This window comes from Schistocerca serialis, chromosome 11, assembly GCF_023864345.2.
Source record: "Schistocerca serialis cubense isolate TAMUIC-IGC-003099 chromosome 11, iqSchSeri2.2, whole genome shotgun sequence".
In the NCBI taxonomy this organism is placed as follows: domain Eukaryota; kingdom Metazoa; phylum Arthropoda; class Insecta; order Orthoptera; family Acrididae; genus Schistocerca; species Schistocerca serialis.
Window position 1 is genome coordinate 75454100 of NC_064648.1, and position 72089 is coordinate 75526188.

The 72089-nt window shown below is 42.4% G+C and overlaps 2 protein-coding genes and 1 non-coding gene across 3 annotated transcripts in view; 2 read left to right on the top strand and 1 right to left on the bottom strand.

The window, feature by feature from the left end:
- The first annotated feature begins 11655 nt into the window (after positions 1 to 11655).
- On the top strand, positions 11656 to 30744 carry LOC126426462 (dentin sialophosphoprotein-like). The gene is made up of 3 exons (XM_050088375.1): positions 11656 to 11695; positions 27492 to 30209; positions 30269 to 30744. Exons 1-3 carry the CDS (start codon positions 11656 to 11658, stop codon positions 30742 to 30744), a joined length of 3234 nt encoding a protein of 1077 aa, XP_049944332.1.
- A 7382-nt stretch (positions 30745 to 38126) lies between these two features.
- LOC126427318 (death-associated protein kinase 1-like) overlaps positions 38127 to 72089 on the bottom strand; it is a 35329-nt gene continuing 1366 nt past the window's right edge. The window contains exons 2-3 of the mRNA XM_050089627.1: positions 49109 to 49664; positions 38127 to 38994 (exon numbers count right to left, since the gene is read on the bottom strand). Of these exons, the coding sequence (XP_049945584.1) occupies positions 38514 to 38994; positions 49109 to 49653 (1026 nt within the window). The 5' untranslated portion in view covers positions 49654 to 49664 and the 3' untranslated portion in view covers positions 38127 to 38513. The remainder of the gene's footprint in view (positions 38995 to 49108; positions 49665 to 72089) is intronic.
- Trnas-cga (transfer RNA serine (anticodon CGA)) lies at positions 56456 to 56530 on the top strand. The gene has a single exon. It is a non-coding gene; the product is annotated as a tRNA-Ser (tRNA).

Genomic DNA, 72089 nt, shown 5'->3' on the forward strand with positions numbered 1-72089 from the left:
ACTATATGGGCGTTGTGACCGTTTATTAATGACAGCAGTTCTGGGACCTTTCTGTAGACGCTCCTGCAGTTTACTATTAGCACATTAATATTGTTATTCCCTGTTGCATTTTGCCTACTCCTACCTTGCCGCGTCTCAGGAGGCGTCTTGTCGGGCCTAGGGAGGGGATTATCTAACCTAAAAAAACCCCATGTGCACTCCACACGTACTCCGCTACCCTTGTAGCCGCTTCCGGCGTGTAGTGCGCGCCTGACCTATTCAGGGGGACCCTACATTTCTCCACCCGATAGCGGAGGTCGAGAAATTTGGACCCCAGATCTCCGCAGAGTCTCTGGTTTTTAAGCCTTCCACTCGGCTCCAAACCAGAGGACCGCGATCGGTTCTGGGAACGATACTACAAATAGTTAGCTCTGATTTCACCCCGCGAGCGAGGCTTTCCGCCTTCACGAATTCCGCCAACCGCCTGTACGAACTGAGGATGACCTCTGAACCAAGACGGCAGGAGTCATTGGTGCCGACATGAGCAACAATTTGCAGTCAGGTGCACCCAGTGCTCTCTATCGCCACCGGTAGGGCCTCCTCCACATCTCGGATGAGACCCCCGGCAAGCAGACAGAGCGAACACTGGCCTTCTTCCCCGACCTTCCCGCTATTTCCCTAAGGGGCTCCATCACCCGCCTAACGTTGGAGCTCCCAATAACTAATAAACCCCTCCCCCCGTGTGCCTGCTCGGACCTTGCTGAAGGAGCAGCCACTTGTCCACTCACAGGCAGAGCGGGCGATGCCACACAGCCAGCCTCCACATTAACCCTCCGCCTCGTGCGCCGCGAACGCCGCTGAACCCGCCACTCCCCTTGGGGAGAGGGTGGCCCAACCGCGCCCAGTACCCGCGAAGATGTCTCGACAGCAGGGATAGTGGGTGAAGCATGTAACACCTGGGGTGTACCTTGCGACGCACCAGACTCCCCACTGCCGCTACACTATGAGGTAGTGATGGTAGTGATGTAGAAGCTGCGATGACTTTTACGTTAATTCTCCGTCCCTTGCAGCCGTGAGACCTTTGTCGCTGCCTCAGCGAGTGATTGTTGCCGCTAGCGCCGTGGAAAGCTGGAATTTTAAACTCACCCGCGAATAATGGCGGTGGTGTGAAGTGAATGTAAACGATTACAAAATTTACGTGCAAGAGTTCGTTATGAAAATAAGAGTGAATCCTTGCTTGGCTCAGCGACGTAATGTATAAAATTTTCTCATAGCAGAACCTCGCATAGTCCTCCAGTTGCGAAGTGCGTGTCCATCCAGACACGTGAATCACACTCCTAGTCGCTGGCCAGTCGTACCATTTTAAGGCATCCGGCCACTGCTGTTTCGCACTCCACACATTCACAGGTGGCCTTCTGTCACAGTTGCCTCCAGCTGATGTTACCCTAAACTCCTGAGAATCAGGACATTGTGTGAGAAAATCTTCCGGAAAATAGGTACAGAAATCGTAAAAACATAACGCCAAAACTTTTTATGAATTTTATGAATTATAAAATATATTTTGGTTACCTTGTCCTTCATTAAATAAAAGAAATGCATACATGACCTCTAACAGCCTTTAGTTTGAATAACTTCCAGTAAGTAAGTACGAGTACGGAGTGTGAATGATCATAATATTTCACAGTGTGTACACCACTTCAAGAATCATGGCTAAACAGAAGCAAACATGTGGAGTATTTCTTGTGTCAAGTGTCACTTGCTGTTTCAATTGCTCACGAAGAATGCGGTGTAATAGCTGTCAATGGTCTAAACCTAATGTTGGTATGTCATGTCGTTAGCTTCCTTCCTATTAGCATAAATTTATACAGCTTCCATAAAACCTCCAGCTCATGTGACTTCAATGAAGTTTCTTGTACTAATGTCGTTCGTAGCATTATAGTAGTTCATTTTCTTATCTTAAAATATAAGGCACTGAGCGTAAGCAAAACATGCAATAGTGAGTAAATATACCAGTAGAGAACAGAATGTCAACAAGTGGATGCAGCACAATTCCTACAACGAGGCTCTGCCAAGCGAACAATCTATAATTAATACCATAGTGTGACCTAAACTCCATGTTCGTACACCGCATATCAGCATTTCTATATACCAAATTAAAGAGTAGTTATGACAACAAACAGAAATATATAAATATGCAATCCATATGCAAAGCAGCAAATATGTATCTTACATAATAAACAGGTCATTAGCATCATATCAGCATAAGCAAATAAATGTTCATATGTAATCTTAATAAGTAAACATGAAGGCGCAAGCAGATAAATCACAAAGAATAACTTACATACATAACCACAGTCAGCACAATTAATCAGGTGACAATTATAATTTAAATAAATAAGCACAGCAGGCACATAAAAGAAAATGTGACATCAGTGAAAAAGCATAGCAGCCAAGCAATGCATAATATACGTAAGTAACAACCCTGTTCATTAATCAATCATTGTCAAAATCAGTTAACACAAAGTATAAATCACGTAATCCCGAGCAGCAAATTACGTCTAAAGTACGTTCCGAAGTGGAAATATGTTTCCTGAAAAATAAACTCAATTAATAGTTACCTTTTTAGTTTATTACTTTCTTCTTAGAAATTACATTCTTCCTGAAATTTTCTCGATAGCAAGTCCTCTTAACGTCGGACACACACAGAATTTACCTGAAGGTCTTAAATATTTTATACAACTGTATCCTGAAAAAGAAACTGAACGTTAATAACATTATTCATCAAGTCACTATAGCTTTATACTGAATTTATTTGGAGAAATTAGACTGTGTATTTGTTTACGGCTGTCAGTGCATTCGCACTGAGCGCTCGATCAGCTGTAGGTATGCGTGACGTAGGAAGTAATTGTTTCCGGTCAACGACTGCCTTGTGCGGCGCGCAGCCTTGACTGTTGCTTTGAGTGTGTGCCGCCGCCGGAACACGGCGCAGTATCCTTGTATTCTCTGCATGTTTACGTATAACTGTTAGTTTCTCAAAAGTCTGTCATTCCACAAAAATTTTAACGTTCGATATATGATGTATTCCCTTAGAGCGTCGAGATTTAAGAGTTTCTACTTCGACAGTGTTATCATGAATAATTTTGCGAACCCTATATGGACCGTTATAAAGCAGAAAAAAATTTCCGACACAAGCCCTTTCCTTTGTGAGACAAACGATAAGACTTAATGAACACCTTTTGACCAACTGACAAGGTTTTTAAACGACCAGGACGTTTAGCTGATTTCTCTCTTCTAGCAGCCGCAGATGCAATATTTTGTAGAGCCAGGTTGACAACTTCAGAATGCCGCAGTTTCCGTGTAGGCGGAAAAGGAACTATTTCAGAAATGCGATTTGTCGGTGCTTTGTTTTTTGATATAAATATAGGCGGTCAAGAAGTTGAACCATTAGGGAGTTCATTCAGAATGTTTTGAAAAATATGAAGATACTGATCCCAAGTTCTGTGATTCTGATGACAATAAAGCGACACAATTTATTCCTTCATCCATCTCTCTGAAGCGTTAGATTGAGGGTGAAAAAGTGAAATGAAAACTGGTTTAATCTTACGACGCCGTAGAGTATGAAGCCAAATTTTAGAGCGAAACTGTGATCCATTATCTGATATAGCTTTATCAATATGACCCACTTCTTTAAGAAAATGTTTGATGAAAGTATTAGATACTGAACGAGCTGTTGCTTTGCATAAAGTAGTGAAACACACATATTTTGATGTCAATTCCAGTGCTACCAAAATGTACGCGAAACCATTAGTAGAACAAACCACTGGACCGAACAAATAGACTGCATCCATGTCCTTTAATTTCGCTGGAATGATGGGAAACAATGGTGCTCTGTGAGAAATAGTTGGCGGCTTAGCCTTTTGACATAATTTGCATTTGGCAAGAACAGATTCCATATTACTGAAGTAGCAATTTTCTCGTAATTTATGAAAACATTTTCTGGGACCAAAGTGTGCATAACTGAAAAATGTATACCAAATCAATTTATTGACCCAGTCATCAGGAATGCAAACTAACCAAACAGAGTTGTCGACCGATTTTCGTTTAAAAGGAATATCATTGCGAACTAAATAATACTGTCTAATTGCTACGTTTTCCTTTCTCCTCCACTTCTCCTTAATGTCATTCCATATTAGATCCTTGTTTTGCTCCTTAGCGATGTCCTGGAGCGAAGACGAAATAAAATTTTCAAATGCTACACCTTGAATATACATCAAACAATAATCGTTTTCCTTGCAGTCCTCTTCAGCACTTTGTTTCAAACTTATAGGTGCACGTGATAAAGCATCAGCAACAATATTTGAAGAACCCTGTATGTAGACAACACTATAATCAAATTCCTGTAGGTACAACGCCCATCGTTACAATCTGCCGTGAGTTAATTTTGTTGACATAAGAAATTCCAGAGCTCGATGATCGGTGTACACCTTAGTATGTCTGCCATACAAATATATGCGAAATTTTGTGAAAGCCCAAACAACAGCCAAGGCTTCAAGTTCCGTTATCGAATAATTCTTTTCTGATGTAGAGAGAACACGACTTCCAAATGCAATAGTTTTCTGTACTACAACGTCGTTTTCTTCTATCTCTTGAAATAAGTCCGTCGCCAAACAAAAACCTTTAGATAAATCCTGATGTGAAAGAAGTGGAGCAGCAACTAAAGCATCACGAAGTTGTTCAAATTCTGGCTGAGCTTCCTCATCCCAACACCAATTAGAATTCTTCCAGACAGTTCACATAAACGAGGTGTGGCCAAATTGTCCAATCTAACAAAGCGTCTAAGAACATTACAGACACCAAGGAAACTACGAACATCACATTTTGTAGCAGGAACAGCATAATTACGAATAGCGTCTAGTTTCTCTGGGTTAGGAAGAATACCTTCTGTAAAAATAATATGACCAAGAAATTTTACCTGAGAACGACCAAATTCAAATTTTTCCAAGTTCACTGTAATGCCAACTCTTGCAAAAATACGTAATAATGAATCAAAAATTTTGTTATGCTCACTCCAAGAACGTTTAGCAATAAGAATATCGTCAACATATGAAGTAATATTGTCACGAAGATATACATGTAAAATTTTGTTTAAACTACGAATGAATGCTGCTGAAGATACGGTAATTTCCGAAATATCTTTTGGGTAAAATAGTCTAGATAGATTGATAGTTGAAGAGTTGTTTTGATAGATACAAAGAATAGTAAAAGAGTAGGCAGAGGCGCAGAAGACTAAAAGGGAAATAGCACCACTACAGCTCGCGGCCTGATGCACACTACAGCACATATTCACTTAGTGTAGCGGATCCCCTGAGGACTTAAGTGGCCGCACATAAATTCCAGTTTGTGACTTAATGCCCAATTTGGTGGAAGTGCGTACATAAATTGATCTAACCATGAACATGAATGTACGTCATTCTTAGAATTGCGAAAGATCTTAAATTTCCGAACAGTTAAAAAGTGTTTATAGTCAAAGTTTTCGCCTCGTGGCGACAAAGACCTACCGCGTCTGTCCCAGTCCGAATGTCGATTATTGTCAAGTTCGCGAGCCTGGCGCTCTCTTGTTGCATCTCGTAAATGAAATAAATTATTTTCTTCAAAACCCGCAGCTATTTGTGATTCTAAATTTCTTCTACTGTCTTTTCCTACGATTTCGCTTTCAATTTGTTTGACTTGCTTTCGTAACGCCTCAAATTCCCTTTTAACGCGTTCATTAATTTTTCCCTGATTTTCAACATGTTTATTTATGTTCTGGTACTCTTCTGTTTCTGCAAATGGAAATGGAGCTGTATCATCTGAATCTCTGTCCCCATTGACTTGTCAATTTATCTGAAACCTCCTAAACTCTTTCAGATAAGTCACCTATTTGTTCTTTCTGTTTATTTACGTCTTCCGTAAGTGTCGCGACTTGGGTTTCAGTATTGACACATTTAGTAGTTAACTGTTCATATTGTTGTGTTAGGTTATTTATTCTGTCATTTGGTACGGATTCCTCGATTCTTTCAAATATTTCTTCCTTATCGTGTGCACATTGAAGATTTAACTCTGAAAATTTTTGAATTATCACACGATATCTTTCTTCCTGTTCCTTTTGTCTAATTTCTATTGAAATTAATCTATTATTGTGAGCATTCAAAAACGGTTGTACTTCTTCTCTAATTTCTTTCTTTAATTCATCTTTCATGTTTTTAAAACATGTCCCTATTCGTGAGTCTAACTGTGTTTCCATATCAGTTTCTAACCGTGCTGCCGATGTTCCCATCTCTGTTTTTAATTCAGATCTTAATTATGTTTCCATTGTTCCCATAGCAGTTGTAATTGTTCCTATTTGTGACCCCAAATTTAATATAGCACTCATCAACTGCTCCATATTAACTGGTTCGAAATTCTTTTCGCCCCTAACATTTCCCGTAAAACTAACTATCTTCGTCATAGCTGTAAAGCTATCTGTGTTCGATACTATTTCAGAATATTCTGCCGTTAATCTCATATTCTGAAAATTGTCCGATTGTGAAAAATTTTGAACTGGTTCTGGACTATTTTCCCGGCTTATTAAATTGCTTTCTACTTATTTATTCGTCATGCTGTTCTCCTATGTTGGCGAGTTTGCCATGTTAACAATTTCGTCATTCTGACTATCCACCATTTTTGCCTTTTTCATCGATCGCGTGATCATTTACAAAACATACAACACTCGTCACTTTTCGAAAGTTACACACAATATAACATTTTATCACCAACAATACCATTCACACGAAATGCTTCCCGACAACAAGATTAACGAACAATTGAAATCTTCATAATTGCACAAAATTGTGAAACCCATATACAAGACATCAAAAATTAAATTCTGCAAAAATACCATCAGAAGAATAACAAGACAACTACAAATGTTCAATTACCAAATCTACACATGCAATATAGACTACAATTACTAAACTACAAATTACTACAACAATACTATTGTCTGCTATTTTTACTATCAAAAGATTTCCAAGGGACGATCCAAAGCAGCGGTCGTCACGTGCATGGGGGCTTAATTAAATAAAAATGCAAATAATTTTAGTAGCTGTGTGGCCCTGAATAGTATTAGTACGCAATCTGACTGCATAGAATAACAACAAAGAATCAAAGGAAATTTCCGTTAACACAATTAATTAAGTCCCCAGCAACTATAAAAGCTACGAAACAACAAAGCACAAGTGTAACTGTTCTGCGTGTGGAAGTGTGATTCAATGTACACATCTGGCACGGTTCTTCCTCAATACAAGATATTTTAAACACCATTTACAATGAAGTAATTAAAAAACAGAAATACTATAATTGCACATAGAAACCAGAATTACAGTCTAATACATGAACACAAGCCAGATGCTTTGTTGACTGAACCTGTGACCAAGAGCCATTGTCATTTAGGAAATTTGAAATAAATTTTTTTTTGTTACCTTCATATATATTGACGAAAAATACACTGTGATCATTGCAACATCCCCAATCAAACAGCATCTGCTATCTCGCCCAACAGAACAACTGCACAGGACATGCTCTCAACTAGCACTGCTATCGACATCCTCTCAACAAGCACTGCCCACGGCAACCTCTGAACTACAACTGCCCAGTGGAGGCGGCGGAATCATACTCTTTGGCGCAATCTCAGGCGCTGTGACTCAGTGTAGCCACCTTTCAACGTCAATATAGGCATCACACCCCTGTTGGGGAAACATATACTATATAACTGTTTCTCAAGTTGCCAGACCTGCCAGACGATATGCCATGCGATGCTGTTATGTTTCCATTGCGTATTTCTAGTGTAGCGAACGTCGATTTTTTAAAAACTTTTCTATAGTTCGAGTTGCTGCTATGCCTGTAACTCGTTTTATGGTGGGACAGTTAGAAGGTGTGGGGTTACTACAAGACAACCACTGTTGGCAATTGGTTCTGTGAGAGTTGTCAAACCTTAAAAGTCAGTCCCTAAGGCAACAACAATGCCAGAATAACGAGGAGAAAGAAGGAAATGAGATGAGAAGATAAGGAAAACGTAAACCAAGAAGGTTATGCAACTGGAATGTATTAGGCACCACAGAGGTGAGTTACGGATATGGGCCAAAGAAGTGAGGGTCGCAGATGTAACACACTCACGCACTCACTGTCGGCTGTATTGTCGTGCACATAGACTATTCATTACAGATTAGAAACGATCTCACATGGAAACTTAATATTTCCAAGAGAGCAGTTTTACTTTGCTGTTTGCATACGGGAGTAGTCATATGTCACGAAACTGGAGGTATACTATGTGATCCAAAGTATCCAGAGACCCCGCAAAAACATACTTTTTCATATCACGTGTATTGTGCTGCCACCTTCTGCCGGGTACTACATATCAATGACCTCAGTTGTCATTAGACATCGTATGAGAGCAGAATGGGGTGTTCCGTGGAACTCACGGACTTTGAAGGTGGTCTGGTGCTTCGGTGTCACTTGTGTCATACGTCTGTAAGCGGTATTGCCACATTCTTAAACATCCCTAGGTCCACTGTTTTTGAAGTGATAGTGAAGTGGAAACATGATGGGACACGTGTACCACAAAAGCGTGCAGGCCGACCTCGTCTGTTGACTGACAGAGACCGCCGACAGTTGAAGAGGGTCATAATGCGTAAAAGGCAGACATCTATCCAGACCATCACACAGGAATTCCAAACTGCATCAGGATCCACTGCAAGTACTATGTCAGTCAGGTGGGAGGTGAGAAAACTTGGATTTAATGGTGGAGCGGTCTCTCATAGGCCACACATCGCGCTTGTAAATGCCAAACGACGCCGCGATTGGCATAAGGAGCGTAAACATTGGACAATTGAACAGTGGAAAAACGTTGTGTGGACCAACGAATCACCGTACACAACGTGGCGATCCGATGGCTGGGTGTGGATACGGCGAATACCCAGTGAACGTTATCTGCCAGCGTGTGTAGTGCCAGCAGTAAATTCGGAGGTGGTGGTGTTATGGTGTGGTCGTGTTTTTTATGGGAGGGCTTGCACACCTTGTTGTTTTGCGTGAGCCGGCCAGAGTAGCCGAGCGGTTCTAGGCGCTACAGTCTGGAACCGCGCGACTGCTACGGTCGCATGTTCGAATCCTGCTTCGGTCATGGATGTGTGTGATGTCCTTAGGTTAGTTAGGTTTAAGTAGTTGTAAGTTCTTGGGGACTGATGACCTCAGATGTTAAGTCCCATAGTGCTCAGAGCCATTTGAACCATTTTTTTTGTTTTGCGTGACACTATCACAGCACAGGCCTACATTGATGATTTAAGCCGGCCGAAGTGGCCGAGCGGTTCTAGGCGCTTTAGTTCGGAACCGCACGACTGCTACAGTTGCAGGTTCGAATCCTGCCTCGGGCATGAATGTGTGTGATGTCCTTAGGTTAGTTAGGTTTAAGTAGTTGTAAGTTCTTGGGGACTGATGACCTAAGATGTTAAGTCCCATAGTGCTCAGTGCCATTTGAACCATTTTGATGTTTTAAGCACCTTCTTGCTTCCGACTTTTGAACAACTCGGGGATGGCGATTGCAACACGATCGAGCACCTGTTCATATTACACGGCCTGTGGCGGAGTGGTTAAACGACAATAACATCCCTCTAATGGACTGGCCTGCACAGAGTCTTAAATCCTACAGAACACCTTTGAGATGTTTTGGAACGGCGCCTTCGCGCCAGGTATCACCAACCGTCATGAATATCTCTCTTCAGTGCAGCACGATCTTGTAAGTCATTTTCAGTCAGGTGTCCGGATACTTTTGATCACACAGTGCATATGCAACGTAGCGCAACTCCGATGCTGGTGTATAATCATCGACTTGTAGGCAAGGAATTAGTGTGGCATTCGTGCTTTTCTTGGCTGCGAGAGGTAAATGCGAAATCGCGACGTTATTACTAAGTCTATCCGGATAAGACCAACGTGCTGTTATTCCTTCTTACTGCCGAGGGACAAACACTGGTAGGCATCCATCTGAGAAGGAATGACGTGAATGGGGCAGCACGTAAGTCGAAACCTGCCGTTGTGAAACGATCTACCTAGTTTCGGGCTCGTGGCGATTCCACGCAAGACGCCAGTCGATCTGGGAAGCTGGGCTCATCGATTACGGTCAACGACCCGGCCCTGTAGTCCTGATTTCCCACCGTGCGATTATCACGTCTTCGGCCCATTGAGAAAGGTGCTGACGTGTCGACGACTCCTGTCGGACGAGGACGTGCAGCAGGCAGCCGCGGTCCTGCCTGTCCACTGTGGCCGCCCTCCGCCGACCTGCTGCCGTCGGTTTCTCTGACGTCACTGAGGTATTGATGTTGGCCTCTCCTGTACATGCCCGACTTCTCGTTATATCTACATATCAGACGAAGCAGCCACAAACATCTTCACTGTAAAGGCTATTAAATTTCGGGTTTTCGTAAACGATTAATGTTGTCTTTTTGCACAGTGGATAACAGTGATTTGTTGCTGCATTACCGAAGACAAGGTGGTTAATAACTGTTTTAAATATTAGTTATTATCATAACTTTCTATTTCCCACGTTACTACTTATCTGCACTGTTTCTGATTTCGTATAGTTTCTGTCCGATTTGGAAATGAAATGTTAAATAACTTTTAATTCACAATTTACGCTTCGTAATATTTCATAATCGAACCTTCCGTCATCCAGAAATACAATCTCCAGCTTGCCTATGATTATCATTTACCAATACGCACGCTACTGTGGAAATCACCTCAGTTTTTATTAACAACATTTCATAATAATTAAGTGATCATAAATGATAACATTTTGTAAATAGAGAAAAGGAGGGTTGATCCTAAAATTACTCACAGCAATTACGGCGACTAAAATAGCCATGCTTTTTATAGTTCGTCACTCAAAGGTACTATAACAAGGGCTGTGGTCTCTCACTATACTGCAAAACAGTTGTAGGCAACAAATTAAACCCACATACAGCTTTGCACAAATTAATTTATTTTCTTACAAGTCGGAAAAGAAAAAGTAACTCAACTAACAGTCAAAGAGTATAAACTTATATCTAACGTCCGCTGCACTTGCATGGAGTAAACGAAGCACCCATCACTGGCTACTCCCACGTTCCCACACAGTAGCCCCCTTAAGGTGCGTAGCACCCAGGATAAATGGGTAATTAAACTTGACTTGTCTCCCTGCTCTCCTGTGGACGACTTGCTGCTGCGAGGATGAGGGAGCCAGTGTAGGCTGTTGCGTTGTGATTCCATGTACTCTTGCCATGGGTACTTCTGCCGTATCATGCATAGTGAGTTTCAAACGTTGGTCCTTCTCCTCCTGTTGAGTGTCATCATACTCCCGTTCTGGTAAGCCCCATGTTGGTTTTACCCCTTCTGTGGACACAATAATAGTTTTGTCGTTCTGCGAGATGTCCTTAGTATGGCTGTTGCGTCGTACTATTCGGTATGGTCCAATATATGGAGGTTGTAGAGGCGCTCTGACTGAAACTGTGCGGAGCACGACATGCGTATAGTCTGCGAACGCCTTACGCACAATAACTGGTCGCTCACCATATCTAGATACCGAAGGCCTTCTCATTGTTTCTACATGCTCACGGATTACATGTCTCGGTCATGAGAGTTTTGTTGGCTTTGGTGATGCGGCGGCGGTCAGGTAATATGCCGGGATTCTCAGTGGTTCCCCATACACCAATTCCGCCACTGAGTCACCGATGTCCTTTCTGTATGCGGCCCGTGATCCAAGGAGAACCAATGGTAATGCTTTCGTCTAGCTTCTCTGATGACACATGAGAGCTGCCTTCAACGTCCTGTGCCACCTCTTCCCACACCATTGCTCGCTGGATGGTAGCTTGCTGTATGGTGGTGCCGGAACCCACACAAATTAGCTAGCTCGTTGACCAGACTAGGTTCGAACTGGAGGCCTTGATCTGTTGTGATATAATAGGGGCACCCAAAGTGAGCCAGCCACTGAGAGACAAACGGCTTTCTAACGTTTATGCCGCTATGTAAGTCGTCGGATTGTCCTCCGCCCATCTCGTGCATCTGTCTAGCACTATTAACAAGTATTTATAGCCATCGAAAACTGGGAGTGGACGCATTAAGTCCAGATGGACACGGGTAAACCTTGATGGAGACCCTGTAAAATTCCCAATTTCCGGTTGAACATGTCGTCCTACTTTGCAGCGCTGACAATGTAGGCATGCTCGAGTCCATTCCCTAGCGTCCTTTTTAATTTATGATTAGACGAAATCTGCTGTCAGTAACTTGATCGTGGCTTTTGCCTCTAGGTGTGACAGGTCATCAACACTGTCAAGTGCCGCCTTATGAAATTGTTGTGGAATGTATGGGCGCGGCTTCTGCCGTGATATATGGCACCACAACTTAAGCCTCCTACTTGGCACGAGTATCCCCTGTAAGTGTAGCCCTGTTGTGCGCTCCGTCAATTACTTCTGTAGATCCAGATCTGCTTCCTGTGATGTTGCGAGTTCTTCGTAGTTTATTGTGCTGGTCACACCGCAAACACGAGAAGAGTAATCTGCGACTAGATTCTCCTCGCCTCTGATGTGCCTTATATCCCTGGTGAATTGAATAACAAACTGCCTGGGCGAGTACTTATTGAATTGTGTATTCTTATAGAACAACTATCCAATGAGTTCCACCCAATAACATCCAAATAGCAGACTCTGTACAAAATTTATTAAATTGCCAATACTAAACTCTTTTAAATAACAACAAATGCATATAACTTACAAAACTTAACAACCGGTTAAAGAGTGAGCTTTAAAAACAATAACGGCGGCTTGCCACCATAAAACCAAGAACACTTTACAATAGTGCTTTAGAGTTTATCCAAACGACAAAATCCAATAATAAGTTAACTTGGCATTACAATTTAAAATGATATAAATGAAAAAACTTTGAGAAAGATAATGGCGCTTGGCACCATAAAATGAAAGAAACGCAACACACAACCAATAAATATAATAAAATAATAATTTGATACAACCAGAGGGCGAGGGCAACTCCCAATGCAATCACAGACGAGCGAGTTCTCAACACTTCGGAGCCTTCCCACTATAAACGGTCCCCTAAATAAACTGCTGACAGCTCCCCGACATGCCCCCCACAACTGCCCATCACTTATGCACCTTGGTTATGTTCTGTAAGACACGACAGACAAAATTCAAAAATACAGTATAACATCCCGACAGCACTTGATAGCCACGGCGCCGTTAGCTCGGGCGCTCTTAATAAGTGCCGGAAGCCAACACACACAAATCTCAAACAATTCTAGCTTCCTAAAACGAAACAATGAAAGTCAAGCGCACATGAATAGTCAAACCACAGTCTTAGAAGTGCCTTAACGACACCAAACGTGACTATTTCACCAAGTTAATAATAACACAGTAAAAAAAAAAAAATACAGAACATACCACTAAATCCTGTTACACAAACCAAATTGACTAGATCGTGTTCTGGTCCCAGAAGACCACATGTACCAAGTAGCAGTAATTCACTATGTATATACTGTACGAAACCGCCCTTCTTAGACAGACTTTACCTAACACATCTACTGCCAAATATACCACACATGAACGCAACTCCGGGCAGGACTCCAGTTGAGCAAATAAATTAGTACCAACAAACACTGTAACGAGCCACACACACCGCAAAAAGTTCCAACAACACCGTCCTACATCAGAAAAGTTCAGAAACCGTTGCTGGAGCTTCCAGGGGAAAATCTGAAGAGCCAACCGAGCCTACACCCTAACCTGGTAGACGACTCCAAAATTGAGCAACTAGTTGTCTCCGGGCCAGAGTATCACAGGATCCCACCGGACCTCCACATCAGACAGGCAGGCAGAACGGATACGCCAATTAATCACCACCGCATGGCCGGCACAGCGGCGAGTCGCCTCCGCCCCAGACCACTCTTCTCATATTGCGAGGTAGAACCCCCTTCAAGCTAGACAAGTTTCGTTCTTTGTAGTTTTTTCATTTTATGCTTATTTCGTGAGATATTTGGCCCGGTCACTATCAATGGACCATCCTGAGTCAAGTTACTTGACTCTTGTTCATAACGCATTTGCGTTCATTTAACACACTCCATATGTATCGAGCCCCTGTCGTACCTCTTGAATATGTCTATCATGTGATTGCATATCCTCTGAAAATACCAAAATATCATCCAGGTATAAATAACAGAAAGGCAATCTCTGGAGCACTTCATCAATAAATCTTTGCCAGGATTGGTCCGCATTTTCGAGTCCGGATGGCATAAACAGAAATTCGAATAGCGCAAAGAGTGTGATCACCGCCGTCTTTGCCACGTGAGCCAGTACCACAGGAATCTGGTTGTATGTCTTACAACAATTCAGTACTGAGAATACTTTCGTACTCGCTAGAGCGTAGGTAAACTCCTGAGTGTTTGGTATGGGGTACTTGTCCGGGATTGTTATCGTATTCCATCAGCGGTAGTCACCACAGGGACGCCATGTGCTGTCGTTCTTACGTACTAGGTGGAGTCGGGACACCCAAGAACTGTCAGACCTCCTAATTACTCCAGCCTGGAGCATCTCCTCAAATTTCAGTTTTGTCTCCGCTAATCGCTCTGGGGCTAATCTGCGGACACGTCTCAATACTGGCGGATCTATTTCATACGGTTGTATGAGAGTTATTTGCCAAGTCCACGGTGAGTGCAAAATGAGACAAGAAAACTGCGCCTAACATTGGCTGTAAAATATCTGCCACTACAAAATTCCACTTATAACGGATAGGTAAATTAACATCTATCGTGAGCTCTTTATAGCTTTACGTGCTTATTATACTTGAGAGTATGAACCACTTGTAATCTGCGCGATGTTAGCTTACACTCCCAGGTTGACGCACAGTGGCATAAAGGTACAGCATACTGGAAGCCTTCAAGCGCCTCACCTTGACTGTGCGTGTTGCTGCCTGGTTCGTATACAGCGCCGTTCCTGACTGCCGCAGCCCGTGGCGCCTAGAGCGGGCTGCCCTCGCCATTTGGGTATCCACAAGGTTTGGCACACCTCGTAGCTTGTGGCCCGAATTGTCTGTGATAACAGAGGCCTCTTCTTGTTACTGGTGGACGCCTGCAGCTCCAAGCTATGTAGCCGAGTAGCCATATTTCCCATCGCATCTTGCAGTTTCCTGATCCCCTCAGCAATGCCTTGTTTTTGTCTGTAACCTGTGGCTGCACAGCTTAACTTCGATTCTTCTAACCATTCCGATGAGTCATCATTGGCTTCCGTTGCTGAAGTGGCAGATGACGTTGCTACGGACGCTACGAGCGCCGACTGTAGAGTAGCGGAAACTCTGTCAACTGTTTGCAGTTGCTTGTCGAGAGACAGTCCGTCGTACGCAAATGGACGTCAGCTGAAGTTGATGAGGAAGCAGCTCTCGCCAGGCGTGCAGCAACAGTTCACTGGACATCATGTTTGCGTCGACTACAGTGCGCAAATGTCTCCAAAATTCAGATGGACTTCTGTCCCCTCGTTTCTCCTGATACATCACCTGGGAAGGTAGTGGTTCAGGTAATTTCCCGCAGCGAGCGATCTAAGCCGTTATAAGTGTGGTGGATGATTGTCGGAGCGGCGGATGTGTGACCATATCAGAGACTATCGCTGTTGCCCTCTGATCCAGGTTGCCAACTGCGAGAGTGAATTTTTCGCGGTCTCTGGTTATGCGTCGTTGCTCGAAGATATTCTCTGTAATCGCAAACAATACGTCTGGTTCCGTAGGCGTGAATGGAGGCGCTCTTAAATGCAACCGTGGCGCGGTTGATCAAACGGCGCGTTCGTGCGTGAAAGATCTTCTGCATCTGAGTGTGCTCGTGGTGTGCCTGCTACTACCGGAGTTTGCAAATTCATGGATTCCGTTTTGCTATCATTCTTCGGCGTTGCAAGCTCAAAAAGCCCAGTCTCTTGCTTTAGCCGTCGTATCTCGTCGTTTGTTGCTCGCAGAAATTTGTTAGCTTCTTCCATCTTTGGTGAAACTGTCGCACAACATTAAGTTTCGAGAGCTTTTCTTACTTTTCCCGGGGTCATCCATTATGTAAGCAATAAATTCAACCCACATACAGCTTTGCACAAAATACTTTATTTATCCAACTCGGAAAAGAAAAACTAACTCAACTAACAGTCAACGAGTAAAAACCTACAACCAACATCCGCTGCACTTGCATGGAGTAAAAGAAGCACACATCACTGACTACTCCCTCGTTCCCACGAGTTTATTAAATCGTTGTTACGCCACAAACAGCACGAAACACCGCTGAAAACTATTAAATTTAGTAACTCTATAACATTGCACAAACAGCTTTGACAGTACTTAGCTTTATAGCCGATACAGCTTCAACTGCACGCCGCGAAACGTAAAAACACTACTGACGTTCAAAATGGCTCTGAGCGCTACGGGACTTAACGTCTGAGGTCATCAGTCCCCTAGAACTTAGAACAAGTTAAACCTAACTAACCTAAGGACATCAGACACATCCATGCCCGAGGCAGGATTCGAACCTGCGATCGTAGCGGTCGCGCGGTTCCAGACTGAAGCGCCTAGAACCGCACGGCCACACCGGCCGGCCACTTCTGAGGCGTGATGCTTGGATGGGCGACGTAAGCACGCTCACGACTAACAGACCACTCGAGCCAATAACACAGGAAGCAAGACTGAAGTTGATGAGAATCCACTAATAAGTTATTTTTACAGCAAATATTAACAGAAATAAACTTTAAAATGAGTAATTGAAGATAAAACCTTTATAAAATATTGACAATCAATTTCAACAGCAGTCCAGCACGCGTGACGGACACCTATAATGGTTGCATCTAGCAGGAAAGAATTGAACAGGCGCAACCTGTGCAATTCTTTTTATTAAAAAGGGAAGCCACAACGAATTTCTTTGAAAGTGTATGTTTGCGAATACTCAATTAAATTAAAAATATACAAGAGATCTGATGGCGCTGGTTGGCTATGTTCATGGTATCTGTAACTACGTGGATGACGTATTACTTTTATTCTACAGATTTTTGCTGAGAAAAATCGTCTACCCGGGATCACGCTATCTGCCCTCTAACTAACGATACAGCAGATTTTATCAAGTAGGCAGCGTCTCAGGTCGTACACACATTTCACCTTTCATTAAACTCACATCAGTCACATTTTCTTTTCCTACTCAATTTCGTCAAAAAGAATTCGTCTGCGACGCAAAATAATGCTCTCTGAATATTTGAGTTCTGCACCGTGTTTGTGGTGTTCTGTCGCATGTGTTGATCATCACCACCAAAAAATAATGACGCAGCGTTCACAGGCTGTGGTCTGGCCGCTGTTTCGAGTCCTCCTCAGCTCCCGCTTGTTCGCGGGAAACGCGTGGTAGTGCCACTGGCGAACTGCCTACATTTCGCGTTCGCCTCCATTCGCCGTGGTGGACAGCTGCTTTAATATCGAAGCGACAGAGACGTGCTCTACTGCCAGGTACAGACATGCGTGACGTCATCGGTTCTAAGCGGTGATTGGTGGAAGCAGCAAGTGAGCAGACGCCGTAGTGCACTACGTCTTCCTGAAGGTAAATTTCCATATTCATTAATTTCTGTGATGAAATTCGCGTGCTACGAGAACACGCTGGATCGACATAATACTGCATTGTTAATTAATCTAAATCGTGTCGTTGTTGATACGATCAGTTGTACGAAGAAAGCCGGGCGACGGTCCGCTGTCTATAATAAAGAGCTGAAATTTCCGATATTGCTGTTTCCACTCGATACTCCTTAAAAGGGTGACCACATTTACATACGTGTTGAATGGAATTCACATCAAAGTCTTTGTGAGAAACACAAAAAACACACTGAACGCTTAAGGTACACCTTAACTGATTTATAAGTTCAGTTTCCACGCTCTTTAGCCACAATTGACTACTCTGTCATTTGTTTGTGAGAGTCTTAGCAGCAGTCGTCTTGGCTGTTGGCAAAAAGATACAGGCCAACTTCCCCGCCAAGTTCCGCACAGGTTCATGGACGACAACTTGACATTACGAATGCGTTAAATAAACTGACATCTGTATCTAAATCACTACCAGACAACATTCTTAATTGTGAAACAATGCTTTTCAAATTCTTCTAACAAGAAATACACTCCTGGAAATTGAAATAAGAACACCGTGAATTCATTGTCCCAGGAAGGGAAAACTTTATTGACACATTCCTGGGTCAGATACATCACATGATCACACTGACAGAACCACAGGCGCGTAGACACAGGCAACACAGCATGCACAATGTCGGCACTAGTACAGTGTATATCCACCTTTCGCAGCAATGCAGGCTGCTATTCTCCCATGGAGACGATCGTAGAGATGCTGGATGTAGTCCTGTGGAACGGCTTGCCATGCCATTTCCACCTGGCGCCTCAGTTGGACCAGCGTTCTTGCTGGACGTGCAGACCGCGTGAGACGACGCTTCATCCAGTCCCAAATATGCTCAATGGGGGACAGATCCGGAGATCTTGCTGGCCAGGGTAGTTGACTTACACCTTCTAGAGCACGTTGAGTGGCACGGGATACATGCGGACGTGCATTGTCCTGTTGGAACAGCAAGTTCCCTTGCCGGTCTAGGAATGGTAGAACGATGGGTTCGATGACGGTTTGGATGTACCGTGCACTATTCAGTGTCCCCTCGACGATCACCAGTGGTGTACGGCCAGTGTAGGAGATCGCTCCCCACACCATGCTGCCGGGTGTTGGCCCTGGGTGCCTCGGTCGTATGCAGTCCTGATTGTGGCGCTCACCTGCACGGCGCCAAACTCGCATACGACCATCATTGTCACCAAGGCAGAAGCGACTGTCATCGCTGAAGACGACACGTCTCCATTCGTCCCTCCATTCACGCCTGTCGCGACACCACTGGAGGCGGGCTGCACGATGTTGGGGCGTGAGCGGAAGACGGCCTAACGGTGTGCGGGACCGTAGCCCAGCTTCATGGAGACGGTTGCGAATGGTCCTCGCCGATACCCCAGGAGCAACAGTGTCCCTAATTTGCTGGGAAGTGGCGGTGCGGTCCCCTAAGGCACTGCGTAGGATTCTACGGTCTTGGCGTGCATCCGTGCGTCGCTGCGGTCCGGTCCCAGGTCGGCGGGCACGTGCACCTTCCGCCGACCACTGGCGACAACATCGATGTACTGTGGAGACATCACGTCCCACGTGTTGAGCAATTCGGCGGTACGTCCACCCGGCCTCCCGCATGCCCACTATACGCCCTCGCTCAAAGTCCGTCAACTGCACATACGGTTCACGTCCACGCTGTCGCGGCATGCTACCAGTGTTAAAGACTGCGATGGAGCTCCGTATGCCACGGCAAACTGGCTGACACTGACGGCGGCGGTGCACAAATGCTGCGCAGCTAGCGCCATTCGACGGCCAACACCGCGGTTCCTGGTGTGTCCGCTGTGCCGTGCGTGTGATCATTGCTTGTACAGCCCTCTCGCAGTGTCCGGAGCAAGTATGGTGGGCCTGACACACCGGTGTCAATGTGCTCTTTTTTCCATTTCCACGAGTGTACAATTCGCTATTTAGATATATCTGTTTATGTACACCAGCTCAACTCATTTCCACAACGAAATCTATTCGATATATCACGTATTTACCAGGATCCAGTAATTACTGTTAGTTGTGTGTAGTTCACAGGCTAAGTACTAATGATATGCCGTGTTGGCATCGACTTTCTCTGCATAATTATGCTGTATAAATACAGGTGATATTTTAACAACTGACGACGCGATTGGCACGATTGTTTTATGTATCTCAACTGCAGGATGTGATTTTAGTGTATTTTTGTTTCTGGTGAAGGTATATTTAGATATACTGAAACCATGGTCTAGGATTTCAATAGATCTTATCCTATAACTGTTTGGCTGTTATCATTTACCGCGAAGTGAATTGTCTATAAGTAACAAGAAAAAGAATCTGATACTACGAGGTGCATTCAAGTTGTAAGGGCTCCGATTTTTTGTCTCCGGACTGGAAAGAGATAGAAACATGCGCATTGTTTTAAAATGAGGCCGCATTCATTGTCAATACATCCCAGAGATGGCAGCACCGTACGGCAGATGGAATTTTACCGTCAGCAGCGAGAATGAGAACTGTTTTAAATACTTAAAATGGCGACGTTTTCCTTACTTGAACAGCGTGCAATCATTCGCTTTCTGAATTTGCGTGGTGTGATACCAATTGAAATTCATCGACAGTTGAAGGAGACATGTGGTGATGGGGTCATGGATGTGTCGAAAGTGCGTTCGTGGGTGCGACAGTTTAATGAAGGCAGAACATCGTGTGACAACAAACCGAAACAGCTTCGGGCTTGCAGAATCCGGTCTGACGACATGATCGAGAAAATGGAGAGAACTGTTTGGGGTATCGCCGAATGACTGCTGAACAGATCGCCTCCAGAGTTGGCATTTCTGTGGGTTCTGTGCACACAATCCAGCATGACGACCTGAAAATGCGAAAAGTGTCATCCAGGTGGGTGCCACGAATGCTGATGGACGACCACACGGCAGCCCGTGTGGTATGTTGGCAATGATGTGTTGGCAGAAGAGCCAACACCATGTTGCTAGAGGAGGCCGAAATGCACGTGTTTAAGCTCACGCAGACTGGCGTGAGGTCTGGAACAGGACAAGTATTTGAGAACTTAGAAAAAAGGATGCATTTGGTGTAATACTTAACTTTAATCCATAATTGGAGAGCATCGCTCTTGATGATACAGGATTTACAATCTCAATATAAACTGGTAATGGCGCCTTGCTAGGTCGTAGCAAATGACGTAGCTGAAGGCTATGCTAACTATCGTCTCGGCAAATGAGAGCGTATTTGTCAGTGAACCCTTCCTAGCAAAGTCGTCTGTACAAGTGGGGCGAGTGCTAGGACGTCTCTCTAGAGCTGCCGTGTGGCGGCGCTCGGTCTGCAATCACTGACAGTGGCGACACGCGGGTCCGACGTATACTAGCGGACCGCGGCCGATTTAAAGGCTACCACCTAGCAAGTGTGGTGTCTGGCGGTGACACCACAGCCAAGCAATGTTGACGCGCAACGACAGCACGAATGGGACTTTCTTTTCGTCGGTTGTGACAATGGATGAGACGTGGATGCCATTTTTCAATCCAGAAACAAAGCGCCAGTCAGCTCAATGGAAGCACACAGATTCACCGCCACCAAAAAAATTTCGGGTAACCGCCAGTGCTGAAAAAATGATGGTGTCCATGTTCTGGGACAGCGAGGGCGTAATCCTTACCCATTGTGTTCCAAAGGGCACTACGGTAACAGGTGCATCCTACGAAGATGTTTTGAAGAACAAATTCCTTCCTGCACTGCAACAAAAACGTCCGGGAAGGGCTGCACGTGTGCTGTTTCACGAAGACAACGCACCCGCACATCGAGCTGACGTTACGCAACAGTTTCTTCGTGATAACAACTTTGAAGTGATTCCTCATGCTTCCTACTCACCTGACCTGGCTCCTAGTGACTGTTGGCTTTTACCAACAATGAAAGACACTCTCCATGACCGCACATTCACCAGCCGTGCTGCTATTGCCTCAGCGATTTTCCAATGGTCAAAACAGACTCCTAAAGAAGCCTTCGCCGCTGCCATGGAATCATGGCGTCAGCGTTGTGGAAAATGTGTACGTCTGCAGGGCGATTACGTCGAGAAGTAACGCCAGTTTCATCGATTTCGGGTGAGTAGTTAATTAGAAAAAAAAATCGGAGGCCTTAGAACTTGAATGCACCTCGTAAATGAGCACTAACACTGCTTTGTAATGTCTCAATTTAAGCGTCCTGTTAAGCTTCGCTACAGCAATATAGTGCAGACACTAAGCAGTTTATAAACAGAATTACTGTGGTAACTGTTGAAATTAAAATTCTTCGTTTACATCACGTGCTAATTGCATTGATTACAAGAATAGTCGGAAGAGTGCAGACTTTGATAAACAAAATTCGTACAGTTTGGTTGTGAGTTGGTGAAGCCAAAGATTGTAAATGCGAATCTATCATTGTGGTAACATCTTGATCTGCTGCATAGTCTCATATCTACGTTCGCACTTTGTTTAACATACTTTTCGTTATAAAAATAAAAAGTCCAGATTGAATTCAGAAAATGTATGTAATACAATGAACAAGCCTCCAACGAGTATTTTGATACATATTACGTATGACTCTTGGACATTAACTACTAAAAATGCAAGTGGAAAGGAGGCGAGGGTACACTTTTACAAAACGTAGTTAACCTGCTTGTCACAAGGGTTTGCAGTCGCAACCTCTTCTCATTCTTTGTTTTTGTTATTTACATTTAACAGATGACCATCTATCGTTTTTTCCATCACATTAGGGACATCGACATATCGACAATGACTTCGAAAATAAGGTCGCGGCGGTATGAATCACTCTGGAACCCACACGTACACAACGCTTCTTAGTCGTCATTTCCGCGGCAAGGCATCTGTGACCGAACAGTAGTTATGGCGCTACTAGAATACGTAATGGGCCTCATAAGAAATTAAAATGACTTTTCACATCTAAACGAAATGTTTGGTACGCTGTTAACATATCACAGAACTTTGACGGGTGTGTTATCTGTCGCTCTAGAGCTGTTTGAGTATGAGCGAGAGCACTGCAACTGCTGTTTGCATACCAGCTGTAACGGTGTCGTTCTGAACTTGAATCTGAGTGCTTCCTGTGGTAATCCGGTCTTCAAATCATTTTCCTCATTTTATCGGAAGTCTATTTATAGCAATAATAGATTAGAAGCACAAAATATTGAAAATTTTTAGAAACTTTTCGTAACAAAAAATCTGCACGTGTATGTGTTCATGTTTTTACACGACAATAGCAAGTGAACTGAAAGATGAGGCAATATTGGAGCTGCTCTAGGAACACTTTCCATCTGGTACTGACACTCCTATTCCATGAACGAATTTCTGTTTAAAAACTGCTAGCATGAGTGTGGTTGAACGAGCAGGACTACAAAATAATGCGTCCATAATTCGTTCCACATCATGGCGATACGAGAATCGTTCAAATGAGCTAACTCTACATCCACACTCCGCAAATCATTGTGAGGTGCGTGGTAGAGTGTACTTCCATTGTACCAGTTACTTGAGCTCCTACATACTTCTGTATGGGACACGGGAGGAATGGTTATTCAAATACCTCCATCTGTAACGTAATTAATCTACTCTAGTCCTAACGATCTCTACGGGAGCAATATGTGGGCGACTGAAAGATGTTCCTAGAGTCATAACTATATCTTCGTTAGTAGGCTTTCTCGAGCGAGTTTGTCTCTGCCAGTTCAGTTTCTGAAGAAATTCTGAGATGCTCTGCAATGGGCTAAACAAATCTGTGACCATTCACGCGGCCCTTCTCTGCATGCACTCTATATCCACTGTTAGTGCTATTTGGAACGAGTCCCACACGCGTTCACATTATTCCAGAATGGGTCACCCAAGGGATCTGTAAGCATATCCTTTGTAGACCGATTGCGTTTTCACAGTTTTTTACCAGTGATACGATGTCTGCCACCTGCTTCACAATTGAGACTATGTGATCATTGCGTTTCATATTCCTATAAATTGTTCCATCCACGTATTTCTACTAGTTGACCTATTCTAACCATCAGAGGATTATGTGTTTGTACATTTGAAGCAAGTTTCCAATCATGGTACCCCTTCAAAATTTTATCAGCACCTGACTGAATATTTGTGCATATTTCTTCAGACAGTACCTGATTATGTACAGCTGCATTATCTACGACAAGTCTGAGGTTACTACTGATATTGTATGTAATGTCGTTAACATACATCATGAACAGCAACGGCTCCAACGAACTTTCCTGGAGCATACCCGAAGTTACTTCTACATGTGTCGGAGTCTCTCCATCCAAGACAACTTGCTGCATCCTACCTACCAAAATACCTCTCAATCCAGTGATAGATTTCGTTTGATAACCAGTATGCTTCAACTTTTGTTAAAAAAGAAAAGTCAGAACTGCTGCGACTATCTGACTCCCTTGACCCATGAGTTTCAGGACGTCACGTGAGAGAAGTGTGGGTTGGCTTTCACATGCTCGATGTTTGCGGAATCCGTGCTCGCTGACAAGGTAAAAGAATTTTGTTCAAGATAACTCACTAAGTTTGAGGTCAGATTCTGCAGCAAATGGGTATCAAGGACATTTGACAGTAGTTTTGTGAATCACCTCCACTGGGTGTAGTCTGTGTTTTCTGTCGACTATTGGACACAGTTTCTTGTTCGTGGGATCTACGACAGATTATAGTTAAAACACAGGCTAACCCTCCGAAATTTGGCATGGAATTGAGTAGGGATTGCAACGGGCTTTGGAGCCTTCCTCAACTTAGAACAACTCGAACACTAATATCTGTATCATTCATCTTAACATTATGTGACGCGACATCTTTCTTTAGCTTTACTTTTCCTCCATAGCAGTTGTCGATACTAGTACTATTTTTCGAATTTTGGACGTGTCAGGATTATCTGAGTTGCTTTTCTGAAAACTTTCACATAATTTTATACATAGTAATTTATATTTCAAGCTAAAATGTATGAAAATGAATTTCTTTATAGAGTGTTTTACTCCATGTTATAACCCATAAGTATTAGTTCTCAATGTGCAGTTATTTTTTTTTTTAAGAAGCATTTGAAATCACGAAGTATTGGCATTCTTAAAATTTATGTTATTAACTATGCAATACTGTACTGGCCATTATGTTTATTTCTGCATTCATTTATGAAATAACGGAAAGTAATAATGTAACAGAAATTAGTTCAAATGCATTTATCAAGAAAACTTGTAATCCCTTTGTACTATAAGTTATTTTCCACAGAGTGACAGCCGTAAGTATACCTCTGATACGATCGGCTGTATTTTAGGATTTTGTGGAACAATGTAATTTCGGCTTTGTCAATGTGACCAAAAGACTATATGATAAACCAAAATGCGAGGAAATAGATTTACGTAAAAATAAAAATTCTCCAAGAAAAATCTTCAAATTTATTTACATCAATAGAACAGTGAGGACCTAAAATGTGATATATTCAGCTTCAAATATCAGACCCCTAGACAAGAAGAAGAGGAGCCAACTCTGTATGACAAGCTAAGTAAACAGAAAGTTTATAGTAATCCTCGACCCTTTCAAATTTTTCATAAAAGACTTTGCTTATTGTGGACGTAGATTACAAGTGGGATGAGAATTAAACTGGATTTTCATTTACAAATGAACATCTGAAAGTGAAAGATTTCTGCTTTTATTTCGCTACTCTCAATTTCAGCCTCTTTATCGTGTATGAGTGGTACCATTAAGACTCTTTACATGTGTGACCAGAATTTTTTGGGTTTTGTGAGAGATCTCTTTCAACGTTCCGCTTCAGTAGGCGTTGAAAGCTTCATCATTGCCCTCTCGGCAGAAATGTGTTTAATTTAGCAACTCTATCTCTAGCCCGAATCTTTGTTTAACGTTTATTATGCAGTAGTCTGTTTCTTTAGAAGCTTTTTGCTGGGGTTGTATGCTATGCAGTGCGTTTTCCACGATGAAACGTTTTACTAGGTACATATCTATCGAACACATGGTCAAGTAATCTTATAAACGTGAGCCAGAGTGCTTCAACATGCTTAGAGTTCCTAATTGAGATACAACGTTGCTATCCCACCAACTGCCAGAGATCGAAAAAGGGACCTGAGTACTCAGATATTAAATTCCAAAGAAGTCTGCCCTAAATGTGGTGTAACAGTGTTCATGACTAACTCTCCAGAGGACCTCAAACACTAACTGGTGGAAAAGAAATGTCAGTGTTGAAGGGTACTTACCACATTAAATTTGTGTATATTGTTATTAGTAATCTTTGATGTTAGAACATAGGGAAAAAGGTAAGGAAGTACATGATAATGAATGTTTTCTTCTTTTTTATATAGGCTGTATTACGTATACACCTTGTAATCCTACAGGATAAAATAAAATTCTATACAATTCAGTCTAATTTACTGAATATATAAATACATCCTTTCGTTCTAGTCGCCCTTTGTACTTTGGTAATAAATCTTGCTGTAACAGCCTCATCAGGACTGATACCAGTATCTATGTGGACATCCTGAAAGAGATCAGGTCTATTTCTTGTCATTAGATCTAACGTCTTTTGTGAATGGGGTTCTGAACCATCACTTCACAGTTGTTTTCAGAAGACGCACCTAGCAGTGTTTCACAGGATGTCTCGTCATTCTCGCCATTAACAAAACTGTAATTATCTCAGCTGATTGCTGGATGACTAATGTCTCCTCGGATGACTACAGAGTGATTGTGAAAGTCATTTAGTAGCAAACTGAGGTTTTTCCTTATCGTTTTGTTACACCATGAAGTGACTACCTGTGTTATACCACACTTGGTATTAAGTCTTGGCTAAAGAGTCTCCCATGCATCTTTATTTTCTGTATTGATGGTTTTATGCTTCTTGTCTACATCAGCATTTACACCACATCCATCTCATTAGCCTATCCTTTCGATACACGCTTGAATTTTTTCCACAAACCTCACTGCTCTGCAGTTCGGGAGTAACCAGTTATCTGGACCTAATATTACACGTGTTTTGCCGCTTTTTAAAGGCGCATCGAACTCGGCCACTTTGTTAACAATTCTTCGCCAATTAACCTACGTGTGTTTGAAAAGAAGGACAATACTGCTAGACAACCGAAACACAAGGAAAGGTAGCTGTACCGTAGGTGAAACCACACAGTAGTCAAGATACCTTAAAATTAATGTCCAACAGCCTCCACACCCTAAGGCATCACAGCGGACTTTTTCTCAATAGTCGTAAGTATAGAATGGCCTGAAATTCAAACAGTAGGCATAGTCAGCTAGTCAGCCACCATATGTAGTGTTGCCAGAATTACATCCTTTTCTCTTATAGCATGCATCATTGCCAGATTTCCTCCTTCCCTGTCCCCCCTCCTCCTCCTCCCCATCCTACAACATAGGCAAATTGCTCCATGTATTAAATGGCGAGAAATTCAAAAAAGGAAGCTAAGCTAAAAGATGGTGAGAAATTCGAAAGTAGTGCCATTCTGCTATTGGGTTTGTCCATCCGTCCTCCTACGATGTCACTGTGGAACCAGAACTCTTGTCCTAAGTATAAATGGGCAGGAAATCGTAGATGAGGCATTGTCTACTGCCATTCAATATGGTTCATCTCTGATACTGGCACTACCCATATTGTTGCAACATTTCCAAAGTTCTCCCCAACACTCATGCCAGTCTTAGCCTGTGTGGGTTGCTACACACAGCCAGGAAAAAAGGTGTTGGTTCCTCCTGTAGCTCGAGCCCTGCCTGTTAGACAAGATATATTTTGCCCCTGCTAGTCTGAGCCTGTTGGGTACTTCCAGGGTATGTAAATAAGTTTTTCATGCTATGGGTTGTAAAAAAGGTGAACTTGTCTGCACTCCAACCTTCAGTTCAGATCCAACTCAGTTCAGTTTCAACTCAACTCAACTCAACTCAGTTCAGTTTCAACTCAACTCAATTCAGTTCAGTTTCAACTCAACTCAACTCAACTCAACTCAGTTCAGATTCATCTCAGTTCAGTTCAGATTCATCTCAATTCAGTTCAGATTCATCTCAATTCAGCTCAGATTCATCTCAGTTCAGTTCAGATCCATCTCAGTTCAGTTCAGATCCATCTCAGATCAGTTCAGATCCATTTCAGTTCAGTTCAGATCCATCTCAGTTCAGTTCAGCTCCATCTCAGCTCAGTTCAGATCCATCTCAGTTCAGTTCAGATCCATCTCAGTTCAGTTCAGATCCATCTCAGTTCAGTTCAGGTCCATCTCAGTTCAGTTCAGATCCATCTCAGTTCAGTTCAGATCGATCTGAGTTCAGTTCGGATCCATCTCAGTTCAGTTTGGATCCATCTCAGTTCAGTTCGGATCCATCTCAGTTCAGTTCGGATCCATCTCAGTTCAGTTCGGATCCACCTCAGTTCAGTTCAGATCCACCTCAGTTCAGTTCAGATCCACCTCAGTTCAGTTCGGATCCATCTCAGTTCAGTTCGGATCCATCTCAGTTCAGTTCGGATCCATCTCACTTCAGTTCGGATCCATCTCAGTTCAGTTTTTATCCATCTCAGTTCAGTTCAGATCCGTCTCAGTTCAGTTCAGATCCGTCTCAGTTCAATTCAGATTCGTCTCAGTTCAGTTCAGATTCGTCTCAGTTCAGTTCAGATCCGTCTCAGTTCAGTTCAGATCCGTCTCAGTTCAGTTCAGATCCGTCTCAGTTCAGTTCAGATCCGTCTCAGTTCAGTTCAGATCTGTCTCAGTTCAGTTCAGATCTGTCTCATTTCAGTTCAGATCTGTCTCAGTTCAGCTCAGATCCATATCAGTTCAGTTCAGATCCATCTCAGTTCAGTTCAGATCGATCTCAGTTCAGTTCAGATCCATCTCAGTTCAGTTCAGATCTGTCTCAGTTCAGTTCAGATCCATCTCAGTTCAGTTCAGATCCATCTCAGTTCAGTTCAGATCCATCTCAGTTCAGTTCAGATCCATCTCAGTTCAGTTCAGGTCCATCTCAGTTCAGTTCAGATCCATCTCAGTTCAGTTCAGATCGATCTCAGTTCAGTTCGGATCCATCTCAGTTCAGTTTGGATCCATCTCAGTTCAGTTCGGATCCATCTCAGTTCAGTTCGGATCCATCTCAGTTCAGTTCGGATCCACCTCAGTTCAGTTCAGATCCACCTCAGTTCAGTTCGGATCCATCTCAGTTCAGTTCGGATCCATCTCAGTTCAGTTCGGATCCACCTCAGTTCAGTTCAGATCCACCTCAGTTCAGTTCGGATCCATCTCAGTTCAGTTCGGATCCATCTCAGTTCAGTTCGGATCCATCACACTTCAGTTCAGATTCATCTCAGTTCAGTTCAGATTCATCTCAATTCAGTTCAGATTCATCTCAATTCAGCTCAGATTCATCTCAGTTCAGTTCAGATCCATCTCAGTTCAGTTCAGATCCATCTCAGATCAGTTCAGATCCATTTCAGTTCAGTTCAGATCCATCTCAGTTCAGTTCAGCTCCATCTCAGTTCAGTTCAGATCCATCTCAGTTCAGTTCAGATCCATCTCAGTTCAGTTCAGATCCATCTCAGTTCAGTTCAGGTCCATCTCAGTTCAGTTCAGATCCATCTCAGTTCAGTTCAGATCGATCTCAGTTCAGTTCGGATCCATCTCAGTTCAGTTTGGATCCATCTCAGTTCAGTTCGGATCCATCTCAGTTCAGTTCGGATCCATCTCAGTTCAGTTCGGATCCATCTCAGTTCAGTTTGGATTCACCTCAGTTCAGTTCAGATCCACCTCAGTTCAGTTCGGATCCATCTCAGTTCAGTTCGGATCCATCTCAGTTCAGTTCGGATCCATCTCACTTCAGTTCGGATCCATCTCAGTTCAGTTTTTATCCATCTCAGTTCAGTTCAGATCCGTCTCAGTTCAGTTCAGATCCGTCTCAGTTCAATTCAGATTCGTCTCAGTTCAGTTCAGATTCGTCTCAGTTCAGTTCAGATTCGTCTCAGTTCAGTTCAGATCCGTCTCAGTTCAGTTCAGATCCGTCTCAGTTCAGTTCAGATCCGTCTCAGTTCAGTTCAGATCCGTCTCAGTTCAGTTCAGATCTGTCTCAGTTCAGTTCAGATCTGTCTCATTTCAGTTCAGATCTGTCTCAGTTCAGCTCAGATCCATATCAGTTCAGTTCAGATCCATCTCAGTTCAGTTCAGATCCATCTCAGTTCAGTTCAGATCCATCTCAGTTCAGTTCAGATCTGTCTCAGTTCAGTTCAGATCCATCTCAGTTCAGTTCAGATCCATCTCAGTTCAGTTCAGATCCATCTCAGTTCAGTTCAGATCCATCTCAGTTCAGTTCAGATCCATCTCAGTTCAGTTCAGATCCATCTCAGAACAGTTCAGATCCATCTCAGAACAGTTCAGATCCATCTCAGTTCAGTTCAGATCCATCTCAGTTCAATTCAGATCCATCTCAGTTCAGTTCAGATCCATCTCAGTTCAGTTCAGATCCATCTCAGTTCAGTTCGGATCCATCTCAGTTAAGTTCAGATCCATCTCAGTTCAGTTTGGATCCATCTCAGTTCAGTTCAGATCCATCTCAGTTCAGTTCGGATCCATCTCAGTTCAGTTCAGTTCGGATCCATCTCAGTTCAGTTCAGATCCATCTCAGTTCAGTTCAGATCCGTCTCAGTTCAGTTCAGATCCATCTCAGTTCAGTTCAGATCCATCTCAATTCAGTTCGGATCCATCTCAGTTCAGTTCAGATCCACCTCAGTTCAGTTCATATCCATCTCAGTTCAGTTCATACCCATCTCAGTTCAGTTCAGATCCATCTCAGTTCATTTCAGATCCATCTCAGTTCAGTTCAGATTCATCTCAGTTCAGTTCAGATTCATCTGAGTTCAGTTCAGATTCATCTCAGTTCAGTTCAGATTCATCTCAGTTCAGTTCAGATTCATCTCAGTTCAGTTCAGATTCATCTCAGTTCAGTTCAGATTCATCTCAGTTCAGTTCAGATTCATCTCAGTTCAGTTCAGATTCATCTCAGTTCAGTTCAGATTCATCTCAGTTCAGTTCAAATCAATACAATTTCAGGTGATATATACAGCTTCTCTTTCCCTAAATTTAAAAGATTCCTTGCCCAGCTGACTGTAGTTGAGCTTTTGATATTACAATTGAAACAATGTAACCCACTGCAATTACCTTAAGTTCAGAACCCAAGGGCTCATTTCTCCAAAGTTTTAAATGGTGAGATGATTCAAATTTCACTTTTTCTAAAATTATAATGGTGAGAAATTCACTTATCTTAAGTTTAATATGACAGGGAGCCATCTGGTTCTCAGAACTAGATCGCTTATACCACACTGTATAGCTCGCTGCTGCAGCTAGTACAGTTGGCACACGAGCCAGTGTGTGTGGGATGGGGATAGGAGAGGTAGGCACTCACACCTTAATTTAGACAGCAGGAAGGGCTTCCAGGTCGCAGTCTTAGGATGCATCAGAAGCCACGCTGTGCCTGTGTGCCCACCGAGTCGTGCTGCTCCCCTGTTGGAACCTCCCTGACTGTCAAAGGCAGCACATGCTGCACCCCCACCAGTGTGAGGCAACACTCAGGCCAGCTGCCTCTGTGCAACTCAGAGCTGCTGCTGCCACACAGAACCTCCAGCATGCTCTGCATGGCTTCTCATAGTCTACTGGCCAACAGGCAGGAAGGAGTCCTGTGCTAACAGGAGTATCTCTGCAGGCTACAATGTAGGTAAACACCTGTTTGGGGACAGGCTGTGTATAGTGCCACAGTAGACTACACAACTCAGAATTTCAGATCCAGACAGTTTCTCGCCTCTTTTTCCTCTGGAATGCATCGCTTTCAGACATATTTCTGATGTCTCAACCGAGTCTCAGTTTTACAAGTAGTGTGCAACCAGATTTGAGGATTATGGCTGCACACTACAGAGCTGCAGCCAAAGAGACAATCTTCAGTACTCAAGTGTGTCACGTGTCAAGTTGCATAACAATATGTCATCTAGGTGACTCACAGTGCCCACATTAGTACACCTATCGTGACGAAGTGGCACTACACACTAACTCTAGGTGCATGCCATGCTCTTAATCCAATTACTTGTCCTAACAGAAACCGTATCAACCTCAAAGGGATTGATATCAAGTTAGTTTTATATTTTATTTCGTACATTAAACTGTCCACCAGCGTTCCATACGTATATTCCAGAAGAATTTGAGTACGTAAATATACTTTAGCAACGACTTTCAAGCAGCTATAAACCATGATTTTCGATTGTGAGGCAAGCTCTCCTTCATTCATTCTTCCCATACACCATTCTTGAGTGGATCAAAGAGAGTGTTGGGGCAGTGACAGTTTCCCAACAAGTAGCCACCCTAAGTCAGCCTAAAGTTGCCTGTGGTATACAGGTGTGGATGCAGATTCACCAGCAGTCCCTGCTTCAACCCTGCCCCCCCCCCCACCCCCACCCCTTCGACTCAACTCTGCAACTGGCCATATGCTGACTCTCCCATCACTACCTTTTCTTCAGTACTACACAATGCCATAGTGCCACTGCACTGCAGTGCACCTGCTTGTATTACAGGAGTTTCTGCCTGTCAAATTATTGTAGACACCCCTTCACAAGATAGGCCGTGTCATCAGCTCCTAAGTATTTCTCTTTCCCTGAACAGTCCCTAAACCCGATGCTAGCCTCAATGTTTGACAGTGTGAGAAAAATTCATCGTTCCGATGGGCTGACAGTGAAATTCATCACACGTTGCTCTCATTTCCCAGTACATAGATGAAAAGAACACATAGAAGGCCACTATGACGGGTAGGAACTGTTGGCTGTTTAGGTGATAGAAGAAGAAGCAGTAGTCAATATAGAAGAGAGGGGTGATACAATATTAGAATCAGAATTGAAAAGAGCTTTGGAAGATAATCTTTAAAATCACTTGGGGAAGTGGCAACAAATCGACTGTTCACACTGGAGTGTAGAACGTATGATACGATATACTGTCTGACATTCAGAAACCGGCACCCACACCATTTCGAATTTCGCAAGAGTCAATAACTCTGAGAATTCACCTTAACAGCTCATGTGTCGATGTTCTCAACAGGAATAGTATACAGAAGAATGGAAAAGAAAATTCAGGATCTGTTAGATGGTTTATTTTTAGGAAGGATAAAGGCACAAGGGAGGCAGTTCTAATGCTGCAGTTGATAAGGGAAGTGATACCGAAGAAATATCCAGACATTTTCATACGATCTGTTGGCCTACATCAGGTATTCGACAATGTAAAATGGTGCAACATACTCTAAATTCTACGAAAGATATGGACAAGCTACAGAGAATAACAGGTAATATACAATACGTACAAGAACCAAGATGAAGGATAAGTCTGGAAGACCTAGAATGAAGTACACAAATTAAAAAGGATGTAAGACAGGGGTCTAGTATTTCATCGTTACCATTCAATTCACAAATTGAAGAAGCAGTGATGAAATAAAAGAAAGGTTAAAGAGTGGGAGTAGAATTCAAAGTGTAAGGACAGTGATAAGATTTGCTAATAGCAGCGTTATCCTCAGTGAAACTGAAGAAGAATGATAGGATCTGCTGAATGGAATAAACTGTCTACTGGAGTACAAGATATGAATTGAGACTAAATCGAAGAAACGCGAATACAGTGAGAAGCAGCACAGATGACAACAGCAAGAAGTTTTACATCAGAATTGGTTATCACAAAGTAGATAAAGTTTAGGAATCTACCGCCTAGGCAGCAAAATAACCAATGATGGACATAAAAAGCAGACCAGCACTGACAAAAAGGGCATTCGTGGACAAGAGAAGTCTGCTAGTATGCAAAATAGATTTCAGCTTGAGGAAGATTTCTGAGAACGTACGTTTGGAGCACAGCATTATATGGTAGTGAGACATGGACCGTTGAAAAACTAGAACATGACAGGATCGAAGCACTTGAGATGTGGTGCTACAGAAGAATGTTGAAAATCAGGTGGACTGATAAGATAAGGAATGAGGTGGTCATCCCCAGAAAATACAAGCAAAGTAATGTATGAAAAACACTGACAAGAACAAGGGGAAGGATGGTACGAAATCTGTCTAGATATCTGGCAGTAATTTTCATGATACTGGAGGGAGCTGCAGAGAGTAAAAACTGTAGAGAAAGACAGACCTGACAAATCAAGCACGTAATTGGCGATGTAGGTAGCGAGTGCTACTCTGATCTGAAAGGGTTGGCACAGGATAGGAATTAGTGGTGGAATACATGAAACCAGTCAAAAAATCGATAGCTCAAAAAAATTAATTATACCAATAGATTCACAATAGCCACATAATAAAGTTACAGAGGCCTAAGACTGGCTGTGAAGAAGTTTTTGTGTGTCTGCTGTATTACTGAGCAATGGAAACATAGTAGGTGGGGGTATCCAACCTGCTATATACTCTTATTACACTGACTGAAGGGTGTATGAAGAAAATGTAACATTTTTGGATTTTTAACATGTATGAACATGAGCAAAATATTTGTTGTGGTTTCTACCTAGTAGGTCATAGGTTTGATGTGGGTACCACTCAGTAAGGGTGTGCAGTTTGAGTGAAGCAAATCAACATTTGTGACTTTTACTATGTATAGATTTTTCCGAGAGCTTACTTCAATTATCTAGTGAACGAAGACTTCATGTGTAGGACAAGCTTACAGCAAACAGTACTGCAATTTAGGGACACGAATATTTCGTTCAGTTATTTTACACTATTTGATGGAGTGACACTGCTCGTCGCTGTAGATCAGAAAGCAGATTTGTGGAATGTAGAGGTGAGTGTCTACGAATAGAGAAAGATTAAACCATCCCACCTAGCCAGATGTTAGCTCCGACATGCCTTACAGCCCACAGCGTTCTTGTTGCAAATGAAATGCTTCCATCATGTGAATAAAACCATGGTTCATGTTGACTGCCAATAAAACTGTGCTAAGTGATGACTAAACCATCTAGTGTTTCCATCATTCATTTCACATGTTCATTTCCTACCCCATCCACTATTTTGATTCATATTAGTACCTCAAAGTGAATTCTATTGGGCGAGTGTCACAACTGCCCACTGTAATGGACCCCATACAAGATGAACTCACACTAGCAGGGCCCAAGAAGCTGGATACAATGTTGTAGCTCCTTCGTCACTTAGCACAGTTTTATGGGCAGTCTAAGTGAACAATGGTTTTAACCACACGATGGAGAAATTGCAGGTGCTAACTGCACTCCTCTTTAATCGAAACTGCATTTTAAGACCACTTTAATAAGGAGTCACCATATTCCACCATGGGATGGTTTGCTGTAGAATTCAGAGTTAAGCTAATCTGATAACATTTCCGTTGGTTATAGGGTTAATCAGTTTACAACTTGAATGTTGGTACATCCTACATCGCCTCTAGCCTTATGCAGTGTAATTATCACTGTACATTGCACCAATAATGGTGTGGCTGTGTTGTCTAATAAAAGAGCCTCTATACAGCTAATTTGACCCTGAGGCATTTTCATCCCTTCTCAGAACATAATTTTAATCGATTTTTAAGATTATTTTGGAGAATTTCTGGAAATTTCTTTACACTAACAGTGTACAAGTATAGCCAAAGAAAGTGGTTGCTTTAACTACAAAATATTACGACTCTTCTATATTTGCTGAATGTCCAATGACTGACTACATAAAGGACTTCAGTGGCATGGTTGTATCTAGGCGCTGAATTAATGAAAGGCACATTAATGCTGTTGGTACTTGAGTTGATATGGAATACCTGCTCTTTTACGTAAGTGTAGAAGTTTTATTTCATCTAAAGATTTGTTTTAGTCACTGAAACTGTGCCATTACCAGCAATAAAGGAATAAACGAATTAAATAAGGTAAGACTATTTTCTTTGTTGGAACCCCCCTCCCACACATACACACTTATTACTGTCATTCAATTGATTTGTGAGCCAAAGCTTATGTAATTTGTTAACTGTACTTTCATGAGTTGCATTACTGCCTTCCAGTATCATTCTCTCTGGTATGTGTCAAGCTCCCAGAGTGACATTGTAAAATCTCTCTTACTATGTTGTGCTCAAAGTTGACAGTCACTCTTCTGCCTCAAATACAACTAATTTGATGGTTGTAATTTTATTATTGAGAGTACACACAATGATACTAGAAACATAGAATTTTCTGTGGTTTTCAATGAGCCATTATTAATTCCTTACTATATCACTGGGCACTGTTTCAGTAGTTTGAACGAAATCAAAGAGGATCTTCGCTGTACTTAAGAATTAAGGGGTCTACAACGAACTCCCTGTAAATCCCACAAATTTCCTACGTTCTGGCATGTTTGCAGACACTTCAAAAAAAATTTGCATCACCTCAGTTCCGAGAGTTCCAGAACCTGTACAGAAAACTGGAATAGAGATCAACATAAACATCATTTCTGCCCTTTTTATTCTTCATGAAAATCACACATTCCATATCGTACGACCATACAGCGAGACTTTCAGAGGTGGTGGTCCAGATTGCTCTATGCACTGGTTCCTCTAATACCCAGTAGCACTTCCTCTTATATTGATGCATGCCTGTATTCATATTGGCATACCATCCACAAGTTCATCGAGGCACTGTTGGTCCAGATTGTCTCATACATCAATGGCGATTCGGCCCAGATCCTTCAGAGTCATTGGTGGGTCACGTCGTCTATAAATAGCACTTTTAAATTTATCCCAGGCATATTCAATAGGGTTCATGTCTGGAGAACATGCTGGCCACTCTAGTGAAGCGATTTCGTTATCCTGAAGGAAGTCATTCACAAATGGTTCAAATGGCTCTAAGCACTATGGGACCTCAGATGTTGAGGTCATCAGTCCCCTAGACTTAGAACTACTTACACCTAACCAACCTAAGGACATCACACACATTTATGCCTCGGGCATGATTCAAACCTATGACCATAGCCGCTGCGCGTTTCCAGACTGAAGCGCCTAGAAAAGCTCGGCCACAGCGGACGGCGAAGTCATTCACAAGATGAGCACAATGGGAGCTCGAATTTTCGTGCATGAAGACGAACGCCTCGCCAATATGCTGCTGATATGGTTGCACTATCGGTTGGAGGATGGCATTCATGTATCGTACAGCCGTTACGGCGCCTTCCATGACCACCAGTGGCGTACGCTGACCTCGCCATTGATGTTGGGAATGACGTTGCGCATCATACAGCCCATTGAACACAGTTTGAGTCATAACATGACGTCCTGTGGATGCACGAAAAGCATTAGTCAACACGGTGGCGTTGCTGTCAGCGATCCTCCAAGCCATAATCCATAGGTAGCGGTCATCCACTGCAGTAGCAGCCCTTGGGCGGCCTGAGCGAGGCACGTCATCGACAGTTCCTGTCTCTCTGTATCTCCTCCATGTTCGAACAACACTGCTTTGTTTCACTCAGCGATGCCTTGTTGAGAGCCCTTCCTTTCAGAAAGTAACAATGCGGACGTGATCGAACCGCAGTCTTGACCGTCTAGGCGTGGTTGAACTGCAGACAACATGAGCCATGGTTGTTTTACATCTTTGGGCGTGTTTAGTGACATCTCTGAACCGTCAAAGGGACTGTGTCTGTGATACAATATCCACAATAAACGTCTATGTTCAGGAGTTCTGGGAACTGGGGTGATGCAAAATATTTTTTGATGTGTGTATTATGTTTCATGATATCACAACTTGCTGTGCTGCTCTCTGGTAGTCGTCTGTAAGTCCCCCCTTGGGAAACGAGGCTGCCGACCATATTGCTTCTCATTTTCGCAAATTGCCAAGTTCTTTCTATCAGTATAGCTATTCCATAAAATGTAACAAGCCCAATTTTCTTCGTTTCTTTTGTATTGGGGTGGCATATTTATCTAATGTTAAGTGTTCCTTTTCGTGACCCAATAGTCTACATAAGTACGTCACATTGTGGTATCGGCTGTAGAATTCCTGCAATTTGTAGTTACAAAGACTGCCAACTGGGGCAGTGAGAGTGCTGTCAGCAGTGGGGCCTGTCTGTCCAGAGTTGCTACAAGCGCTTATCTGACGATAGCTGGATGGAGGAATGCACAGAAGGTTGAAAGAAGGGAAATGTCGAAAGTAGTGAGATTTGCAATGGCATCCCATGCGTCGGGGTGAAGTTCAACAATATCTGTCAGATCATATCATGTTTCATGTCAGCAGCGTTACGGCCACATGAAGGTCATGAGACTTCAGATTGTGCTTTGCTTCTCTGCAGTTAAACGTGAACTGCTTTTACAATTCCAGATGACCAGCACATAAGCTAATGTGAATAATGCTACCAGTATGACATTATAATTAAATAAACGAGCTATTCCATTATTGCAGCAGATGCAAAAGTAGATACCATGTTATATCAGAGAAACATATTCATATCTTTTAATCTGGAAAGTTGACTGTGTCCTTTTCTTTTATAAGAATTTACCTTATTTTTATTCTGTTGACAATGGAACTACAGCTGCATTATCACACAGGACCATGAACAATAATCATTCTAACAGTTGTATGATTGTGTTGCATTCAGTCAAAGTATAGAATTTCTTGTTTAATCATTTGTGTGTCAAGTCTGAAAGTGGCAGGCACCTTGCATGAACGGCTGCTTAACCCCAATTGCCTCGCACACCACAGAATACAAAGTCTATGATAATGACACCACTGTACGTGAGTCCTACTTAAAGGTGAGTACAAATGATGGACTGTAGAACTCACATTCCCATTCTGTATTTAGAACAATATCACAAACAGATCTAGAGAGTCATTTCAGCATCATTGCAGAGCTGTTTGTTGCACTGAATGCTTCACGATAGCATCTCCAAGAGCTGCTGCTTGCCGTTCTGCCTCGCGATGACCCATGGTTCGTGCCCGTGTGCGTCTCTGGCCTGAGTGTCAGCCCCTGCATCGAGCAGCACGGCCGCCACCTTTGTGTGGCCGCATCTTGCTGCACAGTGCAGCGGCGTCCACCTATACTTATCCCTGGCATCGGGGTCAGCAGAGGAGTCCAGCAATCGCCGTGTCACAGCCACGTGACCACAGTATGCAGCCCAGTGCAGCGGGGTGTTCTGCCTGCTGTCCCTCACATCCACCTCTGCTCCACCTTCCACCAGACATGTTACTGCTTCCAGGTGTCCCCTCTCAGCTGCCCAGTGCAGAGCAGTCCACATGTCCTCGTCCCTCGCCCCCACTTTCGCCCCTGTCGCGAGAAGCACCCTGAGCTCCTCCACCGCCCCCTCCTTAGCTGCCTGGATCAGTCCTCGGCGAGTCTCCTTTCCAGGAAGGCTCCTGCACAAAACATAAAAATTCTCACACCTTCCTCAAATCACACACTTAATAAAGAAAACATACAACCAAAAATGTATACATATGTCCAACAACGACCCTACTATATTCCCCTTCTATGATACGAAACTCATATATTAAGGTATAGTGGTTCTGTCTTCAACCACCATCCATTAAAAGTTTCTTAATGCAACCTCTCAAGATTTTCATCTGTCAAATTCCGACACACTGATTCCTGTAACTAACTTTCTTTGAACTTGGTGTGCTGTTTCTTAGCAGTCGTTATATCCCCTAAAATAGATGCTTCAGGCAGGTTATACTAGTTCTCTGTGAAACTATCAAAGATTACACACAAAACAATTTACATTTACATGTTAAAGACTTTCCTGACATTAAAGCAAAATCCTTCAAACCTCTTATTGGTAAATTTGGTGACCTTATCAGTAAATCTAGCCAGCTTCTGTTTCACATAAAAGAAATTCATTGAAACATTTTACATGTAACAATGGCATGTAATCTACTACTTCTCCATTGTGTGTGTGTGTGTGTGTGTGTGTGTGTGTGTGCAACTGAAGCCTCTAACAGTGAACAGTCTTCTACATGAACATATTTGAAAAAAACAGGGAAACACAGACACACACACACAAAGTGTCACTTGTATCTGACAAGTTCACTACAGTCATCCTAGAAAAGAATACATACTGTAAAATGCGTGTGGCATGTGCTGGTAACTAAAATGTGGCAACTTCTGGACAAACAAAGCAAATAAATGATATGTACTTTTCTTATTCTGCCAAGAGATTTATTACAACTTATCAACATAATATTCATCTTCCATATGCCCAGATCCATTCTGTTAAAATATCAGATGCGAACTAAAATGGTAATACGACTGTTCCATATTAAAATAAATCCATGAAATGGAATGAAAAATTAATGAACTCTTACATACCTCATGTACTCTCGATGAATAAGCTTTTTGAAAATTTATGTAACATTCCATAACCTGTCCTATTGAATAATGAGGTAGACAATGTGAATCATGAACAAGTCTACAATATTTAACAGCCTGCAAATCGTGTTGACCCCCATAGTGCCTTACTAGGTCCATCAATGGTTGTGGTGGTGGTGGTGGTGGTGGTGGTGGTGGTGCTTGTGCTCCACTGCCTACCTCTGTTGTGTTCACTGGTTTACAGGGACCAACAGTGACATTTACTACATAGTAGCAATGTTGCTACTTCATTTTAGAACACAGAGTGCACAGAGATACCAAAATCAAGTTAAAGCATCATGGGACTGTGTATGAACAGACCCTGTTGTTTGGAATCCGAGGCTATGGTAAAGAGCAACTAAGTCACTTCATCTATGTCTACATGTATACCACAAAATGACATATCATGAGTAAGGGCAAAAGACTTATTTTTGTCTGATCAACTGACGTAATAAAACCATTTAAAATATTTACAAATACATTGCAATAGCATTACTAATACCATAAAAGAGCTTGATCCCAATTCCTACCAAATTTTTGCAGTTTGTTAAAATGTTTGTCCGAAAGACTACATGCCCGTCATGGGATAAATAAGCCATGGAAAGGGCCATCAATATAGTAAACAAGAATGAAATTGGCTGATTGAGAGCAGCCAGACAATTTGGTGTATCACAGGCGACTTTCAGAAGGCATGCCACAAACGGAGGGTCAGAGGTTTCGTCTACATTTGACGAGGGGTTTATGCAGGATATAGTGTCCCAAAGGAACTAGCTTACTAAGCCGCAGAACAAAATTGTATCTCTCACAAATTTAACAAGGAGAAGAAAATTGCTGGCAGGACTGACTGAAAGGATTTATGACACACAATCCCGATTTATTTTCAAGGGAGCTGGAAGCTGCTACTTTGGCTCATGCAGTGGTATTAAATAAAGTTCAGGTTAATAGATTTTACATGGTATATGAATGTCCTCAATAAAGAAGGAATTTCGCCAGCATGAATTTATCTGTACTTTCATGTGTGGACATGAGTCAAAAATTGTTTGCAATGACTGGAGATACAAGTGGGGGTACTTACAATTGTTGAAAGGGGGTTGCACATTACAACATTAGTGTGCATGAATTCTGCAGCTAACTTTATACCTCCAGCTTTACTCTACCCCAGAAAAAACCGAAAGAGCAATTAACTGATGGAGTACCTATAAGAACTCTAGAAATAGGGCCAGAAAGTGGACGAATGGCTGGAGAAATTTTTCTAGTTTCATTAAGGTAAACAAAGATAATAAAGTGTTTATCACTGATGATGATAGCTGGAATCTCAAACATGTTCAAGTACTGAAATGTGCCAATGAAAATGGAGCTTCTCTATTTTGCCTACTATCCCACTGTAATAGCCAACTTCAGCCAATACACGTTTGCATTTTTGGGCCCATGAAGACCCATTATAATGAAAGTTTCAAACCTCCTTGAAACACACCCAACGTCACCCAGTGCCAAATGCGTTAGCTCTTTGCCACTGCATAAGGTATAGAAGCATGTGTGGTTAATACTGAGTGGATTTCCTAAAGTTGCTTGACTCACTTCAGGTCACACTGTTGCTGCCCTCTCGTTCACCTGCATCACTTAGCTAGCTGAAATGTCCACACGCAAAAAGGGAGGCTAAGTCAAGGGAAAGTGAAAGTTCCACTCAAGCAGGGCTGGGCTTCGGTTCCTAGTCAGCAGAATCCACCCTCTTTTGCGCAAGGCTAACTATGCAGGGCCTGTGGGTGCCCGGGAACCATTCTACCTCGCCGCCATCATTGAGTACCTAGCAGCTGAGTGCTTGAACTGGATGGAATCGTAGCCTGCAACAATAAGACATACATCAACCTGCACCACTTGGACTTGCAATCTGCAACAATAAGATGTGCAACATGCTGCCCTCTGACATCACCACAGAGGCTTTTGTCCTGGCCAACATCCAAGCCATCCTGTTGCCAAAGGAGAGTGAAAAGAAGGCATAAACTGCGGCCGCCTCTCTGGCTCATGGGACACACAATGCTGCATGCTCCCTGTATGCAATGGGCTCGGCCGGCAGCTTGGACGAAAACAATCTTTGCCTGTACATAGTGACCAAAATTCACATCCACCTAGGCGTGACAACGAATATCCCAATTTCCGGCATGTTCACATGTTTTACAGAATATTTCACCATCTGAAGAGGAATACTTCCACAAACAGCTTTCAGACTTGTAAAAGGAAGTATTTCCAGTTCGTGTTGCAGTACAATGCTCATTAAGGACACGTAAAATAACTCTGGTTTCTTCTGGCTTTCTGAGCAGCTGTACCAACAACAAGCTTCTAGAAGAGAAAGTACACCAGTGAAAATTTACTGAGGATTGACAGATATTTTGGCAAGCTTGCAAAAGGATATAGTTAAGCAGGGTGGAAGCCTATAACTCAGATCTCAGTGCAGATGAAGATGACTGTGTTTCCAGAATGAGATTTTCACCCTGCAGCAGAGTGTGCACTGATATGAAACTTCCTGGCAGATTAAAACTGTGTGCCCAACCGAGACTCAAACTTGGGACCTTTGCCTTTCATGACTGTGTTTGTATGTACTGCACTATCTTCTCCCATTCAAGACCAGGGGAATCGTGCATTAAATATACTAGATGTAAGGTATGGGCTCACAGTATGCTGATATCCCAGCTACAGTTATGAATTTTGTGAGAAATCTTTTCTGACCTTAGAAACATATGCATAGATATGTATTAAACCCTCAAGAGGTTTTGGCTTAGGGTGTTTCCTTTTTCTGAAAATTGTGCACTATCATTTTGTCCCTATTGTAAGTATAAAATGACACATGGGCATAGTTTCTTGTCTTAATTTTTTCTTAATATTGTAGTTTCATGTTTAATGATTTCTAATCATTTTTGTGTATGTCCTGGATTTTGAAGTGTTTACATAATAAAAAATGATTAAATTTTTTGAATAAAAACAAAACATTAAAATAGTATGTCATTTCTGGAACTGTTCCCTACAGCATTACAGGTCACTAAGGAACCAATGAAAAAGGAAGTTCTGGAAAGACAAAGCAAAATGGTTGCTGGGAAAGTGTGAGCATTCAAGATCAAGAGTTAGAAAGGAATTTCGCTGTTAAAAGCAGAGCAGAGCAACGATAGAAACAGTATAGTGAAGACCTCTATGAGTGAAAGGAACTATCAGATGACATGACACAAGAAAAAATGGTCATCAAATAACAAAACATAGGGGACTCAGTATTAGAACTTAAGAAAAGCTTTGGAATACTTGCTCATAAACAAGACAATCTGGTTGGATAATATTACTTTGAAATTTCTATGACATTTGGTGAAAGTGACACCCATATGACTGTTCAAGTTGGTTTCACAACCTATGACAAGGGACATACAAGCAGACCTTCAGAAAAAAATGTCATGCAGATACTATAGAAGCAGGCAAAGGCCAATAAGTGGAGACTTCCACACAATCAGCTTGGCAACTCATGCATCCAAATCTATGAAGAGAACAACATACAGTAGAATGATAAGGAAAATTTAAGATCTATTATATAGTCTGATAAGTTTGGATTTAGGAAAGATAAAGGCCTCAGAGAGGCACTTGCACTTGGTAATGGAAGCAATATTTACCAAAAATAAAGGAATGTTCATTGGAAACGTCTATCTTTAGGAAGCTTTGGCAGTGTAAAATGGTGCAACTAGTAGAAAATCCTGAAAAATTGTTTAATAAATAGGGGAAATGCAGGTAATATATAGTTATATACAATAATCGACAGGGAAAAATAGGAATGGAAGAAAGAGGAACTAATTCAAAGTATGCTAGAAATGGTTCACCCTAATCGTTTAAAACTAAAATCGAGGTATCACTGCTGCAACTTAAGAGAATCAGGAATAGAATTAAAATTCAGAATGAAAGGATTCGCGGATGGTGTTGTTATCATTAGCAAAGGTGAGAAAGAATTACCAGAGTGGTTGAATGAAATGAATAGTCTAATGAATACAGCATTAGGATTTGCAATCTAAAGAAAAATGAATGTATTGGGTAGTAGTAGAAATAACATTGATAAAGTTATGAAAATTAAGGACCACATTAGCAACAAACATTGACATGAGGGACAATGAATGTTGCTCCAGCAGGGTAATACGACATTCCTCAGAAAACAAGACTACAAATACCAAACATAGACCTTAATCTGTAGAAGAAGTATCTGAGAATGTGCATCTGGAGCTGAGTAGTGAATGAAAATGAATCGTGGGCTGTGAGAAAAGCAAGAAAAGAGAAAACCACATTCAGAATGGGAGGCTATAGAAAGATGTGAACTGATAAAGGAACTGTGGAAGTTCTCCATAAAACAGGTGAGGATACTCATATGTGGGAAACTGTGACGAGAAGAAGGGACAGGGTAATAGTATGTGAAGACATCAGGGAATAACAGCCATGGTACTACAGGGAGCTGTATTGTTACTCTCATGTGAAGAAACTCAGTTCCTCCCCCCACCCCCACATCTCCCATAAACGTAGGTGGTGCTATCAGCACTAAGTTTATTGGAACAGCCAGAAAAGTAATCTATAACGGGTTGAGTTTCTGCTCTATATGTGTGTTAATGCTGGGACAGGCTGTGATGCAAAACTGCAGCGGCGCGACCAAGGTGCTCCATATCTTGAGGAGCTGAGGCAGAACAGGCCTTTTCCACTTTCTTCCGATTTGACTCTTTAAGATCGTGTATATTGTTACCAGTAGATATTTAATTCAGAATTCTAGGAAACTTTCTCCTCTCTCATTCTTTCCGATAATCTTATATTGTCTCTTAACTATGTCTTTTTACCTTCCCCTATTATAGGAACCCAATGATTATTAGATGTTTCTCTCTTTTTACATACAGAGATACATATTCACTATTGTTGTATACTATCTTCCTGTCACTAGATTTTCTGGGAGTGACAATGGCTTCCAAAACTGAATTATTGTTGCTATTGTTTTGCTAATTATGACACAAATAAATCACTGAACTCTTCAAAATTACTCCTGGGTTGCTATTCAGCGTTGACCTTTTCCTCAACTTCCTCATCCTGTTGATATCATCACATTCCTCTAACAGGCCATCCGTCTTTCCATTTCAATTCGCTGGTCACGTTAAATCTGGATTCAGGCATCATATTTTCTTTTTCATATTTCCCAGCCTTCCTACAACTCCCCCCTTTCCCCCTCACCACTTCAATCGAGGATCTTTGGGACTACCTCGAGTGTGCTGTTCATGCCACGGATTATAAATTGAGAAGACTAGTGCAGCTGGCCTGTCTGTACCTTCCAGAAACTCATTGACTCTCTTCCCACATACGTTGTGCTGCCAAAGGAGCTTATTCAGGCCTTTGACAGGTTGTCACATTAATGCGATTATATAGTATATTCATGGGTGATGTGTTTCGAAAACAGCTTCTTTAAAGAAAATGTAGAGCAGTTTTAATATACACTCCTGGAAATTGAAATAAGAACACCGTGAATTCATTGTCCCAGGAAGGGGAAACTTTATTGACACATTCCTGGGGTCAGATACATCACATGATCACACTGACAGAACCACAGGCACATAGACACAGGCAACAGAGCATGCACAATATCGGCACTAGTACAGTGTATATCCACCTTTCGCAGCAATGCAGGCTGCTATTCTCCCATGGAGACGATCGTAGAGATGCTGGATGTAGTCCTGTGGAACGGCTTGCCATGCCATTTCCACCTGGCGCCTCAGTTGGACCAGCGTTCGTGCTGGACGTGCAGACTGCGTGAGACGACGCTTCATCAAGTCCCAAACATGCTCAATGGGGGACAGATTCGGAGATCTTGCTGGCCAGGGTAGTTGACTTACAACTTCTAGGGCACGTTGGGTGGCACGGGATACATGCGGACGTGCATTGTCCTGTTGGAACAGCAAGTTCCCTTGCCGGTCTAGGAATGGTAGAACGATGGGTTCGATGACGGTTTGGATGTACCGTGCACTATTCAGTGTCCCCTCGACGATCACCAGTGGTATACGGCCAGTGTAGGAGATCGCTCCCCACACCATGATGCCGGGTGTTGGCCCTGTGTGCCTCGGTCGTATGCAGTCCTGATTGTGGCGCTCACCTGCACGGCGCCAAACACGCATACGACCATCATTGGCACCAAGGCAGAAGCGACTCTCATCGCTGAAGACGACACGTCTCCATTCGTCCCTCCATTCACGCCTGTCGCGACACCACTGGAGGCGGGCTGCACGATGTTGGGGCGTGAGCGGAAGACGGCCTAACGGTGTGCGGGACCGTAGCCCAGCTTCATGGAGACGGTTGCGAATGGTCCTCGCCGATACCCCAGGAGCAACAGTGTCCCTAATTTGCTGGGAAGTGGCGGTGCGGTCCCCTACGGCACTGCGTAGGATCCTACGGTCTTGGCGTGCATCCGTGCGTCGCTGCGGTCCGGTCCCAGGTCGACGGGCACGTGCACCTTCCGCTGACCACTGGCGACAACATCGATGTACTGTGGAGACCTCACGCCCCACGTGTTGAGCAATTCGGCGGTACGTCCACCCGGCCTCCCGCATGCCCACTATACGCCCTCGCTCAAAGTCCGTCAACTGTACATACGGTTCACGTCCACGCTGTCGCGGCATGCTACCAGTGTTAAAGACTGCGATGGAGCTCCGTATGCCACGGCAAACTGGCTGACACTGACGGCGGCGGTGCACAAATGCTGCGCAGCTAGCGCCATTCGACGGCCAACACCGCGGTTCCTGGTGTGTCCGCTGTGCCGTGCGTGTGATCATTGCTTGTACAGCCCTCTCGCAGTATCCGGAGCAAGTATGGTGGGTCTGACACACCGGTGTCAATGTGTTCTTTTTTCCATTTCCAGGAGTGTATTTCGTGTTTCAAACATGAATTTTCATGTCATGCTAACCAAACAAGAGGGAATCAGGCTGAATAATTAACAATTGGGGCTAGAAGTTAATTATCAATGATCTAGGAAGTGCAGCCAATTTAACCAAAAGAGAAAATTTCTAGTAAGTAAACAGCACAAAGTATTGCATAAATATTTAAGTGTAGCCAAAAATGTTATTAGCTATCAGAAATTCAGGGGAATATATGACTAAGTGGTGTGGATCAAATGGAAGTTAAATATCACTACAGCAGCAGCAATGGATAGGGTAGAGAAGGCCGTCAGCAGCATCCTAACTGAAGGAAATCCTGTGGCAGTTACTGGAGAGTTTTGTACAGATACAGAAAACTTGAAAGACAGGCAGACAAATATGACGCCTTTTCATCATGGATGCAAGCAAAGCATGTTGACCACTAAACCCCTTCTGTGGGAGTGAGTGTTGCATGTGCTCTGCATGATGGCTGAACAGAAAGAAACAATATGGGGAGACTCCACACTGCATGGGAGCACCCAGAGCTGCCGTTAGGCCTGGGTTCTTATCCTTTGAGCTGGTCACAGGTTGCATGCATAATAATCAACCTCACATGGGTGCAAAGACGCTCACTTCACCTTTTCTGCGAATCTTCTATACAAGCCATTAAAGAGAAACTGTTTCATCTGCTGTGCCTTAAATGTAGTTAAAAAGTTTTCCTGTACCGTCTAAAGACAATAAAGGATTGTGCTGAGAAAATTATTTTCAGATTGTAAACACCGAGTTCGGAATAGCAATTGCTCTGACTATCTACTTTAGACGAACTGATTTCCTCAGGTCTATATTAGCTACATCATCAATCGAAAACTGTAAATATATTGTTGCTCAACATGATCTGTGCTGCAGTAGGCTACTTTGTACCAGGTGTTGGTTATGAGTGACACACTTAGTCCTCATCTTTTCTTGTGTTTACGCAGCGTGACACTATTGCTAGGTATTTTACTGCAAGTAGCAGTTGCAGAAGACACACTAAACCGCTTTAAACTCTACTTTATGCAAACAGGATTTTAGTGACCTGCACAGTGCACAGAATGAGGCCAGAGGCACAGCTCGTCTTGGCCCCAAACTAGACACATCACTGCTTCGGCTTATGTGCTGAGCAACACATCTTTGTGCCCACAGCAAAATGACTGATGCTGTATACAAAGGGTTTGTACCTTTGTTGAGACACCTGATGCAGAAAGCTATAGGGCAACGTTTTGTACACATGCAATTTAACAGTGACAACAAATAAGGAGGGACCGTTTAAAGGTCAAAATTTTTGAAGCTATGAAAACTTGGGCTATTTCATGACATCTGCTGGTAAACACTGTTAAATTTAGAGATATGTCTGAATGTGACAAAACTGCCTATTAGCTTCTGTCTCTGGTTCTTTGGCCGATGTTCGTCTGATGATTTTACTGATGTTACGGCAGCATGAGTGGCTGGCATTGTCAAAGCTTCACCCTCCATTGCCGGTGATTAACTGGAGACGAGCTCACAGCCACAGACCATATGTACCTGTTGCACCAATGTCTGAGGGCTTTTCCGCGGTCATTTCCGGTGCAGTTGGACTCTTGCTACCTGCGACGGTCGTTCGCTGCATTACAGGAATCCAGGATCCGTTTACCTTAAGGCTTTCCGCTTTCTTGTTAAAGCCATTCACGTGTGTTTCTATTTCTACAGCTTCTCTGAATAAGCGGCTGATTTCTCAAGCTGTCCCAACCTGCAATGTCTCTTATGTTCTTTCATCCTGGTAATGATTGATCGTCCAGTCATCCCGTCTGCGACAGCGAGGTGGGCTCCAGTTCACCACTGGCAGTGGAGGGTGAAGCTTTGCCAATGTCAGCCACTCGTGCTGGCGAAACGTCAGTAAAATCTTCAGACGAACAAAGGCCAAAGAACCCGAGATAGAAGGCAGTAGGCAGTTTGTCAACAAGTGGCGACGAAAGCCTTAACAATTCTCTTTGAATCTGGCAGGCAACAAAAGTATTCTGAGGTACCAGGCATTGTAGGCATCAATGAAGCTGCATTTTACAGGACAGAGACATCTATACAAACTCAATGGCAAACATTATAGCCTTGGACAGACACACACACACACACACACACACACACAAAGAGACAGAGAGAGAGAGATGGGCACAGAGTTTTGGAAGTGCAGGTGATCATCTTGCCTCGCACTTACCTGGTTTCTGTTAGTGGCCCACCGAGCAACTGACTCACTTTGACCACCTCATCAGGGTGGTTGAGGACTGCATCGGCCCAACCTGCTGTGGCAAACACCAGCGAGTTGGCTTTTATGAAGGCGACAGCGACCTCTGCGAGGCTGGGACAGGAGTGCCTCACTGCCAGCACCGCCGTGCGCGCCGCGTTCTCTGCTGACAGCTGACTGGCCAGCTGCTCCCCACACTGGACCTTCAGCCCCCACACGCCGTACCTGTCGGCAGCTGCCAGGAGTTGTGGGGCCATGCGGGGCACATCGGGAGCACGGAGGGAGTACATGTAGGCCAGCAGCTGGTGCAGCACCGGGCCCTCCACGTCGGGTACTGTGACCACACTGCTGCTGGCCTCCGGCGTGTCCTGGCAGAGCATGGCGGCGAACACGGGGCTCCTGCCTGCCAGGACGGCCCTGTGCGCTACCAGCTGTGTGTCCCCGGCCACCAGAGTCACCGTGTCCCCTTCCCCAGCATCCGTAGTAGCAGCCTCTTGCACCTCCTTGGCGGCTGCCATTGTGAATGTTTCTGAAACAAGGCATCAGCGAACAGCCATTTGCCCTTACACAGCACCATAAATTCATGTCTTAGGTGTAGGTGATCTGCGCTCAGCAACAGCGGGTAAATTTCACCCATTACATGTCAATCACAACTGCATGACATCCTTCCCTAGCCACAGGTGATAGCAACGTGTCTTCAACAATACAATATCAAACACCTGTATTTCCCACATGAAGTCGACAGAAAGGGGTGAAGACACTATTTCTGAAATTTATAGTCGCAGTACAGTGTTACAAAACAATGAAGGTTTTAAATATGGAGATCAGAAGCAATACAAACAAGGCCTGGAGAATCTATAGCGGTGCTTCACTGAACGACTTAGCCTCATAATCACTCCAGGTATTTAGGAAACTGCTAGTAATTACCTTTCCTGTTCCACTCCCAAGTAGAGCGACAGTGAAACAAGTACTAAAATGTAGACTTTCACGGCCGGAAATATCATGTCCATTATAATTATCCGGGCTGTTATGCCGTGGTCGGTTGATGAATTCTGTGTCAATTCCCAACGTTTCGTCTCCGACTGCGGGAGATATCTTCAAGGGGGTCCGTAGCTCGATGGAAGGTCCAACACACCCAGTACAGTCAGTAGCGAGCCAGTGGGTGTGTTGTACCTTCCATCGAGCTACGGACCCCCTTGAAGATATCTCCCGCAGTCGGAGACGAAACGTTGGGAATTGACACAGAATTCATCAACCGACCACGGCATAACAGCCCAGATAATTATAATGGACAGTGAAACAAGTGTCTATATGCCTCCTTATGAGTCCTAATTCCTAGAATCATATCTTTGGGTCCTTACGCGAAATGTACGTTGGTACCAGCAGAATCGTTCTGCTGCCAGCTGCCAAAGCCAATTCTCTACATATTATCAATGGTGTTCCTTGGAAGAACATCAGCTTCCCCCCACGGATTGACATTTGAGTTTCCACAGCAGCTCTGTAACATTTTCTTTAAACCTATTGCTGCCAAATGTTAGAAGCCTGCCTCAATTTCTTTGATGCTCTTCCTTCAATCCGACCCGGTGACGATCAACACTCACACAGTACCCAAGAATGAGTCGCATTACTGTTCCATAGACATCTACGTTACAGGTTATTGGCACATTCCTAAAATGTACTGAGTACTCGCCTTCCCTTCTACCCTACTTACGTGCTCGTTCTATTTCATATCGCTTTGCAGCGTTACTCCAGGATATTTAATCGACGTGACTGTCAAGCAGCACACTTCTAATGATTTAGTGGAGCACTACTGGATAGTTTTTCCTACTCATCTACCATAGCTTACATATTTCTACGTTTAAAGGTAGCTTTCATTCATTATACAAACAAGAAATTTCGTCTAAGTCACCTTGTACATTGCTAAGTCACTCAAAAACACCACCTTTCTGTAACTCAGCATCATCAGCAAATAGCTGCAGATTGCTGTCCACCCTGTCTGCCAGCTCATTTATGTATTTGGAGGATCACAGGGGTCCTCTCACAGCACCCTGCCGATACCCTTGTCATTGATGAACGCTCTTTATCAAGGACAGCATATTAGATTCTATTATTGAAGAAGTCTTTCAGTCACTCACATATCTGGGAACCTTTTCTGTTGCTACCTCCTTTAACAGGCTGCAGTGCGACAGTTGCCTGGAAGAGACAGGGCCTGGAAGAGAGGTGGTAGAGGAGAAGACGAGTTCAGAGAGAAGGGGCCGGACACCCAATTTCTGTTCACCTACAGAAAGCATCCAGGTCATTTCATTGCCACGTTGATAGCCGATGCACGTGCTGCGCTTTACTCATTGTTACAATTACTTCTGACAGTGTTAAATGTATGGTGGTGACGTCTTCCGAGGAGTACAAAGGTGCAGTAGTATAGCACTATGTTGTATTCAACATTTGCCACCCGAAAAGCAAAATGTAATGGACTATTGTGTTTTGTGACTGCTGTTTCTTAGTGAAGATACAGTGAGTTCAGCACTGAGTAATTTCATTTAAATTGCCTTAACGCTAAATTCAATGCAATTGCTTACTCAGAACCCAATTTTTGCATCAGATCCGCAAACGGTTGATTCGCAATGTAGCGATTTTTATGAAGATGGTTGCTGGAATTTAATTCTTCCACTCACACAGTTTGACCAACTGCAGAAGTTTGCTCATGTCCTTCCCTTCCGCTTTGTTGACCTGTGAAGAAAAATGCTGCTAAATGAAACAGACAAAAATATTTACAGATGTAAATTAAGTCATGAGCAGCATTTGAAGTCCTGCTGATAATTTCCACTAGTAAACTTGATTCACAACCATAGACAATTGTGAGTGGTGGTGGTGGTGGTGGTTCGGTTTGTAGGGCGCTCAACATCCATCTTTTTCACATTCCAGTTTCCCCATTTTTCTGAATGATGATGAAATGATGAGGAGAACACTAACACCCAGTCTCTGGGCAGAAAAAAATCCGCCGATCTAGCCGGTAATCGGACGTGACACCCCGTGATAGAGAGGTTCCAGTACTAACCAGTAGACCACGAGCTGTGCACAATTGTAAGTGGGATGTTACAGTTACATAAATTTTATTAATCATAATTACAATGCTTAATTTCATTATGTTTATTGAAATACGTTAGTTAGGCACAGTTAAATTTCAGGAAGTGTCATAATTAATTACAATTAAAGTGTTCATTAACACTATATATATGTCAGTAGTTAATTTGTAGTTTAATTGGTGGTAGAATAAAAGTAACTGATTATTGCACGATTAAGTTTCATCGTAACTTCGCTTAATGAGCATGATGCATTTCTAAATCTCACTCAATTAACCCTCTTTAAGAGCAACAGTTTTACATAGGAATCCATGCAGAATAGGTCAATACGTTCCATTCCGAAAATATAGGTACCCAAAAAGACATAACACAGTAATATAATTTATTTGTAGTACAGTATATCCTGTTTCAGAAGAATGATGTCTCAAGATATTTGTTAATGACTGTGGCTGAAAACTTGTCGACAAAGGGAAATAGCATGTTCATACTTCGCATAGCTAGTGTCTTGTGGTTATCTTAAATGAATTCGTGTCAGTTAACGATCAAAAATCCTTGCCCTTGCATCGTAGCAGAAGCAGTCCCAATCTTTGGCGCGAGGCGAATCGCGACCGGTACTTCTGGCTGAACGAAAACAGGCGGCACCGTCGGAGCTTCCATCCACTTCACAGAGCGCGGTGGTCTGCAGGTACGGCTGCCATGCGCCCCGATACGTCAGGACCGTCACTGGTATGGACCTCCCTCTCCCTACACCCCCGACAAGAGGAAATTATGTCCCCATTTTGCAAAATACCCCTAACGAACTTGGCTGACGTACTGACGCAACACCATCTCTTAGCGCAACATGTAAATGCAGCCTCAGTTTTCTCTATGTCAACAAGTTTATGTTGATAAGATCATCTCACAGATGGTTTTGCATGTTGCGTATCCTCTGTTTCCGATGCTAGCACCTTCTGGATGCAGCACTGTCATTGGAGAAAATACCAGAAATCTCCAGCAGTACGTGGCTGGAACTATACAAGCAGCGCCACACGGAAAAATCGGCCAGTTCCCATTTGCAATCTGATAAGACGGTTCTTCCTAAACGTAATACGAACAACGTGTGCAAATTGGTAATGTATAGTCACGTGTACGGTGACGAAAATGTTGTCGACTTTTTACCGCCTAATTAGCTTATCACAGCTAAAAAATGTCTGGAAAAAGTGTGTCGCTTTCCGAATGATTACACAGAAAAGCGGTCTTTTCTCAAGAAAGGACGTGCAGATCAGGCAGAGCTGAGAGCTTCGTTGCTGTTTCATCTCAGTAACTCACGGAGGTAAGCCAGACGTGAGGCATCACCTTTCTACGAAGAATCTTACCAATAGATTCGCGGTAGCATCAACATCAAAGCCCATGGCTACATTCATGATGAAAGAAGACACCCAGAAAGAATTACTCGTTGCTGCTGCAAAACTAACAGCAGCTTACGAAGTTGTCACGCATCGTCAGTCCTTGACTGTGACGTAAAAGTGAATGCCTCAATGTATCCCGACTACAAAGTCGCAGCAAAGCAGTCTACAGCCAGAACCAAAGCTATAGCGATTGTTAAAAATATTATCGCACCACACTCCGTGTCTGACCGCACAAAACATTAGCAAACAGTTTCATTTTGGAACACTGGAACCGACGCATCGAACCAGGAGGCCGGAAAGGTGTTTCCTTCAGTTGACTACTACTTAGCTGAAAGTGACGGAATCCAAAAATAGCTGTTCAAGTTTGAGTCACATAATAACGAAACATCGGAGACAATTGCAAAGTTTTCTTTAGATCCTTTAAGACAACTGCAAATTCCATCAGATAAATTAATCGCTTTAGTTGAGGCAATACCAATGACTTCAGGAGACCTTCTTCGACGCGGTCAGCGGAATGTGTTTCACCAAATTAAGGGGCGCCTAGGAAACAATGTAGAGGGAACTGGATGGCCTGCCCGTATTCTCCACAGTACTAGTATCAAGCGCCGCTGCAGTCTTAACTCTAGAAATTGAAACAACCGTCGTGAAAATACGCAATTGTGTTTCAAAACCCTCTGGGAGGACAAGTTGAGAAAGTTCTGCTTATACGTTGATGTATATCATGAAACTCTTCTATCTCATTGAAAAGCAAGATGGCTCTTGTTAATGCCCGCAGTTGAGAGAATTCTTAACCTTTGGACAATTTTTTGACGCCAAAGAAGCCACTTAAAATAATTTGATTTTTTCAGTAATCCCATGCGCGAAATTTATTTCACGTTACTACAGTCAAACTTGGTTCTGTTTGAGAAATATATAAAAAACGAGAAGAGTAATGTCTCGATAATTGAAGTAAGAAATATATTAATTTACACTTAAAGGTATCTAAATGAAAGGAACACAGCCAATTTTACCGGCATGCAAACAAACATGTATTTGAAGAAATTAAAGAATGAGAACTCTAACCAAGAAATAATTTGATTTCATAATTAGAACTAGACTCAATGGCTTTCTGTACCATAACATTTGATTAGTGACAGAAATGGGGTAGTTATCTTCATAAAGATCAGATATTTGATTGGACGACGCCATCTCAAATCACAGATTGCTTGACGACTGAAAACGCTGCTATGTACCTAAATAAAAATTATGCGAATATTTGAGGCGACAATTGTTTTCGGTAATAACATATGAGAGAGAGGTCCGAAGAGCTCTTCGAAACTCAGGGGACTCAAGTGTAAACACTCCGTGGAAGAAAGGTGGATTTACATTCTTAAGGAAACCCAAAATCCTAAACACAAATGCCGACTACTAGAATCTTGCGAATATTTTTGTTCTATTCCCGCACACAATGCCACTGTGGAAAGAGCATTTTGGCTGACGTCGACCAAGTGCACTGACGAAAGAAGTCGACTGCTGACAGGGACTGTGGAATCAATCTTACAGTGACAGTTTAACTACAAGCTGACTTGCATGGTGTTTAGTAAATACGTAAAGGGAAAAAATATTTGCTGAAAGAGGTGACATCTTCAGAAATATGTGGTGTACCAATTACTTCTCCGCAACAAATTACTTGTAAACGTGTTGTAAATAAAAATAATTATAATAAATGAATTTCTTGCTTCATTTCTAGTGCCCTATATGAAGAGTGTGCCGACGAGTCCCAACTAGATAGAGCAATCCTAATCATACAGGAGATCGAATTTCGTGCAACATACAGAGACAGTCATGAACGTAAGTATGCATGATAAGGGATGCTACGTATATACGAAGGACGCACGGAGATAACGATCGAGGTCCATCAAAATCTTAAACTTTATTCTTGATGTCGTCTCAGAAAGGAATGGAAATACTGCAATATGCCAAAGTTTTTCGTGAAATCGATCAAGTCAACTGAAAATCCGCGTCGAAGCTTTGATGTACTTGAGAAGAACGATGTTGGTCCATTCGATGCCGGAGAAGAACGACCTCCGCCCTCTGTGGTTCGTATTGTGTGCTGCAGCTCCGTGCTACTGGCGTAACAATACTTGACCGTCACTCACACAGTGAGAACCGAGTTCGAATTGTTACGTTGTTTAGTAACAAAGCACAGACAAGTGAAGTTAAATGAAAGCGACAGAAACGCAGGAGGATGAAGAACGTTCCGGTCCTGTGCGGAATGCAGGGAAACCAAGTGCTGAGGCGTATTTCTGGTTCTTCAAAATGATCATGGACCTCGAGTCACGTTACAGCTACGACTGTAATTATTTACGACTGATATCCTTTTAGAATGAAACTTCCTGGCAGATTAAAACTGTGTGCCCGACCGAGACTCGAACTCGAGACCTTTGCCTTTCGCGGGCAAGTGCTCTACCAACTGAGCTACCCAAGCACGACTCACGCCCGGTACTCACAGCTTTACTTCCGCCAGTACCTCGTCTCCTACCTTCCAAACTTTACAGAAGCTCTCCTGCGAACCTTGCAGAACTAGCACTCCTGAAAGAAAGGATATTGTGGAGACATGGCTTAGCCACAGCCTGGGGGATGTTTCCAGAATGAGATTTTCACTCTGCAGCGGAGTGTGCGCTGATATGAAACTTCCTGGCAAATTAAAACTGGAAACATACTCCAGGTTGTGGCTAAGCCATGTCTCCGCAATACCCTTTCTTTCAGGAGTGCTAGTTCTGCAAGGTTCGCAGGAGGGCTTCTGTAAAGTTTGGAAGATAGGAGACGAGGTACTGGCAGAAGTAAAGCTCTAAGCACCGGGCGTGAGTCGTGTTTCGGTAGCTCAGTTGGTAGAGCACTTGCCCGCGAAAGGCAAAGGTCCCGAGTTCGAGTCTCGGTCGGACACACAGTTTTAATCTGCCGGGAAGTTTCATATCAGCGCACACTCCGCTGCAGAGTGAAAATCTCATTCTGGATCCTTTCAGAATGTTCCGCTGATGGAAAGGTATAGATTAACGGCCGAATTCAATCAAATGGCCTCCTATGTTACGCACAACTCACCTGATATTTCCCTGAAGAACTTAATATTCAAGAGTTATGCCTATTATATTCAGAGAAAAATCCTCGAAACCCTGTGTCGTACGAAAGAAACAGACGGATTTTTGTAACAAACCACAGTGTAAGTTTTGTGTGCGCCAGAACTGTCATGTTGAGTGTGACAGATTTAGAGCGACTGTTCTAAGAGTGATTTACAGATAACGAAAAATACACAACTCAGATTCAAAGTCTGAACAAGCAGGAATAGCAACTTGAAATGAACTACGTAAGTGGAAAGCAGGGAACTTTTATGAGAGCAAAAAGTTACGAATGTTTGAAATCTAAAAAAAAAAAAAAAAAAAATTAGATTACTAAAGCAATGTATGCGGACTACTAGAAGACTCTTCCGTTTCGTAAAATTTGAACCAACAAAGCATATTACAGCAGACAGCTATCATTTCATTCGTTCAATATCCATTTGCTTTCTTCTAGGCAATCCGTTCTATACATTTCTTCACGTGATCAGAATGAGTAGTACATCCATAAACGACGCCATCTGGCATTTTTCATCAGACAACTTTCGCAGTTTTTTTCTTGCAATTAAGATGGCGGACGTCGGAGGAAGAGGACATGATTGTGTAACGTCACGTCGACAACGCGACCATTAGAGACGGAACAAAAGCTGAGGTGAGGAAACGATGGAGAGGGGGAAATGGTCGTGCCCTTCCGAAGAAACCGTATCGGCATTTGCCTTAAGCGATTTAGGGAAATCACGGAAAACCTGAATCGTGATGGCAGGACGTGAGTTTGAACCAGCGTCCTCCCGAAGGCGACTCCAGTGTTGTAACCACTGCGCCTACCCCACTCGATGCTGACGTCGTCTTTACGTTTTGAACGCCATGACAACTCCCTTTATTTTTACCTCTATGCATAATGACAAATTCACAATCACTGAAACTGAAACACCACCTCTGAATTTACGCTATGTAATCTACTCTGTGAACGTTAACCATCACAACTGTCAATAAATACTATGTAAAATTATTTAAAGTGCAGTAGCCAAAGAAGATATGTGGTTCATAATAACGACATGTTACCACACAGAAAACTCGCTGTAACTTACATTAGGGACATAATATTAGGTAGATAATACATAGACCCTCATACAGCACAACAATAACATCCTACATAGACGTAAGCACAATCTACTGTAATGCTAGGTGGAAAGTACGAAGACGTGCGTATAGTACAACAATTATCTGAAGAGGAACACTTGAAAATGGCAATTCTGCCGAAACGAGCCCGTTGTGAATCAGTGTAATGAACAAGAGTCAAAACATCTGGCAGCTAATTAGTGCAGTTGTAGGAAAACGCCATTTTTAGATTTTGTACACTGCAGTCCCAGTAGAGAAGGTTTTATACTTGTGTCGGAAAAAGCAGGTAACACAAATTCAATTTAGGGTCTAGTTAAACATCCAATACTAATCATGGTGAACAAGCGCCGCAGACTCACTGTGCACTACCTCGATTTCCAACAGTTCCACGTAAACAGTGGGTGACCAAAAAGCTACCATTCGCATTGCTGCTACGTGTATGCAACGGAGCGCGACTCCGATACACGTGAGTAGTAAATAAGCACCAACACGTAGGCAAGGCATCATCAGTGTGGCATTCCTGTCTCTCCGGCGTGCGTTCGGTAAATGCGAAAACGTGGACTATGTCGATGTTGCCAAACGACTCGACAGGGGACCGACGTGCTGTTATTCTGTTCTTGGCTGCCGAAGGCCAAACAACAGCACACATCCACCGGAGAATGAGGAATATGTATTGGGCGGCACGTCTGTTGAAAACGACCACTGTTAGACAAGGGGTGGGGGAGGGGGCGGAGGGGGAGGAGGGCGTTGCTGCTTCACGGAAAAGCACGTCCCCATATCACAAACGACGTAACTCTGAAGTTACACCAACAGAAGTGGGAGAGACGACGAGGTGGTCTGATGGGTAATGAACCCCTGTGTTCAAAGGAACGGATCTGGTGTGATCCCTGCCTTTTTTCTGATGATGATGGTAACGAAATGATGGGATGAAAACGTCGTTATTGTATGTTTGTCACGATGGGGAATTTGGTTCTAGGGTCGGGTGGATTTTGTCCCAGATTCCTGATGAGTAGGTGGTTGGAGTCTGAGGTTTGGTGGAAGAATTTAATGGACTTCTTTTGGATGATTTCTGGAAGTTTTTGTATACTGTGAGCTGTATATATGTCTTTGATTCATATCGGCTAGCATCAGTAGCAGTTCTGAAGTATTTGTTTTGAAGTCTCTGTACTTTTGCGATATTGGTGTCTGCAGGCATTGACCAGATTTCGGAACCGTAGGTGATGGCTGGTTCTGTGAGGGTTTTGAAAATCATTTTCGCTTTCGTGTTGGAGGAGGGAGGAGATTAGTGTTTAACGTCCCGTCGACAACGAGGTCATTAGAGACGGAGCGCAAGCTCGGGTGAGGGAAGGATGGGGAAAGAAATCGGCCGTGCCCTTTCAAGGGAACCATCCCGGCATTTGCCTCAAGCGATTTAGGGAAATCACGGAAAACCTAAATCAGTATGGCCGGAGACGGGATTGAACCGTCATCCTCCCGAATGCGAGTCCAGTGTGCTAACCACTGCGCCACCTCGCTCGGTTTTCGTGTTGGACAGCGGATGTATGTACGGGGCGCGCGCTCCCCCTACCCCCTTCAACCCTCCCCCCACACGCCCGACCGTATTGCCACCCGCACCGCCACCGCCAGTCACCCCGTACGCTATTCGTTCGTTTCTTTCGACAGTCGACTCTGAATCGAGTTATTGATTTCTTGTACTTTCCCATGTAGCACGCAAGTTCGCGTCATCGTATTTCATATGTTTCTCTCTGGCACATAGGTAGCTAACACATACCTACGAGAAAAGTCGCGGCCATTCTAGTGATCTTGATACGTTATTCTGTCTGGCATTTGTCGAGAAAAGTTGGGAATGTTCTACTGTTTTCTTGTACGGAGAACCATCAATACGTAGCGTTATAAGTACGGACGATGTAATTAACCAATTTGCCCGGAAGAATAGGTGCATAGAATTCATTATTTCAGAAAGAGAACGACAATTTAAACTTTTTTATATCATAAGATGGCACTGTCTTGTATATGTGTATAATCATTTTAAATAAAACTTAAATTTTGGATGTGACATTTTTACTACAGTAAAAGTAAAGGTAGCTCAAGTTATCTTTATCTCTCCTCCTTGAGGTTTTTCTGTATCCACCACTGACACCCGCCATATATACATCTACATGGATACTCTGCAAATCACATTTAAGTGCGTTGCAGAGGGTTCATCGAACAATCTTCACGATTATTATCTATTATTCCAATTTCGTACAGCGCGCAGAAAAACGAACACTTACATATTTTCGTGCGAGCTCTGAATTCCCTTATTTTATTGTGATGATCGTTTCTCTTATGTACGTCAGCGTCAATAAAATATTTCCGCATTCGGAGGAGAAAGTTGGTGTGAAATTTCGTGAGAATATTCCGCAGCAACGAAAAACTTTTTTTTAATAATGTTCACCTCAAATTCTGTATCATTTCTATGACACTCTCTCCCCTTTTTCGCGCTAATACAAAACATGCTGTCCTCCTTTTAACTTTCTCGATGTACTCCGTCATTCCTATCTAGTAAGGATCCTACACAGCGCAGCATTATTCTAAAATACCACCAACAAACGTAGTGTGGGCAGTCTCTTTGGTAGATCTATTACATTTTCTTAGTGTTCCGCCAATAAAACGCTGTCTTTGGTTAGCCTTGCCCACTTTATTTTATGTGTGTTTCTTCCAATTTAAGTTGTTCGCAATTGTAATTCCTAGGTATTTAGTTGAATTGACAGCCTTTAGATTTGACTGACTTATTGTGTAACCGAAGTTCAACGGATTCCTTTTAGCACTTATGTGGATGACCTCAGACTTTTCGTTATTTAGGCCAAATGTCAATTTCCGCACCATACAAATATCTTTCCTAAATCGTTTTACAATTTGTTTTGATCTTCTGACAACTTTATTAGTCGATAAACGACAGCGACATCTGCAAACAACCTAAGACGGCTGCTCAGATTGTCCCCTAAATCGTTTATATACGTAAGGGCCTATGACACTCCCTGGGGAAAGCCATAAATCACTTCTGTTTCACTCTTTGACTTTCCTTCAACTACTAAGAACCGTGACTCCTCTAACAGTAAATCACGAATCCGGTCACATAAGTGAGACTATATTCCATAAGAACGCAATTGCACTACAAGCCACTTGTGTGGTACACTGACAAAAGCCTTCCGTAAATCCAGAAATACGGAATCAATTAGAAATCCTTTGTCAATAGGACTCAGCATTTCGTCTGAGTAAAGAGCTAGTTATGTTTCACAAGAACGATTGTTTTCTAAATCCGTGTTGACTGTGTGTCAATAGACCTTCGCTTTGGAAGTGATTCACAATGTTCTAACACAATATATGTTCTAAAATCCTACTGCATATCGACGTTAATGACACTGGCCTGTAATTTAGCGAATTACTCCTACTACCTTTCTTGAATATTGATATTAGCTGTGCAGCTTTCCAGTCTTTGGGTACGGATCTTTCGTCGAGTGAACGGTTGTATATAATGAAGTATGGGGCTCTTTACACTCTGAAAGGAAAATGATTGGTGTACGGTCTGGACCAGAAGACTTGTTCTTGTTAAGTGATTTAAGTTGTTTCATTACTCCGACGATATTCACTTCAACATTGCTCATGTTGGCAGCTGTTCTTGGGTCGAATTCTGGTATATTTACTTCGTCTTCTTTGGGTAAGGAATTTCGGAAGGCTGTGTTTAATGACTGATTTGGCAGCACTGTCTTTTGTAGCATTTACATTGCTATGGGCCAGAGAAGGTACTGATTGTGTCTTGCCGCTAGCATAGTTTACATACGACAAGAATTTCTTTCTATTTTATGCCAGGTATACTTTGTTCACCATAAGAGTAAACCTGGTGTAAACAAACACAAGCTGGACGATCAGTCAGCAGCCGTAGCTCTCTCACACTGGCGCTGTCCCGTTCTTTGAAGTGGGTCCAACCTACGAATTATACATCTTATTACTACCTCACTGTCAATGAAACTAAGACATTCTTATGTATTAACAGCCATCAAAGCTTATCTTAATCACACTTTAACTACATAATTTTAATTCAGAGACCGTGTTCTCTCACAATTTCCACAGACGCCACTTGTTCTCTTATTGTCTCGCTCTTTATACGTATCGTGAAGATGGATGACTGTTTCCTGCTTCGTAGTGAAACACGCATGCAACACCGTCAGTGTCGAGAAACAAGTTGTTCATAATGTTTTTCACGAGCTTACACAGGAAAACCAGCTCTGACGTTTCTCGAGGAACACTATTTAATAAAAATAAGATGGTGTCTATACGCATTATGTAATCGATAGATTGATGGTTACGTGTACTTAAGGTCGGCGAATCGAAAATCGTAATTTAGGGTTTTTTTTTTGTTCGGTTTGAAAACCTAAATCACTTTAATATGAAATTCATGACATGTGTGGTAATTAGTTCATACTTAATAATTTTTTCAAAAAAAGTGCATGTCTAGTTTCCAATTACATATGGCATGAAAAATTCTAGTTTTCTTTGGAAACACACATTCTTAGTTGTCGATATTTTAAATAAGATTGTTAAATATTGTTGAAGTTAAGAATACATTACACAATTAAAACTTTTCGAGGAATATGAAAAGTCAAGTACTCTGAATGTGCCCATTGCTTTGTAGGAGAGATGTGGTGAACCTGGTAGAAAAATGGCAAACAATAGTTTTCACGGCGTCGAGCGCACTATAACAATGCTGCAGTTTTGCAGTTGTCACCTTAACGCTGCAATCTGAACCCAACAGAACTGATCGGGAGCAGAGGTAATGGATCTGACACGACATTTAAGCTTTCAAACGTACTGGAAGCTTTGTGACACGTCAGTGCCGAACGATGAAGAAATGCCGAACGGTACCTCATAGAAGAAGGCGACATGTGGACATTTTGCTGGCTTTGGATTCTGATGGCGTCCTTGTGAACGTAGCAGTACTGAAATTTATTCCTCTGTCTCCGATAAGGAAGGAGTTAGATTACCAGGCGACTCACTGTAATACCATCAGTGGCTTCAATATTTAACTACCTAGGAAATCCTCTGAAAATGTTGAATGAAGGTTGGTTGTGTATTTAGGACAGAATGCAGGAAAACTGAAAGCTTCAGGAGTGTTATAACTATTCTGTGGACCAGTGACTCGATAACGAACATTTGACAAGGGAGATGGAGAGCTGCAGTGGAAGGCGCCATCGCACTAATAGCGTCTCGAAAGGACGGAAAAGAGGAATAAATACATTAGCATCTGAAGCTCATCCTGATGTTTACTCATGGGTGAAAAATCTTCCACAAGATGCAGAATACCACGGCCACCTAAATTTTGATGGGAAAAGAAGAAAGAAGGGCGTCAGCAATGAAGAATGGCGAGTCGGTTACAAAGGCCAAAGAAACTCCAGACTTGTGTAAACTTAAACCATTTCTGACTTGGGTGGGCTACGCACAGAATTTGCTTCACGAAGAAAACGTCAGAACCATTGAAAACAATTGTAACTGTTGGAAGGCAGCTTAGTTGTTTGCTATCTTGTAAATACTGTAAATAAAGACTACCCCCTCCTGGCGTCCTCTCGAAACGACACAAAGTCTGCTATATGTCTCTTGAAATTTGTAAAATATTCCCTAAAGAAGACTGACAACACTATCTCAAAGACCGAGCCTTTTCTAGGCAATAATCGCAGCACTCGCCTTGAGAGGGTCTTTTGAATCAAAATCTGCATGGGCGGACACCGAATAAAAATTCTTTACAGTGCAAACTTTAGCAAATGGCATGGAATGAAATTCATACCTCCTCCCTCTGTTAGAAAACGAGCAAACCTGCATGAAACTGGTGAGAACAAAATCATAAAAAAGCGACTGGTCGCAGTTTTGCAGCCTTTCCACACTTGCTAAAGCTAATTTCCAGTAACACATGTCGTCGACTGCAGAAGACGTGTTGAGGATGCGGCTAGGCGCTCGCTCGCCGCAAAATGGGACGATCAGATGATGTTACGTAGCGCATCTTTTGCTTGTAATTTTTGATTTATGGCGTTGAGGGTAATGTGTTGCTTTGCTTTTGGATTTTCACTTTAATTCCTTTTCCACAGTTTTTCCTATATTAACTGTTAGTTCATTTGCTTCAGTCCAGAACCGCGCTACTGCTACGGTCGCAGGTTCGAATCCTGCCACGGGCATGGAAGTGTGTGATGTCCTTAGGTTAGTTAGGTTTAAGTAGTTCAAAGTCTAGGGGACTGATGACCCCAGATCTTAAGTCCCATAGTGCTTAGAGCCATTTTTTGTTTGTTCATTTCTCTTTCTAATTGACACGCTTGCCATATCAATTGCTGATTTTGTAGTGGCTATTACGAGTATGTGTGAAGGAATTTTTGTGTTATAGCAAGTAAACGATGCAACTGCAGTAAAATCTGATAAAGGAAGTTTTACAGTTATAATGAACCTCAATGACCACAAGGTTTTGACATTTTTTGAAGCTAACAACAACACAGAACTACCAAATAAACCAACAAATAAACAGCATTACTAAAGAAAAGTACTAAAAATTGTAATCCAATATTAACGGAACACGAAAAGAAATCACGTATTTTAATGAATCCACGCACACTAACGTTATTTGCTCAACTGAAGATACATAAATTCCACTCATACCTGCTCGACTGTCAATTTGATAAATAGCCCAATATATTTGATAAGAAAAAACTGAACTACTAACAGGACTGTATGCATATAAAAAGAAATATACCAAAAAAAAATTCACGTACTTTTGCAAAAGCAATAAAAGACATGCAGATTTCACCCAATGTGAAATTTATCCCTTTTTACTTTGCAAATCTATATACCAAGATACCAGTACAGGAAACAATACGAATTATGAAGCAAAATCTATTACAGCAGAGGAAAACTACTGTAGAAACTCATGAAATCATACATCTCCTTAAAACGACTTTGTGAAAAAAATTATTCTGAATAAAATGGAAACATCTACACGCAAGCATAGAAGTAGCTGTGGGAAATTGTGTAGCTGGCACAATTGTGAACATTTTTCTCAACACATTAGAAGAAAACTTTTCCACTAACAGTGGCTAGTACTTAACAAGATCATTTACTATTATAGATATGTTTATAACGCACTAATGTTGATTGATGGAAACAATACAGAAAATATTATCCATAAATGAACATCCTCCATCCCAATACCAAATTTACTGTGGAATTGGAAATAGACTATTTAGCCAATTATCTTGACCTAAAAATTAGCCAAGACAACAACCGACACACATTTGACATATACAGAAAGCCAACCACCATTGATTTTGTAATAAATTCTAAGTCTTGGCATACCGAAACAGGAAAGCATGCCCTTTTCCACTGCACGATTAATGTAATTTACTTCTAGACAAACCAGCTATATAAAAGGAACTGAAAACACGGTCACATACCCTACAAAAATAATTTTGACCCAGATACACTAACGAACAAACACAACCGAAACCTACCACGATATATAACATAAATCTTACCAAAGGAACCTCAGCAAAAAATAGAACTACATACTTACAATTTACTTACGATGAATATCAAATAAAGATAAATGCACTGTTTAAATCCACTAACATAGAACTGGCTTTGCATACAAACAACAATGTTACCACGAAATTTCGTTCAAGTGCAACCAAAATCTCAGAACATACCATTTCTGGAATATACAAAATTAACTGACGATTCCAACGATTTCTATATTGGTCAAACGGCACGAAATTAATATCAGATTTAGAGAACACACTAGAAGCGGTAACAGTGATCCATCACGGTTCAGTTTACACCTGAAAACTCAACACCACGAAGTGGAGCTAATTGAAACAGTTAGAAATATTGCACAAAATAGTATGAACATTCTCTAAGAAATGAAAATTTATATTCTTACACGGAAGTATCCACACGAAATTCTAACTGAACGCAGATTTTAAGCAGAAATACTGTCTAGAAAACTGACAAAACAGAACACGAAAAGACAGTCAAATGTTAAACAAAATGTACATGGACCATAGATAAACTTTAAAGGAAAATAAGTACACCGATTGGTAACAATCTCCGGTAAGCTGTTATTTACTTTGTAAACACATAGTAAAGAACTGTCAAAGCTGAATTGTCAAAATATCTGACAAACTTATTTTTACGTTTCGTAAGAACAAGATCTATTACACTTTATGAGACATGACAAAGACTACTATATATGCAATATAGTCGTCACTTCCAACTAGATGTAAGTACCAGTGCTAATGAAAACGCGAATCAGCCACAGTTTATGTACAGTTACTCTTACTGATGTTATTTCGCGGGTCACTTGATAGCGGCAATAAGCTGAAACAGACCTGTCGTGAAAAATATTAAATGACATACCTTATTGCAGCTAGTTTGGAGCATTAGTATCCATAATGTCTTATACTGACGTAATATACTTTTGTGTATTTAAATTTCGTTCTAAAACAGCAGTCGTCATAAGGCTGCAACACTTTTAAGAAATATGTTTCTTAATTCCCTTCCCCCCATTCTTTGCCTCTTCAAAATGTTAAAAAAGACATTGAATTTCATTGTCAGTTCTCATTACGCTGAATCTTACTGTCAGTTCTCAGTAATACAACAGACCTAAAACTAAAATTCACCACGGGACGTGATAACGGGCCACCCTGAAGCGACACGCGGCTGGCCGCTGCTCTTGTGAGCGTGGGCCAGATCCATGCAGAGCCGCTGGACGCGTCAGCCTGTGCGCCTGTTGCTGTGGAGAGCCAGCCAGTGTGTCGCTCTGGGCAAGTGTCGCAACCCCGAGGGAAGCGACATGAGCGTGACACAAAGAGAACGTTTCACACCTGCATAAACACTGCTAAGGTAATCGGCAGACCTACATCGACGGATGAAATGGTAACAGATCGCTTCTGCATACCAAAACATTGAGAAACCACCTTTGCTCACTGATCGATGAAGGTGTCAGGTTTACCGCGAGGGAAATCAAAATTTTAAAATCAGCGTGCCTAATTTATCCGATACACCGGTTCCCGTGACATCACCGAAGTTAAGCGCTGTCAGGCGTGGTCGGCACTTGGATGGGTGACCATCCGGGCCGCCATGCACTGTTGCCATTTTTTGGGGTGCACTCAGCCTCGTGATGCCAACTGAGGAGCTACTCGACCGAATAGTAGGGGCTTCGGTCAAGAATGTCATCTTACGACCGGGAGTGGGGTGTGCTGACCCCACATTCCACATCCTCCCTCCTGGGTTCGATTCCCTGCTGGGTCGGAGATTTTCTCCGCACATGCACTGGGTGTTGTGTTGTCCTAATCATCATCATTTCATCCCCGTCCACACGCAAGTCGCCGACGTGGCGTCAACTCTAAAGACTTGCCCCAGGTGACCGATCTACCCGACGGGAGGGCCTAGCCACACGGCATTTACATTTATTGAGGTACTGTTCTTTCCGCAGCATTGGCTCTTCAGATTTTGTATTCGCTTCTTTTCACATTCCATAACCTTACTTTTTTAAAAATATACAGCTAGATTGAGTACTTCTTGGACTCACTGGACGCTGGTCCGTGTGCTTGCGAAGCTATTATGCCATATTTCATACTTTTGCATTCGCACTTACATATTACGACAATGTGCAGTTTAACTGATACACCACGTTAAGGATGCCTTCAAGATAAGTCAGTGTTCTACGTTTCCTTACGCTAGTGTCGGGAAACGGGATGTCAGAGGCTGCCCGTGTTTCAAGAACCATGACTTTACATCACTAGTACTGCTGACTTCTCGTAAGATTAGTATTTGGCTAAGCACAATCTGCTCAAATGTACTTAACAAATACCTCTATCAATTTTATAATTCCGACAGATTTCAGTCGTCTAATGGAAACTAATAACAGGATCCAAGTAAGTTCTTACAGTTCTCACAATGGAAATGAATGTGGCGTTTTGGGCTCAAGATGTTTCTATCGTCGGTAAAGGGGACACACAAATTTATGCTGCACTTTCATCGCGACATTTTAGCGTCGAGGGCACAACTTCGTAACCGATAGCGTCGTGTCCACTAACATTCGATGTTTTGCAACGAAATATACGACAAACGCAGAATCACGACTGCAACAACTTGCCTGCACAACACGCCACACGTAAACCGACGCCATTCAGGTGGACCTAACATGAGCTGCGTTACGAGACGTCACGCTTTCCTATCACGCAGATTTCAGTACAGCAAGAGCCTGGTAAGCGCTGCAAGGTTTATAAACTTGGAATGCCGCCTCATCCGTTTACTTACATCAGCAAATCACACAACGTAACATTCTGCGTCACAGAGCCATGTGACTGTGTCCAGATAAGGCGAAAAGATCGTAAGGTCGGGGTGTAACCGCGTACTTGTTTACGTTTTGACACAATTAAATCCGAGAATCCAGCTTAATTGTTGTATTTCTCTTTACAACAATTTAATTTGAGCATGTCCGTTCACTGTTATGTTCGTATTTCCCAAAAGTGGCGTAAATCTTAATTTGTTTGATATAGAATCTTTCGCACTAGTTGGTTGTTTACGTGCAGTTTGCGTACAATGAAGTCACATTTTATTCTGATTAAGATAATTTAGCGAATACTGCAGTTCAGCGACTGCTTAATTATTGTTGCAAGCGGTAATAACGTTTCACGTTATATCACACAGCTGAAGCGCTAACCTGTAGGCCTAGTTCTTGCTGCTCATAAGCAACAAAAATTCGTGTAGGGAAAAGTGTGGTAAGTGATATAATTCTATTTTTAAGCGTGCAATCTGTGTTGCCAGGCGTGACAAGCGTGGATGGATACTCCTCTGTGGAAATCACTTAGAGTAATTAGTGACTAGAGGGCAAATTCCTTTAGGAATAGCTTACAGGAGATGGCACAGGATGTAATTTATAGCGAACCAAATGCTAATAAAAAAATTTTATGTATTCCATGATAAATTCATATCATTTGAAAACAGCTCTCTGCACAAGCTAATCAGAAGGGATACTAAACATCCATGTAAAAAACCAAGGATCACTACAGCGATCAAAGTATCTTTTGAAAGGAAAGGGAAATTTATCTTTTTGCAAGAACAAGTAGGAATCCTGAATAGTTGTACACTCTGAAGATACTTAAAATGACTAAGTAAGGTTATTAAAAAATCAAAGAACATGTACATAATGTTAGAATTTAGTATTCCTGACACCAGACCCAAGACTAAATGGAATTTAGTGAAGTGAGAGACAGGATAACAAGCCATAAAAGACATCACTATTTAACTGAATGGAAGGGCTATAACTGATGAGTCACAGGTAGCAAATGCATTTAATATCTTATATATAACAGAAACGGGTAGGGACAGACAGTTAAAGACCAAAATCACAGCAGTAACTCGAAAACGTAGCTTCGAAAAAATTCAGTCATATGAATGTATCCAAACTTCGCCTTCTGAAATCAATAAAATTACACATTGTCTCAAAAATAAAATCTCTTGATTGTCATGGTATTTCCAACAGAATACTAAAATTTTTTCCCATTTAATAAACGCAGTCTTATATGAAATATGTAATGCATCACCAACTCCAGGCCATTTCTTCGAGCCACTGAAATGTGCAGTTGTAAAACCTATGTTGGCGGAGGATAAAAAGACAGACGTCAGTAGCTACCAACCTGTTTCATGGCTGAAATTCTCCAAAATTTTTGAGAAGATGATGTATTCTAAGATATTATCCCACCTTAGTAACAATAGTATCCTAATCAAATCACAGTGTGGGTTTCAACAGGGCTCCTTTACTGAGAAAGCCATTTACGCGTTCACTCACTAGATTTTACAAGGATTAAATAATAAAACAGCGCCAATTGGTATTTTCTGCGATCCTTCTATGGAATTTGACTGCGTGGATCACAGTATTCTCCTAGATAAATTTAAGTCTTATGGGACTGATGGTAAAGGCAACCAATGGATAATATACCAGAGCAAAAGAATGTACAAAGCTGTACTTAGTAACTCAAGCAATATAGTCCAGGGACATAATTCTGACTGGGAAGAAATCACTTATGGGTTCAGTCTTATACCACTACTATTACTAATACATGTAAATGATCGACCATCGAAGATAAAACATCTAGAATTGGCTCTTTTTACAGATGACACTAGTATCGTAATCAGTCCAAGCCCACATACGGAAACAAAAGAAATGGTATACGAAATCCTCAAAATTATTAACGGCTGGTTTTCTGCAAGCGACAGAAGATATTCAGCTTCGCACATCTACAGGTAGTACAGCAAGGATGAGTAACATGGTGAGAAAATATAAAGGGAGGAAATTTCAAAATTCTGTACTGATGAGAACTTAAATTGGGAAAAAACACTTTGGAACTCCCAAAACTTAGTTCAGCCACATCTTCACTTAGAATCATTGCAGCTTTTGCCAGGACAAGAACCAATAAGTTTATATGTTTTGCACATTTTCATTCAATGACTTCCTGCAGAATAATGGTCTTGGTAACTCATCTTTGTTGTAAATGATCCACTATAATTCAAAAGGAACAATGACCAACATAATTACAATACCAAAAGCAAAAACAACATTACTACCCCACATTAAGGTTGGTGCACAGTGCTGTAACAAAAACAATTGATCCCTTACGCAGTCACAAGAAACGTCAGATAGCGAAGTAAAATTTGATAACAAACTGATAAAGTTTGTCCATACAAGTCCTACTCCGTAGAAGAATTTCTATTACCGTAATGCGTAAAAGGAGGTAGGTAGGAATTACCAACTGGTGTCCGTATATTTTATCTTTTTAAAAAGTAAATAGACTATGAAATCTTCAGAATTTAATCTTATAGAAATTAATTTGTGATGTAAGCGTGCAATGACTCGTTCCCCACCATCACGACACATCATGGAAAATGATCAATTGAACACTTAAGTAACACAGTACATAGAAGGCTCTTTCATAATGCACAAACATTACACAAACGTATTGTGAAATCGCGAACTCCCAACGTAATTTTCGCCTCTCAACTTAACCAACATATTGAGTAATGCCACAGGTCATTCCTTCACAACGTAGATACTAAAGAATTTTAAAAGTATTGAAATAAAGAGAAAGTGTCGTTTCGCCGGCAGAGGCAATGTTATATGTAGCGATTGGCTGACAACCAGCGAAGACAACGAATTTGGATTAAAAATTTTCGAAGACAAAGTATGTAACGAATTTTAAGCTTTGCATTGTCAGATACTCAGTTGTATTCCCGTTTTTATTGGGACTAATCGATTTAGGTCCACCATCTGATCATCTTCGGGTACCAAGTATCGAAACAAGAGAATCAGGTAAGTGTGTTCAATTCTAATATGTAACTAGAATGTGCATACACATTACATGCAGCCCATTACTCATTATTATAAGATACTTACAAAATCCAGCTCAGCTATGCACTTTTACAGCTGAAATAACAAACTTAGCTTATGTGATGTTCCATTACTATTACTAATTGTCTGCGAGTAACAGTGGTGTCCTGACAACGAACCAGCGTCCTATGCGCACGGGGTCACACTGAGGCACGGCTGGCACTACAATTTCGCAGGACGAGACACCTGACACATCGGAACACTAGCCACCTGAATCAGACGCCGTTTTCAGTTCACAACGTTGTTCTCACTCACGTTTTTCTGCGATTAAATATGCGATAACGGGTGACAAATGTCCATCAATAAATTATCAAAGGCTACAGATGTAAATCTACCACAGTAAAGTCCCCTTTCTTTTGCTCGAAGTGGTGCTACAGTCTCTTGGTTAAAGCCTAATTTACACATCGACACCGGGTTGTATGCAAATTCACTACCGCCCACTGCGCATGCGCAGCAATCGTTTGAGCAAATCGTTGGTGAAACAAAATATTTTCGGCTTCTGCCAACTTGGCATGTAGTGGCGAGAGTGTGGCAGTTTGGTGTGGCGATAGGGTGTCAAATTGATGTACTGAGGAAGGGAGGAAATGGTTCGTTTATTGGATACCTATGCTGGGCATAGGTGTTTGTGGGATTAAATGGTGTTTACTAAAACAACAAGCAGCCATTTTGTGCGTGAGACCGTCATATGCGATTTGAGCATGAATAGGTTGAAAGCGTCTGAGCTGTAAAGCAGAGTTCATTCGATTAGGAGTGCATACACAAAAGAATTAAGAGAAATTCAGTCATGGCAAACATCTGGCTGTGGAACAG

Coding starts and splice junctions, on each gene's coding strand:
- LOC126426462 (XM_050088375.1), top strand. CDS start 11,656: ATGAGAGTTTTGTTGGCTTTGGTGATGCGGCGGCGGTCAG. Junction 11,696..27,491: donor GGTGATGCGGCGGCGGTCAG/GTAATATGCCGG, acceptor GGGTACTTCCAG/GGTATGTAAATAAGTTTTTC. Junction 30,210..30,268: donor TTCAGATCCATCTCAGTTCA/GTTTGGATCCAT, acceptor GATCCATCTCAG/TTCAGTTCAGTTCGGATCCA.